Raw genomic sequence first — 57,774 nt, 5'->3', positions numbered from 1 at the left:
AGGAGTATTGCATATTTCCTTTACTGGAATAAAGACTCTGTTTTCGCCAAGTCGCTTTTGGGTCCTCATTCACCTGCATAACAGTTACAGCCAGGATGACCTGTTACAACCAGGATGCACTGTTATATCCAGGATGCATTGTTACAGCCAGGACGCACTGTTACAGCCAGGATGACCTGTTACAGCCAGGATGCATTTTTACAGCCAGGATGGACTGTTACAGCCAGGATGACCTGTTACAGCCAGGATGGACTGTTACAGCCAGGATGACATGTTACAGCCAGGACGGACTGTTACAGCCAGGATGCATTGTTACAGCCAGGATGCATTGTTACAGCCAGGATGACATGTTACAGCCAGGATGCATTGTTACAGCCAGGATGCATTGTTACAGCCAGGATGCACTGTTACAGCCAGGATGACATGTTACAGCCAGGATGCATTGTTACAGCCAGGATGCATTGTTACAGCTAGGATGACCTGTTACAGCCAGGACACACTGTTACAGCCAGGATGACCTGTTATAGCCAGGAGTTCAAGCACTATAAATATAATCCTGAGTATAATACTGTATTATAGAGTATCATGTCTCTTACGTTGAGTGTGTAGCCTCGGCCTTGACCCTGAACTCCAGCTCTTTGTTGACCTCGGCATGGAGATGTTCTCCGTTGTGTGGTGTCGGCTGCACGAACCTGGGCAGGTACATACCCTCATCGCAGGACGGAACACTAGAGTCCACTGAAGTGGAAAAGACACAAACGTACACAAGTAAAGGCCAATACTTTACAAATAAATGCCATGTTTGACATTGTTTAAAGAATACATATGTCCAATCCTCCATCCAGGGGGTGGCAGGTAGCCTAGTGGTTAGAGCGTTGGGCCAGTAACCAAAAAGTTGCTCTGTTTAATCCCCGAGCTGACAAGGTAAAAATCTGTCGTTCTGCCCCTGAAAAAGATAGTTAACCCATTGTTCCCCAGTAGGCTGTCTTTTTAAAGAAGAATTTGTTCTTAACTGATTTGCCTAGTTAAATAGGCAAAGGTTCAATAAATGTAAAAAATCCAATGCATTGTTAACCATCAGAAGAGGAGTCTCACCCAGAAGAGAGAAATGCAGAGGGAGTTTGCTGAGGGGAGCAGTGGAGGGATACAGGCTTCCTGGGGTGGTAGTGGGCCTGGTGGTGGTGGTAGTGGGCCAGGTGGTGGTGGTAGTGGGCCTGGTGGTGGTGGTAGTGGGCCTAGTGGTGGTGGTAGTGGGCCAGGGGGTGGTGGTTGTAGTGGGCAAGGGGGTGGTTGTAGTGGGCCAAGGGGTGGTGGTAGTGGGTGTGGTGGTGGTGGTGGTGGTAGTGGGCCAGGGGGTGGTGGTAGTGGGTGGGATGGTGGTGGGCCAGGGGCGGTGGTAGTAGTGGGCCAGGGGTGGTGGTTGTAGTGGGCAAGGGGGCGGTGGTTGTAGTGGGCCAGGGGTGGTTGTAGTGGGCCAGGGGTGGTTGTAGTGGGCCAGGGGTGGTGGTAGTGGGCCAGGGGCGATGGTAGTGGGCGGGGTGGTGGTGGTGGTAGTGGGCCAGGGGTGGTTGTAGTGGGCCAGGGGGTGGTGGTAGTGGGCCAGGGGTGGTTGTAGTGGGCCAGGGGCGGTGGTGGTAGTGGGCCAGGGGTGGTTGTAGTGGGCCAGGGGGTGGTGGTAGTGGGCCAGGGGTGGTTGTAGTGGGCCAGGGGCGGTGGTGGTAGTGGGCCAGGGGTGGTTGTAGTGGGCCAGGGGTGGTGGTAGTGGGCCAGGGGTGGTTGTAGTGGGCCAGGGGGCGGTGGTAGTGGGCGGGGTGGTGGTGGTGGTAGTGGGCCTGGTGGTGGTAGTGGGCGGGGTGGTGGTGGTGGTAGTGGGCCAGGGGGTGGTTGTAGTGGGCCAGGGGGCGGTGGTAGTGGGCGGGGTGGTGGTGGTAGTGGGCCAGGGGGCGACAGTGGTTGTTTGGCTCCACCACCACCAAGGAGAAGGAGCTGTGGTGGTTTGGCTCCACCACCAAGGAGAAGGACTTGTGGTGGTTTGGCTCCACCACCAAGGAGAAGGAGCTGTGGTGGTTTGGCTCCACCACCAGGGATAGGAGACGGCTGTTAGGTAGCTGGCGCGTCGGCGTCTCCCTGCATGAAGCGGTGCCCTGGAGGAACTAGAGCCATCGGTGTAGGACAGGGTGATGTGTTGGTTAGGAAAGTCCTCTACAACCAGCTCAAACCCGTAGACGCCACTCGTTGAAGTGTAGCCGTATTGTAAGGAGCAAGAGCCCTAACAGTGAAGAGGTTAGAACACAAATGGAATAGCTGGTTAAGACCAAAGACAATATGCAATATCATGCAATCACATAAAGATTGAATACAAATGAGTTGTAATGTTTTGGTCTCAACGTGACAGCACATCGTGGAGTATATCAACAATCACATGAGATTCAAGGTGTTGAAAATAACTGCCCACACCAACCTGATCCAGGTAGAAACCTGAAGGCTGATCACACCTATCGCACTCAGGTCTGACCAATCCGTATCTGCATCTGACACGATCACCGTCAGGGTCAAAGGCCATGAGGTTGTAGGACCTCTGACAGTTCTGGGGAACACTACAATGACAGGAGTCAGAAATACAACATATGAAATGAGTCAATTCTACGGGCTCTATTTGAACAAACCTAACACAACGGTCAGTCTAAGAGCTGCCAGTAGAGCTACAGGTTCGGAGGCGCGGCAGAAATAGTTTTGCTATTTTCACCACCACAATTATATGTGCAGTTGCTGGCAGTGGTGCAAAAGGGTCTGAGCCTTGATTTGTATTAATGTATTTTATTTAACCTTTATTTAACTGGGCAAGTCGATGACTAGACCAGTTGTGGGTGTGTCGAGGCTTTGACCCCTCACCGGCCAATCAGAACGTGTTCCATGGATAAACATGTGGTTGCTTAGAGTTGTGTATTTACGGTATTTGATATATTTATTGTGATGTCATCAACTCCAGTTAGAATGTTAGTCCGTTACAGCCTAGTTAGTTAAACAGGCTGATCCATGTTTACAGAAAACAGTATGTTGAACATGTTTACAGTCCACATTGTTCTTATTGTATTGCTTCAGTATGGAAATGAACAGGCTACAGCATGTGCAGTGATATAGGGGCAAGGCCTACTGTAAATTGCAGTCTGGACGTGGAAATGCCAAACGTAGTCAATTAGCAAAATCAATTTCACTAAGCTATTGATAAGGCCTGAAAAGACAGTGTATAATTATAATCCAATTGTAATAAAAACCAAACAACAACTTGTTTAAATAGGCTAAATGTCTGAATACAGTTACAGCCACCATAATAAATACCCCACAGGGTTTGTTTTTGTTGCACAACATGATACTATCTGGCTAATGATCGGGACCTGGAGAAAAAAGAATGGACCGGTGTGGGGGCGGCCCCTTGACACACCTCAAATATGGCCCCCCGCCCACTTTAACACATGGCCCCCGCCCACTTTACTGGCCCCCGCCCACTTTAACACCCCCGCCCACTTTAACACATGGCCCCCGCCCACTTTAACACATGGCCCCCGCCCACTTTAACACATGGCCCCCGCCCACTTTAACACATGGCCCCCGCCCACTTTAACACATGGCCCCCGCCCACTTTAACACATGGCCCCCGCCCACTTTAACTTTAACACATGGCCCCCGCCCACTTTAACACATGGCCCCCGCCCACTTTAACCCCCCCCGCCCACTTTAACACATGGCCCCCGCCCACTTTAACACATGGCCCCCGCCCACATGGCCCCCCGCCCACTTTAACACATGGCCCCCGCCCACTTTAACACATGGCCCCCGCCCACTTTAACACATGGCCCCCGCCCTTTACTTTTAACACATGGCCCCCCCGCCCACTTTAACACATGGCCCCCCGCCCACTTTAACACATGGCCCCCGCCCACTTTAACACATGGCCCCCGCCCACTTTAACACATGAGCCCCCCGCCCACTTTAACACATGGCCCCCGCCCACTTAACACATGGCCCCCGGTCAAACACATGGCCCCCGCCCACTTTAACACTGATGGCCCCCGCCCACTTTAACACATGGCCCCCCGTTTAACACAAATGAGCTGAAGTTAAACCGGTCAATTGCTGATGTCAGGGTTGGAAAATGCTATCGCGCTATTTTTTTACAAAACAAAATTGCTATTTAACTTGAGTTGGACACTTGCGCCTCCTTACCGCCAGCCAAAAATGTAGGAATATGTCTAATTAGGATTTCAATAACCTATATTGTATATATAAATAAAACTGATCGGTTCAAAGAGGTAATGTTTTGGGAGTCAGAAGGTTGTTACCGTATGAAAGGAAGAATGGCTGTGACTGGAGATCTGTTGGGTTCACCAGTATCAGATCTCGTTCCCAGATCCACTTGTGTTTCCAGGCTCCAAGATCCAAGACGGTTTACTGTTGGGATCCAACAGCAGCTGTTTTGTCTGTTACAACAACAAACCATCTTTAGGTAAGTGGTCACTTGGGATGGAATGTTATCAAACCCACCATAGCAATATCATTTACCGAGCGCCTTCGTCACAGTCTTTGAAAAAAAACTCAGAGGGGAGTCTACCTTGTAGAAGTAGGTTTTAACGGTACAGCTAAAACCATTTTTACCAGATGTTTACCATGAGTCATTGTGCACAATGCGTGTTCAATAAATGTAATAGATGTATTTCATAACAAACTTGCATCAATTGAAAAGGTTTATCACTGGGGATGTTTCTGGTCTCGACTGTTTCAGTTTCACACCACTGGTTGTTGTAACCACTCCGTCCTCTGCTGCTGCTGTCAATTGTGCCTCTGACATCTGTGATAGAAGAGCCGCAGTTCCCTGAGGAACAATACCAGCGAGAGTAATCACACCAATCATGTGTATTCTTGTAGCGTAAATCCACCTGGAGAACAGAAAGTCACATTGTAATGGGGCAATAAAACATCATTAGACTGAAGAAGTTTAATTAACGCTGTTGTTTTGAAACAGCTTATCGGTTACTAGTCCAATGCTCTAACCACTAGGCTACGCTACCGCTATGAATATACTGTTAAATTTGTCTAATGGTGGGCCTCCCGGGTGGCGCAGTGGTTAAGGGCGCTGTACTGCAGCGCCAGCTGTGCCATCAGAGTCTCTGGTGTCGCGGCCGGTTGGTCCGTGGGGCGTCGCACAATTAGAATAGCGTCGTCCGGGTTAGTGTCCGACAGATTGGTGCGGCTGGCTTGGATGCTCGCTGTGTTAAGGAGCAGTATGGCTGGTTGGGTTGTGTATCGGAGGACGCATGACATTCAACCTTCGTCTCTCCCGAGTTGTAGCAATGAGACAAGATAGTAGCTACTACAACAATTGGATACCGAGAAAAGGGGGTAAAATAAAAGAATTGTCTAACGGCATTTTTTTTCTCCAAAATACAAGAATAAATGTATCTGCAAAAACAACCTTAGTTTGTCCGAGTCAAGCGTGGCATTTGTCATGTAATTAAGGAGGTAACGGCTTGTTCTAAGTCCATGTCTAATATGATCTGAGTGGCTGTATGGATAGAGCGCCAGAAATACACTGCAATGACAGAACTGGTGCACAACGGTTCCATATCTGCTAAGAGTTTAGACCAGTGAGACATGTTCACCTGTTATTTTCAGACTGAATAAAACATAACAAATGGAAAAACAAACACATTTAGAAATATTAACTTGTGTTATTTATTCCCTTCTGAAAATAACAGGTGCTCATTTTGCATTGATGCAAAAGCTTAATACATCTCTAATGTATTTATTCTATAGCCTCATATTTCTCATTTATTTGATAAGAACAAAACTTTGCACACCATTAATTAAAGCATAAATACTCATATGCTATATAAAACAATACATGGTGATTGAATATAATTGATCTAAAGTCACAATTATTGCAATCACTCTTATTAGTACATCGTATTACAATGAATTGTATTGGAATAGACGTGATGTGATTCAACATTTCTGAAGAGTCCAACCAAATGCGAATACCCTTCAGAATCTAATCAAATGAAAACATTTGTAATTATTTGTCACGTGCGCTGAATGCAACAGGTGTAGTAGTCCTTACCGTGAAATGCTGAGTGACGAGCCCTTGACCAACAACGCAGAGTTTTAAACAAGTAAGAACAATTTGCTTAATTAACTAAAGGAAAAATAGTAACACAATACTAGTCAATGTGCAGCGGTACGGGGTAGTCCAGGTAATTGAGGTAATATGCACATGTAGGTATTAGGGATAAAGTGACTATGCATTGATAATTAACAGATAGTAGCAGCATATGTGAAGGTGTGTGTGTGTGTGTGTGTGTGTGTGTGTGTGTGTGTGTGTGTGTGTGTGTGTGTGTGTGTGTGTGTGTGTGTGTGTGTGTGTGTGTGTGTGTGTGTGTGTGTGTGTGTGTGTGTGTGTGTGTGTGTGTGTGTGTGTGTGTGTGTGTGTGTGTGTGTGTGTGCGTGTGTGTGTGGGCAAAAGATCAGAATTGGGAGCAGCCAATGATCCCCTGAATATCTCTCACCTTGAATGTTCCGTCGGCGTTCCTCCCTTTGGGGGTGACAGACATGGAGCCTCCATAGAAGTGTGCCGCTGAAGCCAGGGAGACCAGTAGCAGCAGATGCAGCAACACCGATGTGGAGGAGGACATGATGTCTGGATCTCTCTGGAGGATTCCTCTCTACCTATCTGTCTCCAGCATCCAACCTCCAAACCTTTATACCTTCTCAGACCAACCATCCATTCAGAAGGAATGTCAGAGCAGATGCCAACATCGTTTCCTTTGTAACTCACCCTGGACATGTTCTCTTCATGACAGGTGGAACTGGTTTTATTGAACTGGGAAACAAAGGTTAAAATACCTTTTCATTATAACCTGAAACGAAAGGGGAAATAAAGTTGTGAGTTACAGTAATTCTGTATATCTTGAACTTGTCTCCGCTAGTCTCATACAGTGGCCTGATTTACATGTTCTATTTACATGTAAGTCATTTAGCAGGCGCTCTGATCCAGAGCCACTTACAGGAGCAATTAGGGTTAAGTGCCTTGCTCAAGGGCACATCGACAGATTGTTCACCTGGTCGGCTAGTGAGCATTTGCACCATTACTATGCAATACGACACATGAAAGGTATTTAAATTAAATACAAATGAATGATGAGACTAAATAATCAAGATTAAGTTAACAAAGATTAAGGTTAATACAAGGATTTCATACCAAAATGTTGGTTCATTTCAATTACATGTATTTCACAACTAGTGTTGTTACCACTGTAGATAATGATGAGTTTATTGATTCACGAGTAGGTTTTCATTATGTGTTTGGTTTGGGTTATTGTGTCTGTGGGGGGGAACGGCCACAGCAATTCAAAATGAATGGTACACGATGCATACTGATCATAACGGTGCAAAACTTGCCTATGAAATTGTAATGAATTGGTCCTGCTACAGATGACTTTGTAAATGCATCCTTCATTCCCTCCTTGGGTTGGCTGGATAGGTGAAAACAGCCATCCAATACCCTTTCACCAATCCATATTCACCCATGGTATTGCTCCTTGAGGTGTTCTAATTCTCTTTCCACGCCTGTTACCATGGTGAGGATTACACAAACACAAAAAGGATGCTTTTCACGGTAAATCATGACAATCACCTTTACATCAACGTGTGAGTCAAAACGATGTTTTTATACTTCTGCTCTGTCCCTATCAGATGTTTTTCTGTTTTACATCGTTGAACTGGCATGGGTGGGTTGGAATCCATCTGACTGACAGCATGAAGATGTTCAACAAGATTAGCCCATGAGGACAGGTGATTTATTATCTCATCTCTCTTGTCAAACATCAGGTGAGGTGAAAAAAAATGCTTCTTGAATGAAATAACATGTTGGGAACACAAAAGGTCAAAGATCATTTTTTCACGCCACGTTGTTTTCAGTAAATGTCTCATGCTTCAAGAATGTTCCACAGGACTCAAGGATGTTGCTGACAAGTAGGTGAACTTGTTTGAGATTAAACCTATGGCATATAATCAAATGGCTTCCAGGGAGATGCTTAATGTGAGTTGGACAATAGCACCTCAAAATAAACCTCTACATAACCACTTGACCTTACAATACTAATACTAAATACTTACAATAGCAAAGGTTGATCTGCACGATAGAGACACAACCTCAACCAGACAGTATGTGTTTTATAGATATTGAAGTGAACTAATTAATTCATACTACAGATTGTAAATGGAGGTAAATACACCTGTCTCCTTATATCTGAGTGAATTCAGTAGCTTTTCACACTCATGTACATTAACACAGATCATCACCAATCACCCAAACACGGACTGTCATGTGGACTTCAGTTGAAATAACAAGGGTGTTTCTCGGAACAACAATCTGTGCCTGTAAACTGGTGACTATCCGTCAAGTTAAGGTTCATTCAATCAATCAATCATTGGTTTGTGCCGTACAGTGTGTGTTGGTCATCCCAGTGTTGGTCTGTTGCTACCCAGGGTCCGTTCTGCCTTACAGTAGACTAGGTGAAGCTCATGATTGAGGAAGTGTTTTGTAACACATGGTTAGCATCTCAATCCCACACAGTCACTCAAGGCGGCATTCATCTGCAGACAACAGGGACCGATCAGATTTACTAGAGGGAAGGATTAGAGACTTGAACACCAGAAACACTGTAAATTATATTGTATTCAAGCTTTTTTATGCATTGAGACTGGGCTACAACACAGGGGGATGTGAGTTGGTATGGAGTCTGTGTTTCTAATGAAAATGTGAAATATCCTGTTCATACACTACCAGTCAAATGTTTTAGAACACCTACCCATTCCAGGGTTTATTTTGTTTTTGTTTTTGTATTTTCTACATTGTAGAATAATAGTGAAGACATCAAATTCTATGAAATAACACATATGGAATCATGTATTGTGCAAAGCTGTCATCAAGGCAAAGGGTGGCTATTTTAAGAATCTCAAATATAAAATATATTTTGATTTGTTTAACACTTTTTTGGTTACTACATGTGTCATTTCATAGTTTTGATGTCTTCACTATTATTCTACTAAACCCTTGAATGACTAGGTGTTTTAAAACGTTTGACCTGGTGCATATGTGTATCTTGTTCTCCCAAGGGGGGCTGGTAAAGGAGTGGAGACATTCTTCTTTCGCTACTGATCTGCTTCGTACTGAATGCCTAACCACTAGGTTAGAATCCCCATGTCTTACAGATCCGGGTCAACAAAGATTCTTATTTGCATAAAATAGACAGAGACCAGTCTTATCAAAATTAGATAATAGTATTTATTCTCGGAACGCGCTGCCATGTAACCACGGACAACTGTTTATATACAAACTATGACGTCATTGGTTCTAGAATGAATCTCCTCCTCTCGACCAAGACAAAGCAGGTTTAAAGGTTTCTTCCGACCTACTAGCGCACACACATGACACACAATATAACTGAATTAACTCTTAAAATATATTGACCCCTCACCATTATCCATCACCACTTGGAATGGGCTATCAACCAGATTCCCTTTTCTACGTATTCCCCAAGGTGTCTACAGCATTTTGATGTAGTTTTACGCATTTATGTTGAAGAAATGAGCGTAAGCGACTATATTGCGCAAGTGGTCACCTGATGGCTCTCAGAGTGATTATTGAGTAAAATACAGAGGTAGCCATTTCTCCACCCGGTCCTACTGAAAAGCCAATTGTCCCGGTGGATATATTATCGAATAGATATTTGAAAAACACCTTGAGGATTGATTATAAACAATGTTTGCCATGTTTCTGTCGATATTATGGAGCTAATTTGGAATATTTTTCGGCGTTTTCGTGACCACAATTTCCGGTCGATTTCTCAGCCAAACGTGAAGAACAAACGGGAGCTATTTCGCCTACAAAAATAATATTTTTGGAAAAAAGGAACATTTGCTATCTAACTGGGAGTCTCGTGAGTGAAAACATCCGAAGCTCATCAAAGGTAAACGATTTAATTTGATTGCTTTTCTGATTTTCGTGACCAGGTTGCCTGCTGCTAGCAAAGCAAAATGCTATGCTAGGCTATTGATAAACTCACACAAATGCTTGTCTTGCTTTGTCTGTAAAGCATTTTTCAAAATCTGAGATGACGGTGATTAACAAAAGGCTAAGCTGTGTATCAACATATTTCACTTGTGATTTCATGAATCTGAATATTTTCTAGTAATATATATGTTCGTTGCGTTATGCTAATTAGTGTCAGATGATGATTACGCTCCCGGACCCGGGATGGGTAGTATCAACAGGTTTTAACATACAGGCCATTTCCCTAAATGTATCAATTCTATCAAATGGAAAGGGAATGGTTATGAACTGAGGTTCTGCTGAGGCGCAGGCCTAACATTCTTCTTTCGCTACTGATCTGCTTCGTACTGAATACATTCTAACCATAGGTTAGAATCCCCATAACCAGTTTCCATCTCAATTACTTCCTTAACCTGTTACTCCTACCCCCTACTTTTTCGAACATTCTGTTAAAAATCGCGCAACATTTCAGCACCCTGCTACTCATGCCAGGTATATAGTATATGCATATGATTAGTATGTGTGGATAGAAAACACTCAGACGTTTATAAAACTAGTTAAATCACGGCTGTGACTATAACAGAACGTGCATTTCATCGAAAAGCGCAGGAAAATCTGATCACCGAAAATTGGAAAATATATCAATGCGCCACTTGCATGTATTGTCTATGGGAAAGCAAATTACCTGGATCCAAGATTGCAATTCCTACAGCTTTCACACGATGTCAACAGTCTTGTCATTTACCTAGGCTTTGTTTCTTGGTCAAACGAAGAAGAGACAAGCCATTTATTCAGGTCTCGGACCGGATATTTTGGTTGAGATTTACCCGGACATTATTTCTAGACGTACCCCTATAGAAAATACATCGCCTCGTTATCAATTTGATATCTTATTAACGTTTACTAATACCTAAAGTTGCATTACAAAAGTATTTCGAAGTGTTTTGTGAAAGTTTATCGTCGACTTTTTTAATTTAAAAAAATGACGTTACGTTATAAGATGCTATTTTTTTCGTTTATCACACATTCTTCATAGATCGATATCTAGGCTATATATGGACCGATTTAATCGGAAAAAAATACCCAATAGTGATTATGGGACATCTAGGAGTGCCAACAAAGAAGATGGTCAAAGGTAATGAATGTTTTATATTTTATTTGTGCGGTTTGTGTAGCGCCGACTATGCTAATTATTTTGTTTACGTCCCCTGCGAGTCTTTTGGGGTGTTACATGCTATCAGATAATAGCTTCTCATGCTTTCGCTGAAAAGCATTTTAAAAATCTGACTTGTTGCCTGGATTCACAACGAGTGTAGATTTAATTCAATACCCTGCATGTGTATTTTAATGAACGTTTGAGTTTTAACTAGTACTATTAGCATTTAGCGTAGCGCATTTGCATTTCCAGATGTCTAAATGGGACGCCTGCATGTCAGGTAGGAGCAAGTGGTTAAGATCTTTCATCTGAACTATCCACACCAGCTCTTGGCTCTGGACAACTCCACGGTCAGTATGTGCTTTGTCAGGGACCCTGCTTGTATTCTGGCTGACTATAGAGCAATCATCTGCTCTAAGTTTTTCTACCCTAAATGCACTAGGTTATCAACTGAAACCCTTACTCTCACTACACTCCATCTTCTTCCATACTGGGTATGTAGATTTATGTAGCCCTCTCACATGATGTGAGCTATAATCTGTTTCCATGAACTACACAGGGACTTGCATAGATGTCTTCCATAATGGCTGCTCTTAGTCTGAAAGGCCCCATTTGGTCTACATTGAACTCCATTGAGACATCCTTCCCAATCCCACTCTCACTTCCTGTTTATCCAGATCAAGTGATCTCTTCTGCTTGGTTAATACTAAATCCCCATTGTCTAACTACGTGTCAATATTACCCTCTGGCCTTCCCGGGGTTCATGGTGTATCAGGAATATGGCTCCCACGATCAGACAGCTCAGGATGGCAAGTACACCTATGAAGCCCCAAACTTCCTGGAAAACACATCAGCAGCCAGAAGCCAGACACACTTTCACTTCTATGAACAAACACAGGGATGGAATGACGGGAAAAGGAAGTCTTAATTCGAGAGATGGCCCCCGGAATTCTGTTAATTCCAGTTCTCCTCTCGAACACTGTGATTGTTCGACAGTGGCATTGTGTCTTACCCTCCCGCAGTGTGTGATATGAATCCAGGTAGCTCTTTCAGCTAGCTGTCACTAGGAGTCCTTGGTATGGCCCCTCCCAACAGGCTGCTTCCCATCTATTCTCCTCAGGGACTGGATTGAGTGACTTCACCTGTAATTCACCTGTATTGCATAAATTCTTGGACATACAGGTTTGGTTAACAAACAGTTTCTCATTTGTTCTATCTAATTATATCTTTAACGTCTATGCCTATTTGTTAGCTAAACTTTTTTTAAATTAGTTTATTATCCAATAGGCCACATCCTATCCTAGACCACAACTTACCCACCCCCCTTTGATACCTGGCTCTGCCCAGGTAACAACCTTGCCTACTCAAAACAATGACTTAGCTAAGATTAGTAAATTACCCTTATGTCTGACATCATCATGTAGGAGCGCCCCTTTCATTCTCCACATGTCCAATTCTCCCTTATGCGTCCATTCATATCTATCTTGTACCAATTCTCTGTCAATTGTCTTGTCTACTGAAGTATCTGTGCTACTTATATATGTTCTTAAATATATATATTTATCGATTTAAACAGTAACCCTTTTCTCTCCTATCTTTCAAATACCACTAAGCGTTTCACTGTTTGACTTTATCTAAAATCATTGATTTTTAGAAAAAACCTGTCAATGAGTGGCAATCTCTAAAGTCCTTACATATCCTTAATCAATCTATCTTAATCCTAAAAATAATCCTAAATCATCATAGCTGTCATATATCACTGTTAAATGTAATACTATTTAAATTTAACCTCTTGCTCCTACCTGGCACGCAGGCGTCCCATCTAGAGCTCTGGAAATGCAAATGCGCTATGCTAAATGCTAATAGTATTAGTTAAAACTCAAACGTTCATTAAAATACACATGCAGGGTATTGAATTAAAGCTACACTCGTTGTGAATCCAGGCAACAAGTCAGATTTCTAAAATGTTTTACGGCGAAAACATAGCAAATATTTATGTCAAACCACCACCGCAGGTATAGCTCATTAGCATAGCCAAGTAGGAAAAAATATGCAATCAACAAACGCAGGATTTTTAAAAAATCATTTCACTAACCTTTTGAAATCTTCATCAGATGACAGTAATATAACATGTTACACAGTACATTCATTTTTTTTCAATAATATGCTATATATATCCATAAATCTCTGTTTACAATGATGCATCGTTCAAAAAATGCTACTAAAATGTCAGGAGAAATGAAATAGCTCCGGCAGATAACGTCAGCTAACAAGGAATACACATCATAAACTTTGACTAAATATGCATGTTTTACATATGTATAGGAAGATACACTTCTTCTAAATGCAATCGCTGTGTTACATTTATTTTTAACGTTACAGTTTGCGTTCATTAGGCTATACTAGGAGTCGGTGCTCCAAATGTATCATTATGCCTCCTCTATCTTGGAGTCGACAGAAACCCAAAATTAACACATAAATATTCCCTTACCTTTTCTGTTCTTCCATCAAAAGACCTGGAAGGGATTATACTTACCAAAACAGCGTTTAGTTTTCAAGTCTGCGTCTTTCGGTTCTCAAAATAGCCACATTTCGGTCGAAATGTAGGCAAAATTCAAGTGGATGCGCACCAAAACGTCGAAATTATATATTATATGTCGAGTAAACTTGTCAAACTATGTTCATAATTAAGCTTTAACATGTTATAAAGGTGTACAGCAATTGTGAGGACGAAGCGAAACACACACGTCTTTTAATTGATCCTGAAGAAAAGAGAGAGCGGGAGCAGAGCGCGCATAAACGTACACTTTTTTTTCGCGTGACAGAGACCTTTCGGCACGCTCAACGTCTCGTGAGCACGCGATTCTCACAATGAGAAGCCCCATTGAAAGCAGGCTTCGCGCGGAACACGTAGGAACTGTTCCCAGAGCGGTAGCCTTTTGGGAAGTGCATTTAAGATGATGTCAAAGTTGGGCCAACTTTTTCCATGACAAGAGAGATTTTGGGAGAATGCATGCCCTGAGACTTCTGCTTTACATAGAGACCAAATTTAAACGGTTTTAGAAGCTTTAGAGTGTTTTCTATTCGATAATATTTTTTATATGCATATATTAGCAACTTTGACAAAAATGTATCCTGTTTTATATGGGTACCCAATTCCTCCAGAAGGGGCAGTAAACAGGGCTAGGCTTAACAGGTTAAAAAACGTCTAATAGTCAAACAAAGCCAAACCAAATGCTAACCATATCAAATCCTTCCTATACTAATAAGCTTTTTCCTTCAGGGGTCCACAGTATTTTATCTGACAATAACATGAGTTATCCTTAGAATCGGTTCCATCAATAATGTAATATATGTTGCATAGTGTGGAATACCTTATCTACAGTAATTTATCACCCCTAAAAACTGAAACTTATTTATTTATTTCCTGTTGTGACTAGGGGGCAGTATTTTCATTTTTGGAAAAATAACGTTCCCATAGTAAACGGGATATTTTGTCAGGACAAGATGGTAGAATATGCATATAATTGACAGCTTGGGATAGAAAACACTCTAAAGTTTCCAAAACTGTAAAAATATTGTCTGTGAGTATAACAGAACTGATATTGCAGGCGAAAGCCTGAGAAAAATCCAATCCGGAAGTGACTCATCTTTTGAAAGCTCTGCGTTCCAATGCGTCCCTATTGAGCAGTGAATGGGCTATCAACCAGATTACTTTTTCTCCGTATTCCCCAAGGTGGCTACAGCATTGTGACGTAGTTTTACGCATTTATGTTGAAGAAAACCCGTAAGCGGCTACATTGCGCAACTGGTCACCTGATGGCTCTCAGAGTGATTCTCGCGTAAAATACAGAGGTAGCCAGTATTCCAATCGGTCCTACTGAAAAAACAATTGTCCCAGTGGATATATTATCGAATAGATATTTGAAAAACACCTTGAGGATTGATTATAAACAACGTTTGCCATGTTTCTGTCGATATTATGGAGCTAATTTGGAATATTTTTTCGCCGTTGTCGTGACTGCAATTTTGGTTGATTTCTCAGCCAAACGTGAAGAACAAACAGAGCTATTTCGCCTACAAAAATAGTATTTTGGGAAAAAAAGAACATTGGCTATCTAACTGAGAGTCTCGTGAGTGAAAACATCCGAAGCTCATCCAAGGTAAACGATTTAATTTGATTGCTTTTCTGATTTTCGTGACCAAGTTACCTGCTGCTAGCTGGGCAAAATGCTATGCTAGGCTATCGATAAACTTACACAAATGCTTGTCTAGCTTTGGCTGTAAAGCATATTTTGAACATCTGAGATGACAGGGTGATTAACAAAAGGCTAAGCTGTGTCTCAATATATTTCACTTGTGATTTTCATGAATAGGAATATTTTCTAGGAAAATTTATGTCCGTTGCGTTATGCTAATTAGTGTCAGATGATGACAATGATCCCGTTCACGGGATGGGAGTTACAACAAGTTAATAATTCTAATGCTTATAAAATCACTATTTTTCTATGTAATTTTCTGCCCTATTGGCATAAAATATCTCCTCTCCAAATGTATTATCAATGATAAATAGGATTCTTTCTGTTGTAATACCAAATCAATAATAGCCAATTCAAAAACTTTATAGCTAATGTTTTAAAACAGAATCCTGAACCACTTTCTCATCTGTGGTTCAAACTATAATTATGTCCCAGAACTATAAACTCCATTATAATTAATTTACCTTAAAACTAGTATCCCAAATGACCACAAATGCATTATCCAAATGGCCCTCCCCTGAGGCTGATCAGACCCCAAGAGATAGCCATGATAAGGTCAAAGGCCATACCACCCTTTATAGTCATGTTCCATACCACATTAGACATATTAAAGAACCCTTTATCCTTAAAATAAAAAAAATAACTTGTAAAATAAAAACTCACAAAGTTCCATATGTGAGCGTGCCCCTTTAAAATACCTTTGCACTAAAACAAATAGTCCTAACAAATGTTTTATGTGTGTATATTTGCAAACTTTAATGAAAAAACAAAAAACTTCCAGGCCCTTTTCAATTTGGTCGTTTATGACCTCAATCTCACAAACTCTCCCCAAGATTATAGTCCCAGGAAACATCCAAAAGAGAGTCAATAAAACTCCCATTCTCCCAGAAAAAAACACAAAACGCCTAACTATGCTACATCGATTCAGAAACTCAAAAGTGAACTATAAACCAAACCTAATGATAATTCCTCTTTACCTCAAATAATTAATCATAAGTTTTAACTTCTTGTGACTCTCAAACCCGGATCCGGGAGCGTAATCATCGCCTGACACTAATTAGCATAACGCAATGGACATTAATCTTCCTAGAAAATCTTTCTATTCATGAAAACCACAAGTGAAATATATTGGAACACATAGAAGTGTGCTGCTGAAGCCAGGGAGACCAGTAGCAGCAGATGCAGCAACACCAGTGTGGAGGAGGACATGATGTCTGGATCTCTCTGGAGGATTCCTCTCTACCTATCTGTCTCCAGCATCCAACCTCCAAACCTTTATACCTTCTCAGACCAACCATCCATTCAGAAGGAATGTCAGAGCAGATGCCAACATCGTTTCCTTTGTAACTCACCCTGGACATGTTCTCTTCATGACAGGTGGAACTGGTTTTATTGACCTGGGAAACAGGTTAAAATACCTTTTCATAATAACCTGAAACGAAAGGGGAAATAAAATTGTGAGTTACAGTAATTCTGTATATCTTGAACTTGTCTCTGCTAGTCTCGTACATTGGCCTGATTTACATTTTCTATTTACATGTTAGGCATTTAGCAGGCCCTCAGATCCAGAGCCACTTACAGGAGCAATTAGGGTTAAGTGCCTTGCTCAAGGGCACATCGACAGATTGTTCACCTGGTCGGCTAGTGAGCATTTGCACCAGTATTATGCAATACGACACATGAAAGGTATTTAAATTAAATACAAATGAATGATGAGACTAAATAATCAAGATTAAGTTAAGAAAGATTAAGGTTAATACAAGGATTTCATACCAGAATGTTGGTTCATTTCAATTACATGTATTTCACAACTAGTGTTGTTACCACTGTAGATAATGGTGAGTTTATTGATTCACGAGTAGGTTTTCATTATGTGTTTGGTTTGGGTTATTGTGTCTGTGGGGGGAACGGCCACAGCAATTCAAAATGAATGGTACACGATGCATACTGATCATAACGGTGCAAAACTTGCCTATGAAATTGTAATGAATTGGTCCTGCTACAGATGACTTTGTAAATGCATCCTTCATTCCCTCCTTGGGTTGGCTGGATAGGTGAAAACAGCCATCCAATACCCTTTCACCAATCCATATTCACCCATGGTATTGCTCCTTGAGGTGTTCTAATTCTCTTTCCACGCCTGTTACCATGGTGAGGATTACACAAACACAAAAAGGATGCTTTTCACGGTAAATCATGACAATCACCTTTACATCAACGTGTGAGTCAAAACTGTTTTTATACTTCTGCTCTGTCCCTATCAGATGTTTTTCTGTTTTACATCGTTGAACTGGCATGGGTGGGTTGGAATCCATCTGACTGACAGCATGAAGATGTTCAACAAGATTAGGCCATGAGGACAGGTGATTTATTATCTCATCTCTCTTGTCAAACATCAGGTGAGGTGAAAAAAAATGCTTCTTGAATGAAATAACATGTTGGGAACACAAAAGGTTTTCAGTAAATGTCTCATGCTTCAAGAATGTTCCACAGGACTCAAGGATGTTGCTGACAAGTCAGTGAACTTGTTTGAGATTAAACCTATGGCATATAATCAAATGGCTTCCAGGGAGATGCTTAATGTGAGTTGGACAATAGCACCTCAAAATAAACCTCTACATAACCACTTGACCTTACAATACTAATACTAAATACTTACAATAGCAAAGGTTGATCTGCACGATAGAGACACAAACTCAACCAGACAGTATGTGTTTTATAGATATTGAAGTGAACTAATTAATTCATACTACAGATTGTAAATGGAGGTAAATACACCTGTCTCCTTATATCTGAGTGAATTCAGTAGCTTTTCACACTCATGTACATTAACACAGATCATCACCAATCAACCAAACACGGACTGTCATGTGGACATCAGTTGAAATAACAAGGGTGTTTCTCGGAACAACAATCTGTGCCTGTAAACTGGTGACTATCCGTCAAGTTAAGGTTCATTCAATCAATCAATCATTGGTTTGTGCCGTACAGTGTGTGTTGGTCATCCCAGTGTTGGTCTGTTGCTACCCAGGGTCCGTTCTGCCTTACAGTAGACTAGGTGAAGCTCATGATTGAGGAAGTGTTTTGTAACACATGGTTAGCATCTCAATCCCACACAGTCACTCAAGGCGGCATTCATCTGCAGACAACAGGGACCGATCAGATTTACTAGAGGGAAGGATTAGAGACTTGAACACCAGAAACACTGTAAATTATATTGTATTCAAGCTTTTTTATGCATTGAGACTGGGCTACAACACAGGGGGATGTGAGTTGGTATGGAGTCTGTGTTTCTAATGAAAATGTGAAATATCCTGTTCATACACTACCAGTCAAATGTTTTAGAACACCTACCCATTCCAGGGTAATTATTTATTTATTTATTATTTTCTACATTGTAGAATAATAGTGAAGACATCAAATTCTATGAAATAACACATATGGAATCATGCAGTAACCAAAAAAGAGTTTGCAAAGCTGTCATCAAGGCAATGGGTGGCTATTTTAAGAATCTCAAATATAAAATATATTTTGATTTGTTTAACACTTTTTTGGTTACTACATGTGTCATTTCATAGTTTTGATGTCTTCACTATTATTCTACTAAACCCTTGAATGACTAGGTGTTTTAAAACGTTTGACCTGGTGCATATGTGTATCTTGTTCTCCCAAGGGGGGCTGGTAAAGGGAGTGGAGAACAGATCCGGGTCGACAAAGATTCTTATTTGCATAAAATAGACGGAGACCAGTCTTATCAACATTAGATAATAGTATTTATTCTCGGAACGCGCTGCCATGTAACCATGAACAACAGTTTATATAGAAACTATGACGTCATTGGTTCTAGAATGAATCTCCTCCTCTCGACCAAGACAAAGCAGGTTTAAAGGTTTCCGACCTACTAGCGCACACACATGACACACAATATAACTGAATTAACTCTTGACCCCTCACCCTTATCCATCACCACTTAGCTGACAGTTCCAGTTAACTGAAAACCTGGGAAAACCCTCACTGCCTTATCTAAATATCCCAGAGCTAAGGTGCGTCGGTTCAACCATAGGTTAATGACCTTTTCTGCTTACTTAAAAAAAACACTTCCAATCTTCTCCAACCTGGCTGGAATCGTATTTATTTTATTTAATTACCCCCAGTTTCAGGCTCCACAATCCCTCACTTATGAATTCATATTGTTAATCAGATATAATAAAACTGTCATGCAGGTGAAAGAGGACCCAAAAGCGACTTGGCGAAAACAGAGTCTTTAATCCAGTAAAGTGAATACAAACAAAAAACACAACTTTCACTCGAAATGACGAGGACAAACTGGAGACTATCTTGAACAGCAGGTGAACAGCAGGTTGCCTCGGGAAGGCACTTAGACACCTGCTCACCACGTTTACAGCACGGTGAATTCTAAACAAGGAACCGACAGGACAGGAACAACACAAAGGAAGAAATCTCTAATCAGGGAAAGGATCGGGAACAGGTTATGATGATTAGAATAGGAACAGCTGGGAGCATATTGTTAAGATCAGACAAGACATGATAATAAATACAAACATGACAAAAACAGTATAAGTTTACTTATTTACAGTTCTATTTATAATGGGGATATTGTTTAGTCATTTATTCATAAAATTCCTAACACTGGGTCACTATATGGTCAACCATTTACTATCTTAAACACATACGCCCCTAACACAGATACTCCTGCTTTCATTTCAAAATGATAACCCTGTTCAATTAGCATTGTGTTTCCTTTGGCGTGGTGGACGGAGATTTTAATTGTTCCCTTAACCCAACCCTAGACAAATCATCTCAAGTCCCCACCACAAATCCTAGATCTGCAAAGATGTTGAACTCTCTTACTAAAGAGACGGGACTGATAGATATCTGGAGAGAAACGTATAGCTCATCTATAGACTATACATACTACTCTAATGTCCATAACACCTACTCCCGTATAGATTACATTTTTATCCCAAAGAGTTTCATAAATTCAGCCACATGTACAATCAGACCCATAGCACTTTCAGATCACGCCTTTGTCCACTTCCGCTTTGACCTCTGCAAAAACATCCCGAGGTCAAAGAGCTGGAAATTCAACACCTCCATGCTATCAAACGAAGCATTCCATACATTGGTAACTACATGGATAGACAACCACCAACAAAATAACAAAGACTCCCCTGTTTCTCCAGCCACAATGTGGGACGCTGCTAAAGCCACACTAAGAGGTCATCTAATTGCATATATGCTTCCTCTAAGAGAAAAGCAGTGGAAGCACACAGGCTAGATCTTGACAGCGAGCTGGAATGATGTGAAAAAATACATAAACAATCCCCAGACAGCGCCTCCTGGCGTCAACTTAAAGCAGCCAAAGCCAAACTAAATTTGGACTATACTCGGGAGATTTTAAAAACAGTTTTCTTTACTAACCAGAAATACCATGAGTATAGCAATAGGCCCAGTAGATTGCTTGCTTACCAATTAAAAAATGAGCAGTTACAGCGTACAATCATGGCTATCCGAACAGCAAAGGACGAGGTCACATATGACACAAAAAAGATCAATTTAACTTCTCATGATTTTTACTGCAAACTATAGACCTCTGAGAGAAAACACATGGAGGCAGAACTCCACTCTTTCCTAGAGGGAATCTCGCTACCTAAACTATCAGAGACCGACCAAGAACATCTCGACTCCCCCTTCACTCCTGAGGAGATCCTGGAGGCAATTACCTCCATGCCACCCAATAAGTCCCCAGGCCCAGATGGATTCCCCAAAGAGTTCTACAAAGCTTTTTGGCCCCAGCTCAGCCCTATCTTCATGCCAAAGCTGGAGCAAACGGACCAAACTGGATTAATTTTATTGACAGATACTCTTCTGATAACATTCGCCGTCTTTTTGATATTATTGATCAAGTAAACGCACAGAAGACCCCTGTTCTGCTGGCTTCACTGGATGCTGAGAAGACGTTTGACAGGATGGAGGGGAGCTTTCTGTTTTCAGTCTTAAAAAAAGTTCAATATGGGCCCAAATTTTATTAAATGGATCAAATCACTATACTCACATCCAAATCCCATAGTGACTACTAATGGACTGAACTCTGACAGATTCCCTCTGGAACGGGGCACAAGACAAGGGTGCTCGCTGTCCCCACTGCTCTACTTGTTGGGGGCGGAGCCTCTGGCAGAGCTGATAAGGAGCAATCCAAGTATTATGGGTGTTTCTGCAGGTGGCCTGCAGCACAGGATTTCGCTTTACGCCGATGATGTCTTGCTCTACATATCCAACCCTGAGAAATCCCACCCTCATTTTAGACACAATTGCTCAGTATGGCAAGTTTTCAGGTTATAAGATCAATGTGAACAAATCCACTGTCTGCCCTCTCAATATTACACTCACCAGCTCTATGAAGACACTATGTCCTTTCCAATGGAAAACACAGGGGTTTCAATACCTGGGGATCTTCTTAACACCAGATCTGAATAGCCTTTTCAAGGAAAATTATCTTCCACTCCTGGATCAAATCAAGAACGATCTCCAAACCTGGATCTCCCTCACAATTAGCTTAGTAGGAAGAATTAATGTAATCCGTATGAACGTCCTCCTTAGACTGAACTATTTATTTCAGATACTTCCTTGTTGTCTCCCAGTTTCCTTTTTCAAAACAACTAACCAAAGCATCACCAAATATATATGGGGCAATAAAAAACCTAGGATCAAGTTTTCCACTCTATCGAAACCTGAATCTAAATGTGGTCTTGCCCTTCCCTCCCTTCAATTGTACTACTGGTCTGCCCAAATCCGCAACATGCTAACATGGATCACAAACAGACAAGAGTCAACGTGGACTCAGATAGAAGCCCAATCCTGTGGTTCATTGCCCTTAAGCTCAATTATATTCATTAACAACTTTAGTGAAGTGGGCAACATAGCTGAAACCTTTGTGATTTACAGCACCCTACTAGCGTGGAGGGACTGTCAGAAATACCTGGGCATTTCCTCCCAATTATGTTCTCACTCGCCTATAGTTGGCAACCCAGACTTGCCAAAAGCCCTGAGGGATGCCAACTTTAATCTTTGGCATTACTCTAGGAATCAGGACCTTTTCAGACCTATTTCATCAGAAAACCACTACACTGAAATCCTTTCAAGAGCTCTGCAGTGAATTCAATGTGCCAAGATCCCTTTTTTATATATATCTTCAAATTAGACATTTCATTTCCTCATTTACTTCCAAGAGGAGGTTTAGAACTAAGTTGAATGAAGTTGAAACCCTTCTTGTCACAGCACAATCCATTAAAGCAAAATATCTTATATCTATAGACTCCTTTCTGAGAAAGGAGGCTCCTCCTTTACGCCTTTGAAAATAATCTGGGAAAAGGACCTTGGTCTGACTATCAGTGATGAGCTATGGGCGGAGGTTTGCAACAGGGTATACTGCACCTCTACTAATGTAAAAATGAAAGAATCTAATTGCACATTTTTGTACAAATTTTGTTACACTCCTTTGAGACTCCATAGAATGAAAACAGATATGTCTCCTAACTGTATTTATTTATTTTTATTTTACCTTTATTTAACTAGGCAAGTCAGTTAAGAACAAATTCTTATTTTCAATGACAGCCTAGGAACAGTGGGTTAACTGCCTGTTCAGGGGCAGAACGACAGATTTTTACCTTGTCAGCTCGGGGATTTGAACTTGCAACCTTTCGGTTACTAGTCCAACACACTAACCACTAGGCTACCCTAAAAAAATAGCCCCAACGACACAATGCTGATGCAGAAATTTAAGAAGCTCTCTCCGGCTCAGCAGCAGAGTTTGCTGGATGCTGTGGAGGGCAACTAATAGACCCCCTCTTACGTCCCATCTCAGCTAGAAGATTGATGCAGGGGTGTGGATAGGTTCATTTGAACAACATATTTGAGGCCTTGATGTTATTATGCAACTTGAATCTACGTTGAACATTTCTGAAGGGAAGGTTACGTGGCAAATTAGACAACTGCAGGGATCTACAGTTCAGAACCTTGCTATTTGGAATACGAAGAAAAATTGGTGTGGAACTTTGGATATTGTTACGACTTCTAGGGGTAGTGGGTGCGGAGTCAGGCGCAGAGAGCAGAGGGCAAAGGATAACTGTATTTATTCAGGAGAAAAGTAGATCACGCCAAAACACCAGGCGCATACAATGACCGGCCCAAAAACAGGACACAAACAGTCCGGAGAAATACAGAAAATATCACATCCACAAAACGAACAGAGAAACAGACAAACTAGACATACAACATAGAATGCCCACTCAGATCACACCCTGACCAAACAAAACATAGAAACATACAAAGCAAACTATGGTCAGGGCGTGACAGTACACCCCCCCCCAAGGTGCGGACTCCGGCCGCAAAACCTGATCCTATAGGGGAGGGTCTGGGTGGGCATCTGTCCACGGTGGCGGCTCTGGCGCTGGACGTGGCCCCCACTCCAACATAGTCTTAGTCCGCCTTAGTAGCGTCCTTTGAGCGGCGACCCTCGCTGCCGACCTTGGACTGGCAACCCTACTAAAGGGCCCCACTGGACTGCGGGGCAGCTCCGGACTAAAGGGCCCCACTGGACTGCGGGGCAGCTCCGGACTAAAGGGCCCCACTGGACTGAGGAGCAGCTCCGGACTAAAGGGCCCCACTGGACTGAGGGGCAGCTCCGGACTAAAGGGCCCCACTGGACTGAGGGGCAGCTCCGGACTAAAGGGCCCCACTGGACTGAGGGGCAGCTCCGGACTAAAGGGCCCCACTGGACTGAGGGGCAGCTCCGGACTAAAGGGCCCCACTGGACTGAGGGGCAGCTCCGGACTAAAGGGCCCCACTGGACTGAGGGGCAGCTCCGGACTAAAGGGCCCCACTGGACTGCGGGGCAGCTCCGGACTAAAGGGCCCCACTGGACTGAGGGGCAGCTCCGGACTGAGGGGCAGCTCCAGACTGAGGGGCAGCTCCGGACTAAAGGGCCCCACTGGACTGCGGGGCAGCTCCGGACTAAAGGGCCCCACTGGACTGAGGGGCAGCTCCGGACTAAAGGGCCCCACTGGACTGAGGAGCAGCTCCGGACTGAGGGGCAGCTCCGGACTGAGGGGCAGCTCAGGACTGAAGGGCAGCTCAGGACTGAAGGGCAGCTCAGGACTGAGGGGCAGCTCAGGACTGAGGGGCAGCTCCGGACTGAAGGGCAGCTCCGGACTGAGGGGCAGCTCCAGACTGAGGGGCAGCTCCGGACTAAAGGGCAGCTCAGGACTGAGGGGTAGCTCAGGACTGAGGGGCAGCTCGGGACTGAAGGGTAGCTCAGAACTGAAGGGTAGTTCAGGACTGGCTGACGGCTCTGGCAGCTCCTGGCTGGCTGGCTGGCGGCTCTGGCAGCTCCTGGCTGGCTGACGGCTCTGGCAGCTCCTGGCTGGCTGACGGCTCTGGCAGCTCCTGGCTGACTGACGGCTCTGGCAGGTCTTGGCTGACTGACGGCTCTGGCAGGTCCTGGCTGATTGATGGCTCTGGCAGGTCCTGGCTGACTGATGGCTCTGGCAGGTCCTGGCTGACTGACGGCTATGGCAGGTCCTGGCTGACTGACGGCTTTGGCAGCTCCTGGCTGACTGACGGCTCAGGACAGACTGGCGGCTCTAGCAGCTCAGGACAGACGGGCGACTCTAGCAGCTCTGGGCAGACGGGAGACTCCAGCAGCTCTGGTCAGATGGGAGACTCTAGCAGCTCTGGACAGACGGGAGACTCTAACAGCTCTGGACAGACGGGAGACTCTGGCAGCGCTGGAGAGGAGGAAGGCTCTGGCAGCGCTGGACAGGCGGGAACACCTGTAGGCAGAAGACGGAGAGACAGCCTGGTGCAGGGGGCTGCCACCGGAGGGCTGGTGCATGGAGGTGGCACTGAATAGACCGGACCATGCAGGCGCACTGGAGCACCGAGCCTGCCCAACCTTACCTGGTTGAATGCTCCCGGTCGCCCAGCCAGTGCGGCGAGGTGGAACAGCCTGCACTGTGCTGGCAGACAGACATGTAAAACAGGCGTAGGGAATAACTCCCGTGGGGAGTCTTGACGTAGTACTAGGACAGTGGCTGATGGTAAAACAATATGTAACAGACACATTAGGGCCAAAACAGGAAGGTCCTTATCAAGTTTTGCTCATAACGAGGTCGGCAGTAAAAGTCCAGGGAAAATCGCGATGGATACATGTCATTCATTGCAAGGTTGTCCATGTCAATGACAAAGCAGAGCCTGGAGAATTAGGAACTGATTGATTAGCAATCGGGGGCCAATCTCTGTTGAAGCATAGTAAGATAATCAGAACCTGGTCAACTTCTGTGTTGTACACCGCAGTCTTCATATCAGGTGTATCTTGGAGAAACTCTTTCCTGAAAATCGGGACATGCTTACTTAGAGAAATCATGTGAAATATCCATTTCTCTTGAAACAAGGACATGTTACTTTTACTTTTTTGTTTCCTTCGTTACAGGTTATGAGAATCTATGATCTGAAGGTGAAAAAATACCTGAAACGATTTAATTTAATTTATTTTTATTTCACCTTTATTTAACCAGGTATGCAAGTTGAGAACAAGTTCTCATTTACAATTGCGACCTGGCCAAGATAAAGCAAAGCAGTTCGACACAAACAACAACACAGATTAACACATAGAGTAAAACAAACATACAGTCAATAATACAGTAGAAAAATAAGTCTATATACAATGTGAGCAAATAAGGGAGGTAAGGGAGGTAAAAGGGGGGGCGGTATGGTGGAGAAGTAAATACAATATAGCAAGTAAAACACTGAAATGGAACGTGCAAAGTAGAAATAGATATAATGGGGTGTTAAGGAGCACAATAAATAAATACAGTAGGGGATGAAGTAGTTGTTTGGGCTAAATTATAGATGGGCTATGTACAGGTGCAGTAATCTGTGAGCTGCTCTGACATCTGGTGCTTAAAACTAGTGAGAGAGATAAGTGTTTCCAGTTTCAGAGATTTTTGTAGTTCGTTCCAGTCATTGGCAGCAGAGAACTGGAAGGAAAGGGGGGCCAAAGGAAGAATTGGCTTTGGGGGTGACCAGAGAGATATACCTGCTGGAGTGCGTGCTACAGGTGGGTGCTGCTATGGTGACCAGCGAGCTGAGATAAGGGGGAACTTTACCTAGCAGGGTCTTGTAGATGACCTGGAGCCAGTGGGTTTGGCGACGAGTATGAAGTGAGGGCCAGCCAATGAGAGCATACAGGTCGCAGTGGTGGGTAGTATATGGGGCTTTGGTGACAAAACAGATGGCACTGTGATAGACTGCATCCAATTTATTGAGTAGGGTATTGGAGGCTATTTTGTAAATGACATCGCCGAAGTCGAGGATCGGTAGGATGGTCAGTTTTACGAGAGTATGTTTGGCAGCATGAGTGAAGGATGCTTTGTTGCGAAATAGGAAGCCGATTCTAGACTTAATTTTGGATTGAAGATGTTTGAAGTGAGTCTGGAAGGAGAGTTTACAGTCTAACCAGACACCTAGGTATTTGTAGTTGTCCACATATTCTAAGTCAGAACCGTCCAGAGTAGTGATGCTGGATGGGCGGGCAAGTGCAGGCAGCGATCGGTTGAATAGCATCACCTGTGAAGTGTTCATTAGAGACGTCCTTATCAACTAGTGGAACGGAAGAAGATTTCCTCACTACCAGCAGACTGTCAGAACATCATTTCTATGTGGGACTGATACCAGTTTGAAAGAGCTGGTCACTTTTAAAGGACTTGGTGAATGAGTACCTTACCAATAGGACGATTGAATATTATTGTCTTTGTTAAGAGTAAATGAGTGAAGAGGTGTGGAGTCAGGCGCAGAGAGCAAAGGATGTGGGAAAAACAACACGCTTTAATGTCCTGGAAACATAACATGAACAAAAGTGGAAACACAAATGAACAGAAATATAAACGGACAGCGTGAAACCCAAAACGCCAACAAAAATACACTCAAACAAGGAAACAGGAGAACAAGCCCGCACGAAACAGAAGCGGGCTGAACAGACTATATATAACCCTATCCTAACAACCAAACTAGAAACAGGTGCTACCAATTAGACAAAACTAAACGAACACAGAACAACGGATCGGCGATAGCTAGTAGACCGGCGACGACGACCGCTGAGCGCCACCCGAACAAGAAGGGGAGTCACCTTTGGTAATATTCGTGACAGCTTCCGCAGCGCGCCGACGCCGGCCTCGGGGACGACCCGGAGGCCGAGGCGCTGGGCGATCCGGACGGAGGCGATGGAATTCACTCAACATAGATGGGTCTAGAATATCCCTCACCGGAACCCAGCACCTCTCCTCCGGACCGTACCCCTCCCAGTCAACGAGGTACTGCAAGCCTCTCACCCGGCGTCTCGAGTCCAGAATAGCTCGTATCTTGTACGTCGATGTCCAGAGGGGGCGGAGGAACCTCCGGTACCTCATCTTCCTGCATGGGACCAGCTACCACCGGCCTGAGAAGAGACACATGAAATGAGGGGTTAATACGATAATACAAAGGAAGTAATAATCGATAACAAACCTCATTTATTCTCCTCAGGACTTTAAATGGCCCTATACACTGCGGACCCAGCTTCCGGCAGGGCAAGCGGAGAGGCAGGTTTCGGGTCGAGAGCCAGACCCTGTCCCCAGGTGCAAACACGGGGGCCTCACTGCGGTGACGGTCAGCGATCTTCTTCTGCCTTATACTCGCTTGGCGTAATGACTCTTGGACCGCCCTCCAGGTCTCCTTAGAGCGCTGTACCCACTCCTCCACCGCAGGAGCCTCAGTCTGGCTCTGATGCCACGGTGCCAGGACCGGCTGGTACCCCAACACGCACTCAAATGGTGACAGGTTGGTAGAGGAGTGGCTTAGTGAATTCTGGGCTATTTCTGCCCAGGGAATATATCTCGCCCACTCCCCTGGCCGGTCCTGGCAATACGACCGCAGAAACCTACCCACCTCCTGGTTAACTCTCTCCACCTGACCATTACTCTCCGGGTGATACCCTGAGGTCAGGCTGACCGAGACCCCCAGACGTTCCATAAATGCCCTCCAAACACGGGAGATAAATTGGGGGCCCCGATCAGAAACTATATCCTCGGGCACCCCGTAGTGCCGGAAGACATGGGTGAAAAGAGCTTCCGCAGTCTGTAGGGCCGTAGGGAGACCGGGCAATGGGATAAGACGGCAGGACTTAGAGAACCGATCCACAACGACCAGGATAGTAGTGTTACCCTGAGGGGGGGGTCAGTAAGAAAATCCACCGAAAGATGGGTCCACGGCCGTTGTGGAACGGGAAGAGGTTGTAATTTACCTCTTGGCAGGTGTCTAGGAGCCTTACTCTGGGCGCACACCGAACAGGAGGAAACATAGAATCTCACACATCCTCCTCAAGGTGGGCCACCAGTACTTCCTCTCAAGACCTCTCACTGTCCTATAAATACCTGGGTGACCCGACGAGCCAGTGTCTCCACACCTTCAGGGCCTTAACCATAGCCAACAACTCCCTTGCCTGACGATCCCCCAGCTATCATATACTCCGCAGTCCGATGGCCCCCCTCAAGCCAGTTTCTTTGAAAAAAAAAGGCACAGGGGCGGAGCTTCGTGGCACACCCGAATGCTGTGAGAGCACCGCTCCAACCCCAGCCTCGGATGCGTCCACCTCTACTATAAACGCCAAAGAAGGGTCCGGATGTGCCAACACCGGCGCCTCAGTAAACATCGCCTTCAACTTATGAAAAGCTCCGTTCGCCTCTGCTGACCACTGCAAACGCACCGGCCCCCCCTTCAGCAGTGAGGTAATAGGGGCAGCTACCTGACCAAAACCCCGGATAAACCTCCGGTAGTAATTGGAAAATCCCAAGAACCGCTGCACCTCCTTTACCGTGGTCGGAGTCGGCCAATTACGCACGGCCTTAACGCGGTCACCCTCCATTACCAAACCAGAGCTGGAAATGCAATAACCCAGGAAGGAAACTGATTGTTTGGAAAACTCACATTTCTCCGCCTTCACATACAGGTCATGCTCCAGCAGTCGTCTAAGAACCTTGCACACAAGAGATACATGCGCAGTGCGTGTAGCGGAGTAGATCAAAATATCGTCAATATACACCACTACACCCTGTCCGTGCAGGTCTCTGAGTATTTCATCCACGAAGGATTGAAATATAGCTGGAGCATTCTTTAAACCGTATGGCATGACGAGGTACTCATAATGGCCCGACGTAGTGCTAAATGCAGTTTTCCACTCATCTCCCTCCCGAATACGCACCAAATTATAAGCACTCTGAGATCCAGTTTAGTGAAGAACTGCGCTCCGTGAAATGATTCCACTACCGTAGCAATGAGAGGTAGTGGGTAACTAAAACCCACTGTGATGGAATTTAGACCTCTATAATCAATACACGGACGCAAACCACCATCTTTTTTCTTCACAAAAAAGAAACTCGAAGAGACAGTTGACATGGAGGGCTGAATGTACCCCTGTCCCAGAGCCTCTGTGATATAAGTTTCCATAGCCACCTTTTCCTCCTGGGACAAATCAAATCAAATCAAATTCATTTATATAGCCCTTCGTACATCAGCTGATATCTCAAAGTGCTGTACAGAAAGCTATTATCCACTGTAAAAAACCACTGCTATTGCTTTTGAATATTTTGTTGACCTAAAATTTTAAATGTAGAGATTCAGATGATATACATGACTCCTGGGGAGTGCAGCGTTAACCTGGAGATTTATCACGCAATCCCCCTGCCTATGGGGTGGTAATTGGGTCGCTTTCTTTTTACTGAAAACGATAGCCAAATCGTCATACTCAGCTGGAATGCGCACGGTGGAAACCTGGTCTGGACTCTCCACCGTTGTAGCACCGATGGAAACCCCTACACACCTGCCTGAACACTCATCAGACCACCCTGTAGAGTTCCCTGTTTCCACGAAATCGTAGGATTATGAATAGCTAGCCAGGGAATCCCCAGAACAACTGGAAACGCAGGTGAATCGATAAGGAACAAACTAATTTGCTCCTTGTGATTCCCCTGCGTAATCATCTCCAACGAAATTGTGGCTCTCTTCACCAGCCCTGACCCTAATGGTCGACTATCTAAAGAGTGCACGGTAAAAGGGGGGTCTACTTTTACTAACGGAATCCTCAACCTCTGAGCGAGTCCGCGATCTATGAAGTTTCCAGCTGCGCCTGAATCTACCAGTGCCTTATGCTGGAGAGAAGGAGAATAATTAAGGAAACAAATTAATAGGAACATGTGACCAACAGGAAACTCTGGGAGAGTGTGGTGCTTACTCACCTGGGGTGACCGATGAGTGTTCTGCCTGCCCTCATGATTCCCAGATGAATTCCTCCAGCACCGACCAGACGTGTGCCCTCTCCGGCCACAACTGGTACAGGAGGAGCTTCCTCCTCCGATCTCCCTTGACGCGGTCCCTCCTAGCTCCATCGGGATAGGGGCAGGAGGATCAGGAGGTAGAACTGACAGGACCCTTTCAGAACGTCCACGAGCAGCTAGCAGATGGTCCAACCGGATCGACAGGTCTATCAGTCCATCCAGGCTAAGTGTAGTATCCCGACAGGCCAGCTCCCTACGGACGTCCTCTCTCAGGCTACACCTGTAATGGTCTATCAGGGCCCTGTCGTTCCACCCTGCTCCCGCAGCCAAGGTCCGGAACTCCAGCGCGAAGTCCTGCGCGCTCCTCGTCCCCTGTCTAAGATGGAACAATCTCTCACCCGCCGCTCGACCCTCTGGAGGGTGATCGAACACGGCCCTGAAACGGCGGATGAACTCCGGGTAGTTGTCCTTCGCTGAGTCGGGCCCGTTCCAGACCGCATTAGCCCACTCCAGGGCTCTACCGGTCAGGCAGGTGATGAGGACCCCTACTCTCTCCTCCTCCGAGGGGGCCGGCCGAACGGTGGCCAGGTAGAGGTCTAATTGCAGCAGGAATCCCTGGCACCCCGTCGCTGCTCCATCGTAATTCCTCGGAGGCGTCATGTGCAGAGCGCTGGAACCGGATCCAGATGGGGGAGATGGTAGAGTTGCTGGTGGGGTAGTAGGGAAACCATTCCTCTCCCAACGATCCATCCTCTCCAACATCTGTTCCATTGCTGATCCTAGGCGATGGAGGATGGACGTGTGATGTTGAACTCGCTCCTCCATAGTGGGAAGAGGAGTGGTCGCTGCTCCTGCTGACTCCATATCGTGGTGCGGGCTTCTGTTAACAGTAAATGAGTGAAGAGGTGTGGAGTCAGGCGCAGAGAGCAAAGGATGTGGGAAAAACAACACGCTTTAATGTCCTGGAAACATAACATGAACAAAAGTGGAAACACAAATGAACAGAAATATAAACGGACAGCGTGAAACCCAAAATGGCAACAAAAATACACTCAAACAAGGAAACAGGAGAACAAGCCCGCACGAAACAGAAGCGGGCTAAACAGACTATATATAACCCTATCCTAACAACCAAACTAGAAACAGGTGCTACCAATTAGACAAAACTAAACGAACACAGAACAACGGATCGGCGATAGCTAGTAGACCAGCGACGACGACCGCCGAGCGCCACCCGAACAAGAAGGGGAGTCACCTTCGGTAATATTCGTGACAGTCTTGTAGATAATAATATTTTGGGTGAGTTTCCTCCTAATACAGGATGTGGTAGGAATCGTAAAGGACATCATTATTACACCTGTTAATACTTATGTTCTGTAACTTTGGTCGAAATCTATTTCTTCTTGCAACAGCAAGTAAAATATGCCCTTTGTGTTTTATAGAAACGCCAGGTGTTTAATGTGAATGACTATGATTAGTGCTAATATTTTTTTTTAATACTGTCTATTTCCCCGCCAGTGCATTTTGCAGAACAAATTGGATAAAAATGATTGAAATTTGTCATGCAATATGTAAGAATTGCCGCAGCAAAAATCACAAAGAATGAGAAGAAATCCTGGAGGGATTACTTGTCTTGACAAACATGTATGGTATGGCAAGGAGTGGCAAGGAGTGGAGTGTTAGCACAAACAGACTGGTCTTTCCAGGCCGAAATGTTCTGTTTCAGTGTGAATTGTTGCATGTTATGTTGGCAAGCAACTGATTGCATGTTATGTTGGCAAGCAACTGATTGTAAAGCATTTAATTGAGTCAACAATACCTGTTCCAGTAAACGCTGTCGAAATACCTTTTCCCGTAAACGATGTCAATAGACTGACATGATGGACAACGCTTACCTGAAAATGGATTTTGACACCTCACTGCAACAGGAACTTCCTTGTTCATCCATGAAGAGAAAAGGTTGTGAATTGTGAATTATTGCGGTCAAGCGTGTCATGTTGGCTAAAAGCCGATCGAATCGGAAAAGGACTTTTCAATGAAAGAATCACTCATATGTCTGGAATTTGTAGGCCTACCTGTGTCTAGTTCGTTAGGACACACCACATCTGTCAGTCTCTCTCTCTCTTTCTGTCCATCTCTATCTCTCCCTGTCTCTCTGTCCGTCTCTCTCTCTCTGTCTCTGTCCATCTCTATCTCTCCCTGTCCGTCTCTCTCTCTCTCTCTGTCCGTCTCTCTCTCTCTCTCTGTCCGTCTCTCTCTCTTTCTGTCCATCTCTATCTCTCTCTGTCTCTCTGTCCGTCTCTCTCTCTCTGTCTCTGTCCATCTCTATCTCTCCCTGTCCGTCTCTCTCTCTCTGTCTCTGTCCGTCTCTCTCTCTCTGTCCGTCTCTCTCTCTCTCTGTCCGTCTCTCTCTCTCTCTCTCTCTGTCCATCTCTATCTCTCTCTGTCCGTCTCTCTCTCTCTCTGTCCATCTCTATCTCTCTCTGTCCGTCTCTCTCTCTCTCTCTATCTCTCTCTGTCAGTCAGTCTCTCTCTCTCTCTCTCTCTCTCTCTCTCTCTCTCTCTCTCTCTCCTCTCTCTCTCTCTCTCTCTCTCTCTCTCTCTCTGTCCGTCTCTCTCTGTCTCTGTCCATCTCTATCTCTCCCTGTCCGTCTCTCTCTCTCTCTCTGTCCGTCTCTCTCTCTCTCTGTCCGTCTCATCTCTCTTTCTGTCCATCTCTATCTCTCTCTCTGTCTCTCTGTCCGTCCGTCTCCTCTCTGTCTCTGTCCATCTCTATCTCTCCCTGTCCGTCTCTCTCTCTCTGTCTCTGTCCGTCTCTCTCTCTCTGTCCGTCTCTCTCTCTCTCTGTCCGTCTCTCTCTCTCTCTCTGTCCGTCTCTCTCTCTCTCTCTCTCTCTCTCTGTCCATCTCTATCTCTCTCTGTCCGTCTCTCTCTCTCTCTCTCTCTCTCTCTCTCTCTCTCTCTCTCTCTCTCTCTCTCTCTCTCTCTCTCTCTCTCTCTCTCTCTCTCTCTCTCTCTCTCTCTCTCTCTCTCTCTCTCTCTCTCTCTCTCTCTCTCTCTCTCTGTCCGTCTCTCTCTTTCTCTGTCCGTCTGTCTCTCTCTCTGTCCGTCTCTCTCTCTCTCTCTGTTCGTCTCTCTCTCTCTCTGTCCGTCTCTCTCTCTCTCTGTCCGTCTCTCTCTCTCTCCGTCTCGTCTCTCTCTCTCTGTCCGTCTCTCTCTCTCTCTCTGTCCCTCACTCTCTCTCTGTCCGTCTCGCTCTCTGTCCCTCACTCTCTCTCTGTCCCTCACTCTCTCTCTGTCCCTCACTCTCTCTCTGTCCCTCACTCTCTCGCTGTCTCCCACTCTCTCGCTGTCTCTCACTCTCTCGCTGTCCCTCACTCTCTCGCTGTCCCTCACTCTCACTCTGTCCCTCACTCTCTCTCTGTCCCTCACTCTCTCGCTGTCTCCCACTCTCTCGCTGTCTCTCACTCTCTCGCTGTCCCTCACTCTCTCGCTGTCCCTCACTGTCTCTGTCTCTCTCGAAATAACCTAAAACACTGGTGTTGTTTACCAAAACGATCTCGAATGTTCCTGAGTGGCCGAGGGACAGTTTACAGTTTTTCTCAGTCGCTTTGGTGCATTTTTCACATCATCCCTAACATGTGCAAAATAATAAGTGCATTTCTCAGAACAATTTGTACAAATTGCAATATACAATAGATATGTTTCTAAAGCTAGTCAGTTACTAAAAATCCTTAGTACATCTCTCAAAAGTAAATATTCATGCCAATGATCATGTCAGTGTCATCAGAATGATAAGTCATTGAGTCATTGTTCACGAACAAGGTCGTCAAAATGTTTAGGCATGTTGTCAATGTAACTGTGTATTACCGTAGGGAGTTTTTCCTAGCCACCGTGCTTCTACACCTGCATTGCTTCAAATGTATTTATATAGCCCTTCGTACATCAGCTGATATCTCAAAGTGCTGTGCAGAAACCCAGCCTAAAACCCCAAACAGCAAGCAATGCAGGTGTAGAAGCACGGTGGCTAGGAAAAACACCCTAGAAAGGCCAAAACCTAGGAAGAAACCTAGAGAGGAACCAGGCTATGTGGGGTGGCCAGTCCTCTTCTGGCTGTGCCGGGTGGAGATTATAAACCTAGAGAGGAACCAGGCTATGAGGGATGGCCAGTCCTCTTCTGGCTGTGCCGGGTGGAGATTATAAACCTAGAGAGGAACCAGGCTATGAGGGATGGCCAGTCCTCTTCTGGCTGTGCCGGGTGGAGACTATAAACCTAGAGAGGAACCAGGCTATGAGGGATGGCCAGTCCTCTTCTGGCTGTGCCGGGTGGAGATTATAAACCTAGAGAGGAACCAGGCTATGAGGGGTGGCCAGTCCTCTTCTGCCTCTTCCTCTGTTTTGCCTTCCACCATGCATCCTTGCTCCTCTTCTTCCTCCTCCTCCTCTTGGCTGTTGACCCTGTTCATTTCCTGGTCCATCCATTATTGGAAAATTGCAACTCTGTGTTTTTGGTCTGTCTATATATGCTTGCCAATTGATTCTTCATGAGATGCACCTTTGAGATATTTAGACAACTGGTTGATTGTTGGTTGAACTAACACTTTACATTCCTTAATGAGTGAGGGTCAATTTCACCTGCACGATTCATCAATTCACGTTTTTGTACAAAAGGTCTAATAGAAATGTGTAAAACTATGCTTGACAGTTTATGACAAATAGTTCAACAATTTTGCATGTAATGGCTTATGCAAGGAACTAATGCCTAGATGTTTTGAGGGGTAAGACTATTCAACAGAGAACCATCTACTATATTTTGATCAACATGACATGAGCAATTGATAATGTGGAAAAAAGCTGACACTTGTACATTATAAATTGCAATTTGCTCGAAAGGAATAAGAAATTGCTTTAATGATGTGCACAAGTGACTAGATGATTTGGAATTTGTACAAGTAGTTTCAAGAATTGCACTTTTGATCTAAGAAATGCACCAAAGCGACTGAGAAAAACTGTAAATTGGCTTGAAAATCTATTGCATGACTTGAAAATGTCTGTCTAGCAATGATTAATAACCAACTTGACTTAGCTTGAATAATTTTTTATTGAATAATGTGCAAATATTGTGCCATCCTAGTGTGCAAAGCTCTTAGAGATTTACCCAGAAATACTGTAATTGCTGCCAAAGGTAATTCCAACATGTATTGACTCAGTGTTGTGAATACTTATGTAAATGAGATATTTCTGTATTTAATTTTCTATACTTTTGCAAAACTTTTCTAAAAACATGTCACTTTGTCATTATGGGTTATTGTGTGTAAATGGGTGAGAGTGAGAAAACTATTTAATCCCTTTTGAATTCAGGCTGTAATATGGAATAAGTCAAGGGGGTATTGTGATGGAAATATTTATGCGTGTGTTTTTCTAATAACCAATTTATGTTTTCATGCAAGTGACTGATTAAACGTGCCTGGGAGAAATCCGCACTGTTGTATCTACAATTTGGCAGGTTTTAAATAAACTTAAGTATCAAAAGTAAATGTAATTGCTCAAATATACATTAAGTATCAAAAGTAAAAAATAATTTAAAATTCCTTACAAACCACACAGCACAATTTTCTATTTTTTATTTATTTTACCGATAACAATTTTCCTGTCCTGCTAAGCATTCAAAAAACACATCTTTTGGGTGTCAGGAGGAAAATTATGGAGTAAAAAGTTATTTTCTTTATTTTACATTATTTTCTTTAGGAATGTAGTGAAGTAAAAGTATACGTTGTTAAAAATATGAATAGTGAAGTCAAGTACAGACACCCCCCCCCCAAACTACTTAAGTTGTACTTTAAAGTATTTTTTACTTCACACCACTTTAGCAGACTCAGAAACAAACCAATACAGAGAGTGGCAGGTAGTAGAGGTCATGACATAAACTAACCAATAGAGAGAGTGGCAGGTAGTAGAGGTCATGACATAAACAAACCAATAGAGAGAGTGGCGGGTAGTAGAGGTCATGACATAAACTAACCAATAGAGAGTGGCAGGTAGTAGAGGTCATGACATAAACTAACCAATGGAGAGAGTGGCAGGTAGTAGAGGTCATGACATAAACTAACCAATAGAGAGAGTGGCAGGTAGTAGAGGTCATGACATAAACAAACCAATAGAGAGAGTGGCAGGTAGTAGAGGTCATGACATAAACAAACCAATAGAGAGAGTGGCAGGTAGTAGAGGTCATGACATAAACTAACCAATAGAGAGAGTGGCAGGTAGTAGAGGTCATGACATAAACAACCAATAGAGAGTGGCAGGTAGTAGAGGTCATGACATAAACTAACCAATAGAGAGAGTGGCAGGTAGTAGAGGTCATGACATAAACTAACCAATAGAGAGAGTGGCAGGTAGTAGAGGTCATGACATAAACAAACCAATAGAGAGAGTGGCAGGTAGTAGAGGTCATGACATAAACAAACCAATAGAGAGAGTGGCAGGTAGTAGAGGTCATGACATAAACAAACCAATAGAGAGAGGTGACAGGTAGTAGTAGGTCATGACATAAACAAACCAATAGAGAGAGTGGCAGGTAGTAGAGGTCATGACATAAACTAACCAATAGAGAGAGTGGCAGGTAGTAGAGGTCATGACATAAACTAACCAATAGAGAGAGTGGCAGGTAGTAGAGGTCATGACATAAACAAACCAATAGAGAGAGTGGCAGGTAGTAGAGGTCATGACATAAACTAACCAATAGAGAGAGTGGCAGGTAGTAGAGGTCATGACATAAACAAACCAATAGAGAGAGTGGCAGGTAGTAGAGGTCATGACATAAACAAACCAATAGAGAGAGTGACAGGTAGTAGAGGTTATGACATAAACTAACCAATAGAGAGAGTGGCAGGTAGTAGAGGTCATGACATAAACTAACCAATAGAGAGAGTGGCAGGTAGTAGAGGTCATGACATAAACAAACCAATAGAGAGAGTGGCAGGTAGTAGAGGTCATGACATAAACTAACCAATAGAGAGAGTGGCAGGTAGTAGAGGTCATGACATAAACTAACCAATAGAGAGAGTGGCAGGTAGTAGAGGTCATGACATAAACAAACCAATAGAGAGTGGCAGGTAGTGACATAAAAACTAACCAATAGAGAGAGTGGCAGGTAGTAGAGGTCATGACATAAACTAACCAATAGAGAGAGTGGCAGGTAGTAGAGGTCATGACATAAACAAACCAATAGAGAGAGTGGCAGGTAGTAGAGGTCATGACATAAACAAACCAATAGAGAGAGTGGCAGGTAGTAGAGGTCATGACATAAACAAACCAATAGAGAGAGTGGCAGGTAGTAGAGGTCATGACATAAACTAACCAATAGAGAGAGTGGCAGGTAGTAGAGGTCATGACATAAACAAACCAATAGAGAGAGTGGCAGGTAGTAGAGGTCATGACATAAACTAACCAATAGAGAGAGTGGCAGGTAGTAGAGGTCATGACATAAACAAACCAACAGAGAGAGTGACAGGTAGTAGAGGTTATGACATAAACAAACACATTTAGAGTTTGGGACTAAAAGGTTCTGTCTGCATAAAGATTATTCTGAGATAATTGGCTTTACATTTTCCTCGTTGATTTGAACGGTGTCAGCTATTTTTATCTTGTATTCTTTTGATCTTAACATGAATTGGGGTATTTAGAGTAATATATATATATATATATATAGGATATCGGTTCAGAACATTGAACAGAACAAGGCTAAATGTCAATAACTCAATTTGGACAAAAATACAGATAGACGCTTAACAAACATTGAAGTAAAACAAGCATATATTTGGGGTTCTGATAGGGGTACAACACTTGAACTAAACTCATGAGGAATTTATAAATATTCAAGAATCAATAAATATCATACATTTATTAGTCATAAAATGACTGCCCCTTTAAAGCAATAAATCATGTTTGAATGAGTGGTGAGGCAGAGAACAGTATAAAAGAGTACTTTTGCCTAAAATGTATTTAATCAATACAGACTTATTTGCATAACAGGATTCTCAACAACAACCAATTTCTTCCACTTTCTTGAGTCACAGGAGTAACAAACAGTTGATGCAAATGTCTATATCACAGAAAGGAGAATAAGAATGAACCAACTACATTAGTGTCGTAACGTTACAGTATTCAGTATGTAAACTAGTGTTCATTTGTGTAGTTAATGTTACCGTATTCAGTATGTAAACTAGTGTTCATTTGTGTAGTTAATGTTACAGTATTCAGTATGTAAACTAGTGTTCATTTGTGTAGTTAATGTTACCGTATTCAGTATGTAAACTAGTGTTCATTTGTGTAGTTAATGTTACCGTATTCAGTATGTAAACTAGTGTTCATTTGTGTAGTTAATGTTACCGTATTCAGTATGTAAACTAGTGTTCATTTGTGTAGTTAATGTTACAGTATTCAGTATGTAAACTAGTGTTCATTTGTGTAGTTAATGTTACCGTATTCAGTATGTAAACTAGTGTTCATTTGTGTAGTTAATGTTACCGTATTTGTGTAGTTAATGTTACAGTATTCAGTATGTAAACTAGTGTTCATTTGTGTAGTTAATGTTACCGTATTCAGTATGTAAACTAGTGTTCATTTGTGTAGTTAATGTTACCGTATTCAGTATGTAAACTAGTGTTCATTTGTTGTTTAAAAAGTTAAACTAAAAGAAAGGTGTGCTTTACTTTTGGTAAACCAGAAGTGACCCTGGTCAGACACAAATCCAGTTACATTTCTCTAATCATATGTAATGAGAGCCTCGTGTTCTTCAGCTCTGCTCTTCTTCAAAAAATAGACCACGACCACTGTCAGCAGAATCAAGGTCATGATGAACAGCCCGGCGAAGACTATGGTTCCCATGTCCGATCTGAGAAAATATGTAGCTTCCACATCTTCAACAGGACCTGCAATCATCAGCAAAAACAACCAAATAATGTCATCAGAGTAATGGGAGTTTATATTTGTTTAGGAAAAAGCAGGCAAGGAAAAGCAGTCATGAAAAAGTATTGGGACACAGACCATCCAGTCAGCATGTTCAGGGTTCAGGGTTATGTTTTAGGTCTGGGTAACCCTATAACCTCATCCTAAATGCTTCAACATAATTGTCTGGGACATACTGGTGTTTTTCTGGTCTAATCCTGATCAGAATGAATCCTTTACTAAGAGGGTGAACGTTATTTATAATAACGGTTACATGGAGAAAATCAGACCACTCTGAAAGGAAAATGGATGGCCCTGCATTCAGCAAAAGATACACTACGAGGCCAAAAGTATGTGGACACCTGCTCGTCGAACATCTCATTCCAAAATCATAGGCATTAATATGGAGTTGGTCCCCCATTTGCAGCTATAACAGCCTCCACTCTTCTGAGAAGGCTTTCCACTAGATGTTGGTACATTGCTCCGGGGACTTCCATTCAGCCACAAGAGCATTATCGAGGTCGGGCACTGATGTTGGGCGATTAGGCCTGGCTCGCAGTCAGCATTCCAATTCATCCCAAAGGTGTTCGATGAGGTTGAGGTCAGGGCTCTGTGCAGGCCAGTCAAGTTTTTCAACACCAATCTTGACAAATAATTTCTGTATGGACCTCACTTCATCATTGTCGTGATGAAACAGGAAAGAGCCTTCCCCAAACTGTGCCACAAAATTGGAAGCACAGAATCGTCTAGAATGTCATTGTATGCTGTAGCGTTAAGATTTCCCTTCACTGGAACTAAGGGGCCAAACCATGAAAAACAGCCCCAGACCATTATTTCTCCTACACCAAACTTTACAGTTGGCCCCACTTATTCAGGCAGGTAGCGCTCTTCTGGCATTCGCCAAACTCAGATTCAACCGTCGGACTGCCCGATGGTGAAGCGTAATTCATCACTCCAGAGAACGCGTTTCCACTGTTCCAATGGCGGCGAGCTTTACACCACTGCAGCCGACACTTGGTATTGCGCATGGTGATCTTAGGCTTGTATGCGGCTGCTCGGCCATGGAAACCCATTTCACGAAGCTTCCGAACAAACAGTTCTTAATGCTGACGTTGCTTCCAGAGGCAGTTTGGATCTCGGTTGTGAGTGTTGCAACTGAGGAGAGACGATTTCCAGGCGCTTCAGCACTCGCTGGTCCGTCCTGTGAGCTTGTTTTGCCTTCCACTTCCCGGCTGAGCCGTTGTTGCTCCTCCGTGTTTCCACTTCACAATAACAGCACCTATAGTTGACCTTTAGCAATGCAGTAACTTGACGGACTGACTTGTTGGAAAGGTGGCGCCCTACGACGGTGCCTCTTCAGTAAGGCCATTCTACTGCCAATGTTTGTCTATGGAGATTGCATGGCTGTGTGCTCAATTTTATACACCTGTCAGCAACGGTGTGGCTGAAATAGCAAAATCCACTCATTTGAAGGGGTGTCCACGTACTTTTGAATATATCGTGTATTTTCAACGATTTCAGTTATTTTACAGAGTTAAAGTAAATCAGTAAATTTAAATTAATTAATTTCCTCCCTAATCTATGGATTTCACGACTGGACAAGGACAGAATCTCATTCTCAAGCTGAACAGAACAGAACATAGGCTATAGGGGTGGCAGGGTAGCCTAGTGGTTAGAGCGTTGAACTAGTAACCGGAAGGTTATAAATTCAATCCCTGAGCTGACAAGGTACAAATCTGTCGTTCTGCCCCTGAACAGGCAGTTAACCCACTGTTCCTAGGCCGTCGTTGAAAATAAGAATTTGTTCTTGACTGACTTGCCTAGTTAAATAAAGGTAAATTAAATAGGCTAGTCTGACCGCAAGTTGGTGCATTTGTTGGACGAGGCCGAATCAAACAAAACATTTTAGAGGAAGCCTTTGACTCTCTTCCTGAACTGCCACCATAGGCCTACAGAGCACAGCCATTGGTTAGGATGGGCCTACAGAGCACAGCCATTGGTTAGGATGGGCCTACAGAGCACAGCCATTGGTTAGGATGGGCCTACAGAGCACAGCCATTGGTTAGGATGGGCCTACAGAGCACAGCCATTGGTTAGGATGGGCCTACAGAGCACAGCCATTGGTTAGGATGGGCCTACAGAGCACAGCCATTGGTTAGGATGGGCCTACAGAGCACAGCCATTGGTTAGGATGGGCCTACAGAGCACAGCCATTGGTTAGGATGGGCCTACAGAGCACAGCCATTGGTTAGGATGGGCCTACAGAGCACAGCCATTGGTTAGGATGGGCCTACAGAGCACAGCCATTGGTTAGGATGGGCCTACAGAGCACAGCCATTGGTTAGGCAGAACACTGTTTTTTGGGGGGAAGGGATGGTCAACAAGAACAGAGCAGGCCGGGGCTCAGGGTTGGAATATCCATTGCAGTGTGTAATGCAGCCTAGTTTGATTTACACACACCCAGCAGCGATCTTAGAAATATAACTTTGCTCTGTGCTTCTCCCAGCATGCACTTCGTGGCCTATAGGCTATGGATCATTTGATTGAGACCACTCTAAACAGCCTATAGGCAATGGATCATTTGATTGAGACCACTCTAAACAGCCTATAGGCAATGGATCATTTGATTGAGACCACTCTAAACAGCCTATAGGCAATGGATCATTTGATTGAGACCACTCTAAACAGCCTATAGGCTATGGATCATTTGATTGAGACCACTCTAAACAGCCTATAGGCTCACTTGATATTGAGTGTCCAGTGGAGAATCAGAGATGAGGGGTGGCATCAGACACACATCGATATACAGCCTAATAAGAAACTAATTAAAAAACACTGAGAAATATTTACATTTCATCAATTACATGACCCTCCCCCGGACTAGACCTCAAAAACCTTCCCCTTGACTGAAATAGAAAAAGCATAACCCTCCCCCTTTTCCTCCAGGTACCAATTCTGTCCATTTCGATCCATCCCTAAGAGTGGGGTAATTACCTGCACGGGTCTTTTCACCTGCACCTGTCTTCTGGTCTGCACTGGGCTGGGTCTCTCTGACCACACGGAAAGGACCCTGGGTAATGTAGTGCCTGTCTGTCTCTCCGTTGGGGAGATCTCGCCTGCGCCTCCGCGAGGCTTTGTTCAGGCAGCCCTGGTCACACCGAGAGTTGGGATTTCCTACCTCACACAGGATGACGGTACAGGTGAGGAACACCTGGAGGAGGGTCATGGGATGTGAAAGGGGAGGTGATGATCCAAGGAGATGTTCCTAATACCGGATCAACATCCACAATCAACCAGTTGGGTTGATATTTGTGAAATAAACATTGAGGTTGAAATCTGTGTCTGAATAAGACCAAACCTGTGCGTCTTGATGTCGCCAGGTAAATTCCACATTGATGCAACATGATTATGCTCTAATAAAGTCAGTAAATATAACAAAAGAAAGAATGTGAAGTCTAGTCATTTTGATGTTGGGTTTTACCTGGTCGTAGCTCCCAGTGAATTTGAAGGCCTGGACCTCAAAGTAGAATTGGGTTCGGTTCCCGGGATAAACCTTGACTGTCTCGTCCTTTAGACACCTTCATTGTAAAAGAAAGAAAGAAAGTACATTTTTACTGAGACAGGATGGAAACAAATTCATTCATGATTACGTTTGTGTAATCTCTCAGTCCCATTTGAAGCTTGCCAATAGCATTATGTGCTTCTCATAGTCAATAAAGACTGGTAGACAAATAGCAACTGTGGAAAACAAACAAAAATAATTAGGGAAAACAAAACAACATTGTTTACCATTTAGGAAGGTGACATTATGTTGACTGTTATCTGTTGTTTACCATTTAGGAAGGTGACATTATGTTGACTGTTACCTGTTGTTTACCATTTAGGAAGGTGACATTATGTTGACTGTTTCCTGTTGTTTACCATTTAGGAAGGTGACATTATGTTGACTGTTACCTGTTGTTTACCATTTAGGAAGGTGACATTATGTTGACTGTTACCTGTTGTTTACCATTTAGGAAGGTGACATTATGTTGACTGTTACCTGTTGTTTACCATTTAGGAATACAACATTATGTTGACTGTTTCCTGTTGTTTACCATTTAGGAATACAACATTATGTTGACTGTTACCTGTTGTTTACCATTTAGGAATGCAACATTATGTTGACTGTTTCCTGTTGTTTACCATTTAGGAAGGTGACATTATGTTGACTGTTACCTGTTGTTTACCATTTAGGAAGGTGACATTATGTTGACTGTTATCTGTTGTTTACCATTTAGGAATACAACATTATGTTGACTGTTTCCTGTTGTTCACCATTTAGGAATACAACCTTATGTTGACTGTTTCCTGTTGTTTACCATTTAGGAATACAACATTATGTTGACTGTTTCCTGTTGTTCACCATTTAGGAATACAACATTATGTTGACTGTTTCCTGTTGTTTACCATTTAGGAAGGTGACATTATGTTGACTGTTACCTGTTGTTTACCATTTAGGAAGGTGACATTATGTTGACACCATTTAGGAAGGTGACATTATGTTGACTGTTTCCTGTTGTTTACCATTTAGGAAGGTGACATTATGTTGACTGTTTCCTGTTGTTTACCATTTAGGAAGGTGACATTATGTTGACTGTTACCTGTTGTTTACCATTTAGGAAGGTGACATTATGTTGACTGTTTCCTGTTGTTTACCATTTAGGAATACAACATTATGTTGACTGTTTCCTGTTGTTCACCATTTAGGAATACAACATTATGTTGACTGTTTCCTGTTGTTCACCATTTAGGAATACAACATTATGTTGACTGTTTCCTGTTGTTCACCATTTAGGAATACACAATGTTGATTATGTTGACTGTTTCCTGTTGTTCACCATTTAGGAAGGTGACTGTTGTTCACCATTTAGGAAGGTGACATTATGTTGACTGTTTCCTGTTGTTTACCATTTAGGAAGGTGACATTATGTTGACTGTTACCTGTTGTTTACCATTTAGGAATACAACATTATGTTGACTGTTTCCTGTTGTTCACCATTTAGGAAGGTGACATTATGTTGACTGTTACCTGTTGTTTACCATTTAGGAAGGTGACATTATGTTGACTGTTACCTGTTGTTTATCATTTAGGAAGGTGACATTATGTTGACTGTTATCTGTTGTTTACCATTTAGGAATACAACATTATGTTGACTGTTTCCTGTTGTTCACCATTTAGGAATACAACATTATGTTGACTGTTTCCTGTTGTTTACCATTTAGGAATACAACATTATGTTGACTGTTTCCTGTTGTTCACCATTTAGGAATACAACATTATGTTGACTGTTTCCTGTTGTTTACCATTTAGGAAGGTGACATTATGTTGACTGTTACCTGTTGTTTACCATTTAGGAAGGTGACATTATGTTGACTGTTTCCTGTTGTTTACCATTTAGGAAGGTGACATTATGTTGACTGTTTCCTGTTGTTTACCATTTAGGAAGGTGACATTATGTTGACTGTTTCCTGTTGTTTACCATTTAGGAAGGTGACATTATGTTGACTGTTACCTGTTGTTTACCATTTAGGAAGGTGACATTATGTTGACTGTTTCCTGTTGTTTACCATTTAGGAATACAACATTATGTTGACTGTTTCCTGTTGTTCACCATTTAGGAATACAACATTATGTTGACTGTTTCCTGTTGTTCACCATTTAGGAATACAACATTATGTTGACTGTTTCCTGTTGTTCACCATTTAGGAAGGTGACATTATGTTGACTGTTACCTGTTGTTCACCATTTAGGAAGGTGACATTATGTTGACTGTTACCTGTTGTTTACCATTTAGGAAGGTGACATTATGTTGACTGTTTCCTGTTGTTTACCATTTAGGAAGGTGACATTATGTTGACTGTTTCCTGTTGTTTACCATTTAGGAAGGTGACATTATGTTGACTGTTTCCTGTTGTTTACCATTTAGGAAGGTGACATTATGTTGACTGTTACCTGTTGTTCACCATTTAGGAATACAACATTATGTTGACTGTTTCCTGTTGTTCACCATTTAGGAAGGTGACATTATGTTGACTGTTACCTGTTGTTTACCATTTAGGAAGGTGACATTAAGTTGACTGTTATCTGTTGTTTACCATTTAGGAAGGTGACATTAAGTTGACTGTTACCTGTTGTTTACCATTTAGGAATACAACATTATGTTGACTGTTTCCTGTTGTTCACCATTTAGGAATACAACATTATGTTGACTGTTTCCTGTTGTTTACCATTTAGGAATACAACATTATGTTGACTGTTTCCTGTTGTTCACCATTTAGGAATACAACATTATGTTGACTGTTTCCTGTTGTTTACCATTTAGGAAGGTGACATTATGTTGACTGTTACCTGTTGTTCACCATTTAGGAAGGTGACATTATGTTGACTGTTACCTGTTGTTTACCATTTAGGAAGGTGACATTATGTTGACTGTTTCCTGTTGTTTACCATTTAGGAAGTTGACTGACCATTTAGGAAGGTGTTGACTGTTTCCTGTTGTTTACCATTTAGGAAGGACTGACATTATACAACATTATGTTGACTGTTTCCTGTTGTTTACCATTTAGGAATACAACATTATGTTGACTGTTTCCTGTTGTTCACCATTTAGGAAGGTGACATTATGTTGACTGTTACCTGTTGTTCACCATTTAGGAAGGTGACATTATGTTGACTGTTACCTGTTGTTTACCATTTAGGAAGGTGACATTATGTTGACTGTTACCTGTTGTTTACCATTTAGGAAGGTGACATTATGTTGACTGTTACCTGTTGTTTACCATTTAGGAAGGTGACATTATGTTGACTGTTACCTGTTGTTTACCATTTAGGAAGGTGACATTATGTTGACTGTTACCTGTTGTTTACCATTTAGGAATACAACATTATGTTGACTGTTACCTGTTGTTTACCATTTAGGAAGGTGACATTATGTTGACTGTTACCTGTTGTTTACCATTTAGGAAGGTGACATTATGTTGACTGTTACCTGTTGTTTACCATTTAGGAAGGTGACATTATGTTGACTGTTACCTGTTGTTTACCATTTAGGAAGGTGACATTATGTTGACTGTTACCTGTTGTTTACCATTTAGGAATACAACATTATGTTGACTGTTACCTGTTGTCACACATTCTTTACTCTTGCAGATAAACAAAATAAGATTTGCATTTCAGGCCACATAATGCAACAGGGGTGGTAAACAAGGAAAAATGTTGTGTATTTCCTATGCTGCCTTGAGTGTGTAATAGTTTGTCATGCAGGGCTCCCTTGTAAAGGAGACCTTGGTCTCACCGGGACTCCACCCGGAGCACGACGGCAGATTCCTGCAATTCCACTTTCACAGCTTCAAGCCCACAGCCCTTCTGTGGGACCCCTGCCTCACCCGTCTTTGATGAGGTCATAGAAGAGACTGCTGCTGGCGCTGTCATCCGGAGTGGCTTTGCAAGACTCCACCAACAGCTGTACCTTGGGCAGATCGGCCTGGGCCTGGATGCCCATGTACAGCCTGTCCATTAGCTTCACCTTCACTGGGTAAGCACTGGGATCCACCTTCTGGGTGAACTTACTGTCCTTGAAGACCTCAAAGGTGTAGCCGAAGCTCCCAAAGTTGGACTCAGTGAACATGTAGTTGGAGCTGTGGATCTGGTAATAGTTGGAAATGCTGACGGTCTTGGGATACCGGCAGGAGAAGCCGATGTTGATCCGGTTACGTCGCGTGATGGTCGCGTTGACCGCGTCGAAGGAGTTTATTTCGTTTTTGAACACCATGAAGTCACCTGCATCCTAGATAGAAGCGGAGAGAGAAACCAGATTTAGGAAGATAAGAAACAAAACACAAGAAAGGAGAAAGAGATGGCACACCAAGTGTGTGTGTGTGTGTGTGTGTGTGTGTGTGTGTGTGTGTGTGTGTGTGTGTGTGTGTGTGTGTGTGTGTGTGTGTGTGTGTGTGTGTGTGTGTGTGTGTGTGTGTGTGTGTGTGTGTGTGTGTGTGTGTGTGTGTGTGTGTGTGTGTGTGTGTTCGAATATTTCTCATACCTCCATCTTTGTGCCACAGGTTTTGAGTGACATGGTGCCCATGATGTGTGTTTGGTTGGAGGTTAGGGAGCAGGATGAGTCGGCTAGCCGCAGCCACTTCATGTCCACCCCAGGCAGATAGGCCTTGCTCACGGCGATGCTGATCCTATTCTCTGTGCACGAAACATTCGCCTCACCTGTACACAGAGGAAATTATGTGTTATGTGTGTGTCATCACGTTAGGATTGGATCTTACCCTATAACATACATGGAAGTCTATCTAGCAACAGTGCAATGACTGAAGGGGGTGAAAATCAACTTACCTGTAAGTGCGAGGGCTTTGGCCACCACCACAACCACACATCTCATCTCTGACTGGCTGAAATGAAGAACAAATGAGGACAACAATGACCACAACAACAACAACAACAACAACAACAACAACTACTGTAAATGTCCCTTCAACGTACCTCTCGTTTGTCTCGGCAGTGAAACAGATGGGAATGTTTTGTCTCAGGTGTCTTTCCTGCGGGATCCAGCCCAGGAAGAGCCTCGTGACACCAGAGCCCTCATCCCTGATCTTCTTGGTCATGTTGGAAGGGCCGCTGACCTGGAAGTCAAATGTCCTTTGAGGAAGCAGAAAGACAGAGAGGTTACAACCCCTGGACAAGTGTGAGGATGCCAAGGAGTATTTTGGTTATATCAAACTCTATTAATCTCATTCAGTTTTCAGTTTTCATGTGCTGTTTTCAAGCTGTTTGGGGTTTTAGGCTGGGTTTCTGTACAGCACTTTGAGATATCAGCTGATGTACGAAGGGCTATATAAATACATTTGATTTGATTTGATTTGATTTTGGTTTTAAAAAACACGAGCATTGCTAAGTGTTGTGGTCTCTGCAGTCAGTCAGTCCAGAGGTAAGACAATGGAGGAAGTCGATGGACTTTTGGACAGTAAGGTGATGTAGGTGAGAGAGGTACTCTTACTTGGCATGAGCGGTTTTTACTCGGGCTTCGAGTTGGTACAGGTGACCCACAGCGGCATGATGGACATCCCCATGTGAAGGTGTTGGAGTCAAGAACTGTGGTCGTATGTAGCCAGGGAGACAGTTGGATAGAGCTGGCTGGACTAAAACCACAGAAAGGACAGGTTTTAGATACAATACCAGTCAATCATTTAGACACACCTACTCATTCAAGGGTTTTTTTTTTTTTTTTTACTATTTTCTAAATTGTAGAATAATAGTGAAGACATCAAAACTATGAAATGACACATACGGAATCATGTAGTAACCAAAAAAGTGTTAAACAAATCTAAATATATTTTATATTTGAGATTCTTCAAAGTAGCCACCCTTTGCCTTGATGACAGCTCTGCACACTCTTGGCATTCTCTATGTAGCCAGGGAGACAGTTGGACAGAGTTGGCTGGACTAAAACCACAGAAAGGACAGGTTTTAGACATCTAGTGGGTGTGTTAATAAAGGGGCATTCTGGGATTGCTACATCCATTATTATACTATTAAAGTAATGATATATAGACATTGATTCTTCAAGACTATGACTCATAGAAATGCCTCAGGAGCTTAGTTCAACTGTCTTAATAAATCACTAGCTAGAATACAAGCTTGTTTTATTTAATCTAATGTTTGTATAGTTTTATAGCATGGTTAAAGCTATCATTTTGATCTCATGGATAGTCAGTCCTTGTATCCAGAGCTATCATTTTGATCTCATTGATAGTCAGTCCTTGTATCCATTGCTATCATTTTGATCTCATGGATAGTCAGTCCTTGCATCCATAGCTATCATTTTGATCTGATGGATAGTCAGTCCTTGTATCCATAGCTATCATTTTGATCTGATGGATAGTCAGTCCTTGTATCCATTGCTATCATTTTGATCTGATGGATAGTCAGTCCTTGTATCCATTGCTATCATTTTGATCTCATGGATAGTCAGTCCTTGTATCCATTGCTATCATTTTGATCTCATGGATAGTCAGTCCTTGTATCCATTGCTATCATTTTGATCTCATGGATAGTCAGTCCTTGTATCCATTGCTATCATTTTGATCTCATGGATGGTCAGTCCTTTTAAAAAATGTTTTTTTTTTGACATGTCAGTTAAATAAAATTAAGTCAGTTAAGAACAAATTCTTATTTTCAATGACGGCCTAGGAACAGTGGGTTATAACTGCCTGTTCAGGGGCAGAACGACAGATTTGTACCTTGTCAGCTCGGGGGTTTGAACTTGCAACCTTCCGGTTACTAGTCCAACACTCTAACCACTAAGCTACCCTGCCGCCCCTATGTATCCATAGCTATCATTTTGATCTGATGGATAGTCAGTCTTTGTATGCATAGCCCCGTCTATACATTTGAGAGTGGTTGCATTTCTCCAGAATCATCCATTTTGTCTATACATTTGAGATCTCATGGTTGTATTTCTCCAGAATCATCCCTCATGGTTTACCAAATTGCTAATTTTGATCTCATGGATGTCTGCTTTGTCCATTGCTTCATTTTGATCTCAGATTACCCCTTTAGTCCTTGTATCCATTGCTATCATTTTGATCTCAGGATATACAGTCCTGTCTGTAAACAATGACTGACAATGCTTCAGACTAAATTCTTATCTGATTATTTTATCAGGGGCAGTAGGGTGTTTGTTTTTAGCTAGATTGATAGCATTTTGTACTGCTCTCAGTAAATAAAGATAATTAGTAATGTAATTAGGGAGATTAAAACCATGCAGGTTGCCATTTTGTATGCTCTCAGTAAATAAAGGTAAGTAGTAATGTAATTAGGGAGATTAAAACCATGCAGGTTGCCATTTTGTACTGCTCTCAGTAAATAAAGGTAAAATTTTTTTTTGTACATGTCAGTTAAATAAAATTAAGTCAGTTAAGATTAAAACCATCAGGTCCATTTACAATGACTGCCTATGTCATTCCACCAGGTGAACATAACAGGTTGCCATTCTGCTCTCAGTAAATAAAGGTAAGTAGTAATGTAATTAGGGAGATTAAAACCATGTCTGCATAAACAAACTACGAGTTCAATTTGAAACCTACACCACTTTTACCAAAATAAAACTCCAATTCTGTTTTATTTTTTGACAAATGACTATGCGTCACTGATCTATACATATTATACGACTAGACAAAACATACTAGACAAATCCCATTTAATTAAATTTATTGGTTGGTTCTCTATGCCAAAAGGAAGCATTCAACTGTGAGACATGCTACTTACTCTCCACGGCAAACTGCAACGGCACGCGGCTGAACGGGGTGGAGTCGGGTTACTGGCATAGGACTCGTTCAGGGCCTTTCTGGTATAATTCCATTTATATCCCGTCATGTTGACGTCTACAGTGGGGTGGTCCTGCAGCAGCACCTCAAATACATGCAACCCTACAGCCAACTGGCCCGTGGCATGCAGAGTGCACTGGACCTGGAGGGATGAGATGATAGTGAATTAACTGCTGATCTAGGAACAGTTTCTCCCTGTCCACGGAATCCTATTCATTATGATCTGAAAAGGAAAAACTGATCCCAGATCAGTGCACCTATGCCATGTTGGATGTTAATTGTGCTCAATTGGATTGAATGTTTATAATAAATAATAATAAGCAAGGGTCTTTCACACTAGACCAGGGATCTTCAACATTATCTTACCCAGGGACCCGTCCCAGGCAAACTTGCGATGCAGGGACCCGTCCCAGGCAAACCTGCAACCCAGGGACCCGTCCAAGGCAAACCGGCGACGCAGGGACCCGTACCAGGCAAACCGGCAACCCAGAGACCCGTCCCAGGCAAACCAGCAACCCAGGGACCCGTCCCAGGCAAACCAGCAACCCAGGGACCCGTGAGGGAAACCGAGATGATAGGGACCCGTAACAGGCAAACCTAGCAACAGGGACCCGTCCCAGGCAAACCAGCAACCCAGGGACCCGTCCCAGGCAAACCTGAACCCAGGGACCCGTCCCAGGCAAACCGGCGATGCAGGGACCCGTGGCAAACCGGCAATAATAAATAATAATAAACAGGGACCTTTCAGGCAAACCGGAACCAGGGACCCGTCCCAGGCAAACCTTACGCAGGGACCCGTACCAGGCAAACCGGCAACCCAGGGACCCGTCCCAGGCAAACCGGCAACCCAGGGACCCGTCTCAGGCAAACCTGCAACCCAGGGACCCGTCCCAGGCAAACCGGCGACGCAGGGACCCGTACCAGGCAAACCGGCAACCCAGGGACCCGTCCCAGGCAAACCTGCAACCCAGGGACCCGTCCAAGGCAAACCGGCGACGCAGGGACCCGTACCAGGCAAACCGGCAACCCAGAGACCCGTCCCAGGCAAACCAGCAACCCAGGGACCCGTCCCAGGCAAACCAGCAACCCAGGGACCCGTCCAAGGCAAACCGGCGACGCAGGGACCCGTACCAGGCAAACCGGCAACCCAGGGACCCGTCCCAGGCAATCCAGCAACCCAGGGACCCGTCCCAGGCAAACCGGCAACCCAGGGACCCGTCCCAGGCAAACCGGCGATGCAGGCACCAGTCCCAGGCAAACCGGCGACCCAGGGACCCGTCCCAGGCAAACCGGCGACGCAGGGACCCGTACCAGGCAAACCGGCAACCCAGGGACCCGTCCCAGGCAAACCGGCAACCCAGGGACCCGTCCCAGGCAAACCGGCGACGCAGGGACCCGTACCAGGCAAACCGGCAACCCAGGGACCCATCCCAGGCAAACCGGCAACCCAGGGACGCGTCCCAGGCAAACCGGCGACGCAGGCACCCGTCCCAGGCAAACCGGCGACCCAGGGACCCGTCCCAGGCAAACCGGCGACGCCAGGGACCCGTCCCAGGCACACCGGCGACCCAGGGTCCCCGTCCCAGGCAAACCGGCGACCCAGGGACCCGTCCCAGGCAAACCGATGACCCAGGGACCCGTCCCAGGCAAACCGGCGACCCAGGGTCCCCGTCCCAGGCAAACCGGCGACCAACATCATACAGTTAGCAAAAACGTGTTTTTCCTACACATCAGGTAAATGATAATGGATAGGAGAAGTAATCAACATTTTAAAATGAAAGTATTTTGTAGATAATTTTCATTATTTTGATCTCCCCACATTATAATTGGAAGAGGAAGTGTAAGCCTAAACATATCCTATTAGCTAGAAAGGTAATTACAAATACATTTTTGCTTAGAGCAACTGTTTATCTGGTTAAACAAAGGTCAGCCATGTGTTGGCAAAGCATTATGTCCAAGTCAAGAAAGCTTACCAGCAGCCAGTGGCACTGGTAGCCTGTGCCGCATTCACATGCTATCAGAGTTATCGGAAGTGGGAACGACCTTCTAAGTCGGAGTTACAAGTGGGAAGCTTGTTGTTTCCCGAATTGCCATGTAGCGACGTTTCACCACTGACATTTCACCTTTTCAACCAAAAAATGACAACAAATCCCTTTTTGACAATTACAACATTATCAATAAGGATAATGTAGCTAGTTTGACCATATCGTCAATGTTAAGCAAGCTAATTTTATAATTAGCAACGTTAGCTAGCTTATCAAGCTATCTAAAATCGTATTTGTTAAAGAATCGTTCTAACTTCAAAGGCATGTGAACACATTCATGTCGGACTTCCCATTTCCCAGTTTCCCAGTTTCCCACTTCCCAGTTTCCCACTTCCCAGTTTCCTACTTCCCCACCTCCCAGTTTCCCATTTCCCAGTTTCCCATTTCCCAGTTTCCCATTTCCCACTTCCCAGTTTCCCACTTCCCAGTTTCCCATTTCCCAGTTTCCCACTTCCCAGTTTCCCATTTCCCACTTCCCAGTTTCCCAGTTTCCCAGTTTCCCATTTCCCACGAGCACATGAAGCCACACCTATTCACGTGTGCTTTTTAAAATCCTAAATCACATACTCCAGTGAGTGTCATTGGATAGCATGAGTGTAATTTGCTCAATGTTCAGAGTTGAGAAATAAAGTTGACATCGTTAGAAATAAGATATTCTCCTCTTGTCTACTGTGGGTATGTAATAATAAATGTGTTTATTATGTTGTTGCTAGCGATATTCATAAAAACATTGAGAGGGGGAACCTTCTGCAGTACCTCCGCAGGGATTGTTCACGTGCCTTTGAAGTCGGAACAATTCTTCAACCGATCTGATTTTAGCTATCTTAATAATACCCCACGCACTAATCCGTTAATAAACGGGCTTGATTTCATCTACATCAATCTGCAGGGAGGGATATTGTTCATTTTATTACCCTGTCAAGTGTAATGTTGGGGTGTGCGACGTTCACAGGGAAGTGGCACCTCACGTCATCTCCATCCGGGTCATAGGCCAAGAGAGGAAGAGTGGAAAAGCAGTTCTGAGGAACTCTACTCATGACATCACAGAGAGAAACAAAAAAAACACTTTCATTAGTAGATAATAATCCCAGATAACAGTGACGTGACTGTAGTGTTATGTAGATGTAGAATAAAACAGAATGTATTGTTTAACCCTTTAGACCACAATAGAATTCTAGAATGCTGTTGTAGATGACTGAGACGGCCCCTATGGGTTCTAAAGGGCTCAGGTTGAAATATGCCACTAAGTTTAGTATGTGGTTATTTGGCAGAAGTTCTTTTTGGTACATTCAGTTTGCTTCCCTTGTGGTCGTACCGCAGGGTTGGGACAGTTGCCGTGACAGGAGGTGTGTTTTGGGTTGGAGGCCCCGGGCTGACCCGTAACCCCAAATCCACCTCGGTGTGTATTGTCCAGTTGGTCTTTCCATTGACATTGGAGCCCCAACAGCAACCTGAGTCACTACAATGAGAGGTTGAATCAGTGCATTGAAGTGGTAGATCAGCATGACATCATTCTGAAAGATACCAGTATTTTCTAGTGATTCCATCCACATCATCAATATAACTGTTATTTCCACAGTGGTCAGATTGCAATGTTATGTCTTTCCAACATTAAAATCCAGCAAAATGTTGTTTGATGGGATCGGAGCACAACAACACAGCAACAGTAACTACACAGGGTTTGTGTGTGTGTCGGGGGGAGGGGTGGGGCGGTCAAGATGACTGGATGATGTGCTTATTACTCATCAAAACAGCATTCAACAGATGACTTCCTGTCTCTAACACCCAGAGGCTGACGACAACCCCCCGCCCCTTCCTCCACCACACCCAGAAAATCCAAGTTTACCTCAGGGTGTAGGATTGGGTTTTCTGGTCCCTAGTGAAGTTTCTAGTGAAGTGTCCCTCCGACTGGCACCAGAGGTTTTGGCCGGACTGGTCCTTGTCGGTGGTCTGCACGACAGGTCCTTGTCGGTTGGCACTGCCATTACAGTAGCCGCTGGTGCACTCCCAGGAGAACTGCTGTTCACACCTGTCCCGGCCATTCTCACGGTAGTGGAATTGTACCTGCCAGCACACAGGTTAGGACCCATACTCACAGACAGCCTCAGAGTAGGAGTGCTGATACAGGATCAGTTTTGCCTTTTAGATCAGAATGAATAAGAGTATATGGACAGGGGGACCCTGATCCTAGATCAGCACTACCACTTGGAGAAGCTTTTTGAATATAGGGCCCTGCTAGGGGAGATAGGTCGGTTGCATTAAGAATGTTTAGAAATGGTTGCATCAAGATAGAAAGAATGGTTGCATCAAGATAGAAAGAATGGTTGCATCAAGATAGAAAGAATGGTTGCATCAAGATAGAAAGAATGGTTACATCAAGATAGAAAGAATGGTTGCATCAAGATAGAAATAATGGTTACATCAAGATAGAAAGAATGGTTGCATCAAGATAGAAATAATGGTTACATCAAGATAGAAAGAATGGTTGCATCAAGATAGAAAGAAGGGTTACATCAAGATAGAAAGAATGGTTGCATCAAGATAGAAAGAATGGTTACATCAAGATAGAAAGAATGGTTGCATCAAGATAGAAAGAATGGTTGCATCAAGATAGAAAGAATGGTTGCATCAAGATATTGCATCAAGATAGAAAGAATGGTTGCATCAAGGTTGCATCAAGATAGAAAGAATGGTTGCATCAAGATAGAAAGAATGGTTGCATCAAGACAGAATGAATAATGGTTACATCAAGATAGAAAGAAGGGTTGCATCAAGACAGAATGAATAATGGTTGCATCAAGACAGAATGAATAATGGTTGCATCAAGATAGAAAGAAGGGTTGCATCAAGATAGAAAGAATGGTTGCACCAAGATAGAACAAATAAGTAATACATGTTTGATATAATATATTAGTTAATATTGTTGAATAGTTATCAAGAGTGCATTAGATGGTAAATGTACTGTAATATTGTCGCATGACTCAAGCTATTTGTCAACATGAAGATCTTTCCCCCAAATTCTTCCACAGAGTTTATGTAAAGAAACTGCTAATTCAATTTCCTCCATCACCTAGTTTATGTAGAAAAGCTGCTAAATCAATGTCTTACTTTCATTGGACGTGGAATTGATTCGGAGCGTTGTTTTCATTTTTTATAAATTGCACTTAAGATTTTCCATTTGAAAATCTACTAACAAGAAATTGCTTGGAATTGACCACAAACTACACTGTAAAACCCAAGGCATTTTAACTCAAATACTACTCGTAAGTTGAACTCAATGATAAGTCATTAGTGCTTTAAATGTTTATGTAGTACTGACTCAAAACTAAATGATAAGTCACATCAACTCCATTTAAAAAAATAATAAATCTGAGAATTTGGGGAAAGTTACCGGAATTTTGCAAATCTACTTGAAGGCCTTATGTGGCCGGTAAACCATGAGTTTCATGCCAATGTATTAAAGTAAAGCTAGGATTCATAATAAGGCTTTATGAGATATGTAATGTATTGTCATAATGAGTTTTATTATAACGATAACATTCACCTAGGATCTCACTTGGTGAAGGCCACAGGACTGAAAATGAACGAATTCAACAATCATGTCTCTGTCACTAACAAGTACTGTCATGGGTGGCAAGTCTACACTTCACTCTGAAAGGCAAGGTATGCTGGGAAATTATATTGGAGGCGTGGCTTAGTGGGGGCATTACTCTAAATGTTCATGTTGATACAACTCAAATCTATTGTCACAGTGACAATATCACTTTAAGTAACTGTACTGAGATACAGCGGTGGAAAAAGTAAGAAATTGTCATACTTGAGTACAAGATACCTTAACAGAAAAGTAATAGTCACCCAGTAAAATAATACTTGAGTAAAAATCTACAATTATTTGGTTTTAAAAATACTTAAGTAAATGGAATTGCTAAAAATGTACTTAAATATCAAAAGTAAAAGTATAAATCATTTCAAATTCCTTATATTAATCAAACCAGACGACACAATTCTCTTTTCGTTTTTAAATGTATGTATAGCCAGGGGCACACTACAACACTCAGATATCATTCACAAATGAAGCATTTGTGTTTAGTGAGTCCGCCAGATCAGAGGGAAAAGGGGATGACCAGAGATGTTCTTTTGACAAGTGTGTGAATTGGACAATTCTCCAGTCAAAATTTTATTTCGGAATGTAGTGAAGTAAAAGTAAAATTTGCCAAAAACATAAATAGTAAAGTAAAGTACAGATACCCCACAAAATACTTAAGTAGTCCTTTAAAGTATTGTTTACTTAAGTACTTTACATCACTGCTCAGATATATTAAGTGCAATGAGTTTCCTCACAAGTTTTGAGTAATGACAGCACATCTGGATTTACAGTGTACTGTTATCAACCCTAGCTTTATCTCCTTTCTCTCTTCATCTTCCCCTCTATCTTCCTTTCTCTCTTCCTCCCCCTCTATCTTCCTTTCTCTCTTCCTCCCCCTTCTATCTTCCTTTC

The 57,774-nt window shown here is 43.3% G+C and overlaps 3 protein-coding genes across 3 annotated transcripts; 1 reads left to right on the top strand and 2 right to left on the bottom strand.

Moving 5' to 3' along the window:
• Positions 1 to 496: 496 nt before the first annotated feature.
• Positions 497 to 6,760, bottom strand: LOC124020019 (mucin-5AC-like). The gene is made up of 6 exons (XM_046335439.1): positions 6,561 to 6,760; positions 4,729 to 4,934; positions 4,341 to 4,478; positions 2,462 to 2,597; positions 1,096 to 2,269; positions 497 to 738 (listed from the first exon to the last, which is right to left on the bottom strand). Exons 1-6 carry the CDS (start codon positions 6,684 to 6,686, stop codon positions 593 to 595), a joined length of 1,926 nt encoding a protein of 641 aa, XP_046191395.1. The 5' UTR covers positions 6,687 to 6,760; the 3' UTR covers positions 497 to 592.
• Positions 6,761 to 39,456: 32,696 nt separating this feature from the next.
• LOC124020018 (ZP domain-containing protein-like) lies at positions 39,457 to 51,589 on the bottom strand. The gene is made up of 11 exons (XM_046335438.1): positions 51,569 to 51,589; positions 51,226 to 51,373; positions 49,298 to 49,348; positions 48,903 to 49,044; positions 48,389 to 48,544; positions 48,242 to 48,297; positions 47,940 to 48,115; positions 47,287 to 47,687; positions 43,340 to 43,436; positions 42,853 to 43,069; positions 39,457 to 39,842 (listed from the first exon to the last, which is right to left on the bottom strand). The coding sequence occupies exons 1-11, from the start codon at positions 51,587 to 51,589 to the stop codon at positions 39,676 to 39,678; spliced, it is 1,632 nt and encodes a 543-aa protein (XP_046191394.1). The 3' UTR covers positions 39,457 to 39,675.
• A 36-nt stretch (positions 51,590 to 51,625) lies between these two features.
• On the top strand, positions 51,626 to 52,938 carry LOC124020016 (basic salivary proline-rich protein 1-like). Its single transcript, XM_046335437.1, has 2 exons — positions 51,626 to 51,815; positions 51,980 to 52,938. The coding sequence occupies exons 1-2, from the start codon at positions 51,626 to 51,628 to the stop codon at positions 52,936 to 52,938; spliced, it is 1,149 nt and encodes a 382-aa protein (XP_046191393.1).
• Positions 52,939 to 57,774: the final 4,836 nt, after the last annotated feature.

The sequence above is a fragment of the Oncorhynchus gorbuscha genome, unplaced genomic scaffold, assembly GCF_021184085.1.
Source record: "Oncorhynchus gorbuscha isolate QuinsamMale2020 ecotype Even-year unplaced genomic scaffold, OgorEven_v1.0 Un_scaffold_748, whole genome shotgun sequence".
In the NCBI taxonomy this organism is placed as follows: Eukaryota; Metazoa; Chordata; class Actinopteri; order Salmoniformes; family Salmonidae; genus Oncorhynchus; species Oncorhynchus gorbuscha.
This window is presented reverse-complemented; position numbering and strand designations above follow the sequence as displayed.

Bases quoted from the DNA above. Each gene is read 5' to 3' on its own strand.
- LOC124020019 (XM_046335439.1), bottom strand. From the start codon at position 6,686: ATGTCCTCCTCCACATCGGTGTTGCTGCATCTGCTGCTACTGGTCTCC. The intron at 2,598-4,340 runs GTAACAACCTTC...CTGTCATTGTAG, and splicing joins GCCATTCTTCCTTTCATACG to TGTTCCCCAGAACTGTCAGA. The intron at 739-1,095 runs GTGAGACTCCTC...TTTCCACTTCAG, and splicing joins TCTGCATTTCTCTCTTCTGG to TGGACTCTAGTGTTCCGTCC.
- LOC124020018 (XM_046335438.1), bottom strand. From the start codon at position 51,589: ATGTTGAAGATCCCTGGTCTA. The intron at 48,545-48,902 runs GTAAGAGTACCT...GCTTCCTCAAAG, and splicing joins GTAAAAACCGCTCATGCCAA to GACATTTGACTTCCAGGTCA. The intron at 47,688-47,939 runs GTATGAGAAATA...GCTTCTATCTAG, and splicing joins CCTGTGGCACAAAGATGGAG to GATGCAGGTGACTTCATGGT.
- LOC124020016 (XM_046335437.1), top strand. From the start codon at position 51,626: ATGCAGGGACCCGTCCCAGGCAAACCTGCAACCCAGGGACCCGTCCAA. The intron at 51,816-51,979 runs GTAACAGGCAAA...GGGACCTTTCAG, and splicing joins AACCGAGATGATAGGGACCC to GCAAACCGGAACCAGGGACC.